Source organism: Nuphar pumila, chromosome 7 (genome assembly GCF_984573655.1).
Source record: "Nuphar pumila chromosome 7, dmNupPumi1.hap1.1, whole genome shotgun sequence".
Taxonomy (NCBI): Eukaryota; Viridiplantae; Streptophyta; class Magnoliopsida; order Nymphaeales; family Nymphaeaceae; genus Nuphar; species Nuphar pumila.
The window spans coordinates 3,307,813-3,379,901 of NC_143255.1; the positions used below are offsets into that span (position 1 = coordinate 3,307,813).

The following is a 72,089-nucleotide window of genomic DNA, read 5'->3' on the forward strand; positions in this document are numbered from 1 at the left end:
ATTTCAAGGGACAATACAAGAAACCAAAGAGAAATCACACTTTCCAATATGACAGATATTGATTAGAAGTTCCTATATGACTGTTTTCAAGAAAAGTTCGGCTCATGTATGGAAATTTAGAAAAGTGTGGCGCATGTCTGGAATTATAAGCAAAAAGTGGGACCCTAAATGGATTTTTCCCTATTAATTACCTACACAAAACAGAGATCTAGAAAACCCGTGGTTAAATCAACATGGTCGAGTTGAACTTATTTTCTGGAAATGTTCTGTTTCAACTCAGAGAAACTCCAATTACTCAATATACTTTTACAGCTAGATATTTGAATTGGCATCATACATAGGTTACTCAATACAAGAGTTCATGTTGTGTTTGCTGTTTCTGTGAGTAGTAGTAGTTGCATCATCATCAAATGAGAATCTGAAAGTGTCAGCTGCTCCAAACTTCTTCCTCCCCTCAGATTCCTCATCAGACCCCATGCTGTTTCAACTCAGAGAAACTCCAATTACTCAATATACTTCTACAGCTAGATAATTGAATTGGCATCATACAGAGGTTACTCAATACAAGAGCTCATGTTGTGTTTGTCTTAACTTTCAAAAAAAAAATCATAAGATCAATTTCTACAATAAAAAAAAAACAAAAGAGGGCCAGTAAATTCACAACAAGCTTTTGGAGTAATAGCAAATCAACTCCAATGTAGCAATGAGCAGAAGTGCTAACTGTTTCTGTGAGTAGGAGTAGTTGCATCATCATCAAATGAGAATCTGAAAGTGTCAGCTGCTCCAAACTTCCTCCTCCCCTCAGATTCCTCATCAGACCCCATGCTGTCCTCATCATCTTCCTCCTCATGACCATGAGAGGGAGAGCTAGGGTCCTGTATACTCTTGGCTTTGCAATCAACAGTAGCAAGCATGTTGACTTGACCAAGATGTGAGATCTCAATCACAACAGTGTCATTTTCACTAGGGAGAGGTTGTTTCCATGGTTCTCCATCCATTCTCATGAATGTGTGTTCTGCAGCACCCTTGTGAAACTCAAAGCGGATACGATGCGCCTAAAGACAATAGTTCAAATCAAAATTATTCATACAAATGGCAGACCTATCACATCTTTTTCAATAATAAGCATCAGGTTCAAGTGATGCAGGGATTCAGGTTAAAGTAAAGAAAGTTTGTGAGGATGCACATTGATAAGAATATGGATGAACACTCGTACTGACTCAATCAAACACCATAATTTTCTGGTGAAATCAAGTAACTAATTCCTACCTGTGCAAGCCGGGTCCCATGTCCTTTAGGGGCAAGCAAAACAAGTCCATGCCAACCATCTCGGAATCCAACCACCTCAAAAAAACCATCATCTACAAATGGTGCAGTCAAATCCCTCTGCCAAGGGTCACAGTTCATGTCAAAGTCAAGAAATAGTTTGCAACTAAAACACTTACAGCCAAATAAGAATTACAGAAATTGCAAGCACTCACATCTCTCTTTTTCTTACTATTTGGTGTTCCCCATGGATTTAACCCACCAGAAAAGCTAGGCAAGTTTAGGCATATAATGGATCTGATGCTGATGATTGACAACGAAAAAAAAAGAGTGAGCACAAATACATCAATGACAATCAATTTGATAAGGATTAAGCAAAGCCATTGATCTGTTCACGTGACAAAGTTCTGCATTATTTTGAAGTTTGCTGGCATTCAATTTCAAGAATTTGTATTATCTTTAATTATCCAAATAAAAGCAGCTTATATCTCCTCATATGACCAAATCATAGATCTCTATGCTTGGTCTATGTATATCTAGAATCTTGTGCAGTGCACCAGTTTTGTGTGTCAACAAGCTTGAAAAACTTTCCAACTGAACATTTTTCAGTAACTTCATGATTATGCATTCACAATAATCTTGTCATTGTTATTTTCTAATAATGATGAAGAGAGATAGAAGTGGAAAAATGAGGACAGATGTGCCAGGAAGCATACATCTCTTTTAATAATACAAAAGTATTCCCTGACAGACCTACAAAAAGTATTTAACATGTAACATCACATGTAGTTAAAACTAAATTAAAAAAAAAGAAAACGAATAAACAAACGTTATTAGAGATCCATCAACAAAAAAGACATGCACTAATGATATTGAAGCAATGTTTTAAAGTATATACTACAACAACAACAACAACTACGCCTTCATCCCAAAACAATTGGGGTTGGCGATATGAACCAAAAAAGAAAATCATTCTGGGTCTTCCACATGAATCCTTCTCCTCCAATCATTTCTATCCAATGTCATGTCCTCGGTGAGGTTCAGAGCATTCATATCCTTTCCTATCATCTCCATCCAAGTCTTCTTAGGCCTACCCCGACCTCTTAAAACTAATATATTTTCCCATTTCTCCATCCTTCTAACTGGAGCATCATTTCTCCATCCTTTTAAAGTATATACTAATTTTTTAAAATACCTTAATTCCCAAACATGATAATAAATGCCATACATTTTCCAAATTACAGAAATACTTTTGGTTGTATAAATAAATGGCACTTGAATATCAATTGATATAAGACATGATTTGTGATGTCTTACTAAAATTCAACGTAGAAGACATTCTCAAACTAGAGAAATGATAGAGAACAATCAAGATTACCTGCGCGGGATGTGAAGGTCTTCCCAGTGCCCATTTTTCATTATCTTCACTTTTGTAAATTGAGCAATGTTACTGCAAATGCATTTAGCGGGCCTAGTCAAATTAGCTGACAAATAAAAGGGCATTTTCCATAAATGATAAACTAGACATCAGAATGAAATCAAATATGACAGGTAGGACAACATAGTTAAATTGGTATCTTGAATACTTCATCTTCGTTTTTTTTTCCTTGAACTGAGTAAATATTGCTAAATCAAACATCGATGGGCTTCAGAAATTTACAAAGATTAATGCAAGATCAGCAAAAACAAAAAAGTATATTCAATATTGGTGTTATAAAATAAATAACCAACAGAGTGTGAGCCCAGCAAGATAGAATATGGAGGGACCTATTGGTTTGTGATTGTTGCGCCATTTTGCTCCTGACATGAGGGGTGGTTAGCAAGGAATTTTGTTCCACGCCCAACCTCACCCATATCATCTATTTCTATGGATACTCCAATTCACTCTGATGTTCTGTCCCATTTATTTACCACTTTAAACGGAAAGTACAAAAAAATTGTGCCGTATGATCTTTTAGCCATGTCCATAAGTCTACAGTAAGTGTATCTGGGTATTTTGGTTATATACAGAAAATCATGTTCCACATCAATAACCTAGAAAAGAAAAGGTTCCTACAGTGCATTAGTGGAAGCATGGGAGTCTTCTTCCAATCCTTTCTTATCCTCTACTTTTTCCTCTTGTCTCTGATTCTTACACTCAGTCACCATTATTAATTAGCATCAAGTACTTACAAAATTTGTAGTTAATATTTGTGACATATATTTAAGTAGCAGTTCTCATTCAACCAGTTAGAACTGAACTTTTAGAAATAGTCAAAATGTATAACTCTAAATTTGGAGTAAACTCATCCATAAGGCAACCTTTTAGCATCCAGACCTACTCCAGAGAAAATGTCATTCAGCAGCATATATAACCGACCATAAAATTTTAGGAATCTATTCATAAATCAGGCAGGTGCCAGAGCTGTTCTAAAATTAACCCACTTTAGAAACAAATAGCTTGATTCATTTTATTCCTAAGCTGGTGGTTCCTAAATCACAAAAATAAATTATGCAGTCATTTTGAATTTGTTGATAGCAAGAAACATACCGCGATGATGGATGAAAAAGAGAAGTAGAAAACCATCCCTGTGAGAAACCAAGCCTTGCATAGGTGCTCTACAAAATTGAAAGAAATGTCATCAATACAAGCACCTAGAACAAATATTTATGTGACACTCAGGCATTAAATAAATGAATATCACATAGCATGCAAGATATTCTATAATATTAAAAAATAGTTGTGATCCATTAATTGTTGCCAATAATAGTCAGTCAAAGTAAAGCACTCGCTAAGATGAACAACTACTTATCTACCAACGTGAGAAAATTTGCATCAAATTCTACCAAGGTATTGGTCCCAAATCTTACTCAACCTACATATCATCATCAGTGCTTGCACATGTACAAACCTAACTTTGTCATCTAAGTGAGCTGCATGACAACTAAGCTCGATATTTTGAAAATATCATGATATTATAGGTTTTTAAGGTAAGCCAAAATTATCAGCAAAACATTGCGATATTTTAAAAATTATCACCAACAAATATATAACTCCGCCTGTGTATAACTGTTTAGTTATACACTGCCGGTCCCAAGCCCGGATAAAGGAGGAGGGTTGCGGTAGGCCTGTGACAGCCAGCATAAAAACTTAGCCATACCCTATGAAAATGAACCAATATGAGAATTTCGTTGGGGCGTTCCCTACTGAGCGACGCGCTGTACTCTCTAGGCCCGGAGGCAGTGATAAATGGGCAAGGGTTGCTAGGTCATCGCCCAGAAGCGACGCGTCACACCGGCGCCCGGGTGTGGTATCAAATAGGCAAGGGTTCCCTCACTTTGTTGGACGGGTGGGGGTAAAGAAGTTAGTCCAAGACCATAAAATTAGGTTAGCCACTTGGAACATAGGGTCTTTAACTGGTAAGTTGGTAGAGTTAGTAGATGTTATGTGTAGGAGAAAGATTGATATTTTATGTCTACAAAAGACCAAATGGGTAGGTGAGAAAGCAAAAGTGATATAACCTTAGGGATATAAGATTTGGTATACAAGAATAAATAGGAATAGGAATGAAGTAGGGATTGTTATGAGTCGTCAGTTTATAGATAATGTAGTTGAGGTCCGTAGGAAGGGTGATAGAATTTTACTTATTAAATTAGTATTAGGTACGGATATTATTAATATTATTAGTGTTTATGCACCTCAAGTAGGTTTAGATGATTCCATTAAGCATCAATTTTGGGAAGATTTAGATGGAGTAGTACAAGGGATATCTTATGGAGAAAAGCTTTTCATCGGCGGTGACCTTAATGGACATGTAGGCATTAGTAGGGATGGATTTGAGAGTATCCATGGAGGCTATGGTATAGGAGAAAGAAATGAAGGTGGAGAAAGGATTTTAGATTTTTGTTTGTCCTATGATATGATCTTAGCAAACACTTGGTTTAGGAAGAGGGAGTCTCACCTAGTAACATTTAAAAGTGGGGTTAATAAGAGTCAGATAGATTTTTTCCTACTTAGAAAGAGAGATAGGGGTTGTTGCATCGATTGTAAGGTTATACCGGGAGAAAATGTAGCTACACAACATAGAGTCTTAATTTTAGATCTTAGAATTAGACAATGCCGCAAAAGGGATAGACGTAGGATAGATCCTAGAATTAAGTGGTAGGCACTGAAAGGAGCTAAACAAGGAATGTTTGTAGAGCAGGTAGTTAAGGAAGTTGATTGGTGTCTCGAAGATGATTCAGAATCAATGTGGAATAAGATAGCGTGTGGCATGAGAAAAATGGCTAAGAAAGTATTGGGTGAGTCTAAAGGCGGTGCACCACTAGGTAAGGATACATCATGGTGGAACGAGAATGTCAAATTAGCTATTAAGGTTAAAAGAGAGTGTTATAGAAATCTAAGTAAGAGTCGAGATAATGAGAATTTGGAGAAGTATATGATAGCAAAGAAGAAAGCTAAAAAAGTAGTTCGAAACGCGAGGGCTAAGGTATATAAGGAGGTGTATGACAAGTTGGATACCAAAGAAGGCGAGAAGGATATTTATAGGCTTGAAAAGATGAGAGATAGGAAATCGAGGGATTTGGGTATGGTTAGATGTATTAAAGATGAAACGCAAAGGGTTTTAGTCAAAGATAAGGAGATTAAGGAGAGATAGAAAGATTATTTTGATAAGCTATTTAATGATAGTCATGCTCAAGATCTTGGAGACTTCTCCATTCCTTTTCATGAGATCAATCGTGACTTCTTGCGCAAGATTCAAAAGAAAGAAATTGCAGAGGCTTTGAAGAAAATGAAATCAAGAAGGGCAGTTGGCCCAGATGGTATACCTATCGAGGCTTGGAAATGCTTGGGAGAGAAAGGTTGAGAATGGTTGACAAATCTTTTTAACTTGATTTGGCGAACAAATAAGATGCCTAATGAGTGGAGGAAGAGTACTTTGGTGCCTTTATATAAGAATAAGGGTGATATACAAGATTGCACAAACTATCGTGGTATAAAACTCATAAGTCATACTATGAAACTTTGGGAGAGGGTGATTGAGTCTAGGTTGAGGAAGGTTGTCATGATATCGGAGAATCAATTTGGTTTTATGCCTGGAAGATCAACTATGGAAGCTATACATCTTCTTAGACAACTTATTGAAAGATATAGAGAGAGGAACAAAGATTTGCATATGGTTTTTATTGATTTAGAGAAGGCATACGATAGAGTACCTAGGGACGTTCTCTGGTGGACAATGATGAAGAAAGGTGTTTCTCTCAAGTACATTAGTATAATTAAAGACATGTATGAAGGAGTAGTAACCAATGTCCGCACTTGTGGAGGGGTGACAACCAATTTTCCGATAACGGTTGGCTTACATCAAGGATCTGCTTTAAGCCCTTTCCTATTTGCGATAGTGATGGATGAGCTTACGAGATCAATTCAAGAAAATGTACCGTGGTGTATGTTGTTTGCTGATGATATTGTTTTGATTGATGAATCTAGAGCTGGGGTTAATGCTAAGTTAGAATTATGGAAACAGACATTGGCAGCTAGAGGTTTTAAGTTGAGTAAGAGTAAGACTGAATATATGGAATGTCGGTTTAGTAAGCAACGAAGTAGTGATGGGAGTGTAGTGAAGCTTGGTGAGCAAGAAATACCGGTGAATGATTATTTCAAATATTTGGGATCCATCATTCAAAAGTATGGAGAAATTGATGGAGATGTAAATCATAGGATAAAGGTTGGGTGGATGAAATGAAAAAGTGCAACTGGAGTGTTGTGCGATCGTAGAATGCCATTGCGGTTGAAGGGAAAGTTTTATAGGACGACTATTAGACCCGCTTTACTATATGGTACGGAATGTTGGGCTGCCAAGAGACATCATATTCAAAAAATGAGTGTAGCTGAGATGCGGATGCTTAGATGGATGTGTGGAAATACAATAAAAGATAAGATTCGGAACGAGGAGATACGTAAGAAGGTAGGTGTTGCACCCATTGAAAATAAGATGCGAGAGAATCGTTTACGGTGGTTTGGACATATTCGGCGAAGGCCTAATGATGCTCCAGTTAGAAGGTTGGAGAAATGGGAAAATATATTAGTTAAAAGAGGTCGGGGTAGGCCTAGGAAGACTTGGATGGAGATGATAGGAAAGGATATGAATGCTTTGAACCTCACCGAGGACATGGCATTGGATAGAAATGATTGGAGGAAAAGGATTCATGTGGAAGACCCAAAATGAATTTCTTTTCTGGTTCATATCGCTGACCCCAATTGTTTTGGGATGAAAGCGTAGTTGTTGTTGTTGTTGTATCACCAACAAATATATCTCCCAATATTATCGTGATATTTTTACGATATTTTTGAAAAACTTTTTATTTCTATATATTTTAAGTCTATTTTCTTTTCCATTTGTTTCTTTTGAATTTTAAGAACTTCTCTACTTGTTTCTTTATATTTTAGTAAGAAAAAATAATATAAAACATTTCTTTCTTACTTCTTTACTATTATTTATATTTTATTTTTAAAATTCTGAGATTTTCCCAAGATTTTCACTTTTTGAAGAAAACTCTAAAAAAGACCCTTGGCAAGAAATTGCCAAGAATGATACTGGTGACTATGCTACTAAGTGATGTACTGATGTTCCTCTATAAGATTCTCACCTCTTGGATAAGAAAGACTACATTTTCTTCCACATCTGGACTGATATGGCACTATTTGTGGATAATACAATGGAGGTTATTCAATTGCACTGTTTTAAGATTTCTAGTTCATAGAAGAACTACTTTGTTTATTGTGATAGTAGGTGTTATTCATATTTCAGTTACCTAAAGCCTCGTAAGCACAATCAACTTATACATATCAGCCACAAATTTTAAATTAAATTTATGCTCTGCACATTTTCTCTTTGAGATGTAGCAAATAGACTTATAGCTAACTAACCTAGAATTCTACAAACACTCATCTCGGTTTGTCTAATTCTAATCCCTATAAATACTTTATCTAGGGAAAATGTGAACTTGTAAAAGGTGTCGAGTTGTAAGTTTGTTGCATAAGGATATTTCTACCAACTCGTCCCAATATGCATTGTAATTCTTTTAGACTAATGCAAACAAAGAACTTGGGACCCTTGAATTATGTACCATACACTGGCCGTTATCGATCCTCCCTTTTCTGACTGCTTTGGTGATCGGAAGGTGGCCGGACGACGATGCATTAGTTGAAGTGGTGGCTAGAGATAGGGGTGTGAGGGCCCTAAAAGCTCTTCATCGTTGAGTGACTTACCGACGATGCTCCTCCACGAACACTCCGCCATGCACACCCAGGTGTATGCACATGAGGTCCGAGAGGCCCCTATTCAGACAGTGGACGTTTAACAATCCTGGTTCGGTTGGATGGAAGTAACGATTCCATCATGATGTCGCAATAGCCAAGCATTATAGCGTCAAAGGCTATTCCCTTTCATGAGCTACGCGAGGTTAGACCTTGACGGAAAGGAAAGGATAAGGGACAAGTGGCTCTGATAGCACATAGAAGGCGGCAAAAAATTGCCACTCACTGGCTCCATATACCAATTCTCCCTATTCTGGCTGGAAAAAAGCTCAATATCAATCTATCAAAATGATACTCTCAAATCCAGATAGAGTATGCTTGTCAAAAACAAATATGAAACTACACTAGAACATTCTGTCAAAGACAGAACATAAAACTGACAATGATAGCCCAAGCTCTTTTTCTTTTTAAAGGCAATTATATATCATTAAGTGAAGGAAATCATTTTTTCAAGCATAAAACATTTATGACTAGGAAAGTCCTTGTTTGTTACACTAGATGTTCATTACCATTAATCATTTCTCCATCAATCTTTTTTGTCTTAAACAATTTTAAAAAGAAAAATAACATAGAAATCCAATATATTAAAAAGGGTCAAAAAGATCATAGGCATGACCAAAAAGTTATCACAAGCAGGTTCATGAGGGTGACAAGCAGTTTTCTACATAGGTACAAATTCCATTCAAAGTTACATAAAATGCATGTCAAACTTACTGTACCATTTGAATCACAAAATGAGATCTCAGTAAGAAATAAATAGATAAATAAATGTATTGCCAATATTCTACATTTAAGAGAGCAAGTGTCAAAATTATACCAATGTTCAACACTTAAGGAGCAAGAAGTGCCAAAAAAGAATGTATGATAAACATACCTGGTTAACCAATTGATTTTTGAATCTTTCTGGGTGCAACTTCCTCTCTGAATGAAATGCATAAGATACTTGGGCATCCATCCCTATATCAGATGTCAAAATATAGTCACTCATTTGATTCACAGTGTAATGCTTCTAGGACCACATAGAATCTATACATTTTCAAATCCATTCATCTGATTTATTTTAAAGAATGTGACTTTTAAACTTTACATGTGCATCAAATTAATGTTACTTATCCAAGCACAAGCTACTTTTCAATGCAGACAATAACGAACAAAAACTATGTTCAGTTAATACACATCAATTTAGTTAAGCGAGTCTGGTAATTGCTAAGGCTTAATTTACAGAAGCAAGGAACACAAATTGCATTGTTTTGTCAGTTGGGTGCAGTGTTGTGAAAAGCGTTGAGGTGTAGCGAGGCGCTCCACCAAAAACTGAGGCGAGGCATAAAGTGTAAGCCTCAAAAAACATTTTGGAAACTTTAAAAAAATATCTAAAAATACAAATAAATAAAGAAATGCTTTATTGATGAAGTAACAACCAATAAGAAATAGAAAATCTCAAATAAGTACTAAAAAATATGAGATTAACATATAAAAGTAACTAAGAAACTGATTACATAACTGAAAAACTAATTATATATTTGAAAAGTATAATGTCCTATAAAGCAACAACCAATAAGCAATAGAAAATCTCAAATAAGTACTAAAGTATATGAGATTAACCTATAAAAGTTACGTTAAAATATATGATAAAAAGTCTGATTAATAAAAGTAACTCTTCTTCACGCCTCAGGATGGCGCCTTGAGGTGCACCTTTTGCACCTCAAGGCGTGTTTTTGATAACACTGGTTGGGTGTCTTTAAAAATGAAGAACCTTAAGAGGGACCCTACTCCTAGCTTATTAGGAGTCTGGGCAAAAATCTGGAATAGTGTGATACATGAGATGTTTGAATAAGTTAACTGATATAGTGGACACTTATTATCTTGGGTCACTGCAATGGCTAAGCTAGACAAAACACTGTCACATCACATTCTTTTCAAGCCTTCTTTGACTAACCAACTTGAGAACTGTTGTTTTTGAGCTAAACTCAATTTTGTAATTAATCATTACATCAGGAGAGACCAAGAAGACATTAAATTTAATGTCTTAAGCTTACATGCATATATACCTGCATATATCTGCATGTGTATAACATAATTAACACATCAAATCCCACCTATGCAACTACATATGTGTGTGTATATGAGTACATTAAGCAAATGAATATATGCATGTGTGTGTGTGGGGGAGGAGAGAGTTTTGTGATTTGGTATATTTGAGCATACATAGTTATTATACTACAAAAAATACAAGCAATCATACTATTTTGTATCATATGTGGGAAACGGGGATTATGAAGAGTGACCCATGTAGTACCTCAAACTTTTGAATCTATTTATCTATAAAGTCAAAATGGTTTCATAGTGCAAAAGTTGAAGATCTTGCTTAATACTATGAAAACCAGGCTTTAAACATTCTGATGATTGGGATAGAATGGAGGCTCTGAAAGTATTGTTAGAGAGGTGTTGAAGGCCAACTGTGATTTGAGAAGGAAAAAAGTTGGAATGAAAATTCTAGAAGAAATGCTTGATTTGGTAAAACAGATGGATAGAGCCATCTTGGAGTCTTATTGGACAAATTCTCTCAGGATTATGAATAAGTGTATTGAAGGTAGAGGAAGACCGAGACGTGTTTAATAAGGTTATTGCAATGTACTTTTTCAATTTATACATCTAATTTGTAGAAGCATTCTTACAAATATGAATATTCTACCTAGGTTCCTTGCAAATATCGGAGACTTTGGTTCTAATCATATCCCAAAGGATAGACCTCCAAAATTGTGACGTCATTGAATTACGATTAGTGTTCCCACAATCATAAATAAACTAGTACTTGCTTGCCTGACCCCAGCTTGCCTGTCTAAAAAAGATCCAAAAATGGCCAAACCAAAAAGAGATTTGACAAATGTACATAGCTGAAAAGAGATAAATTCTAATTTCCAAAGTAAAGAAATGACAGAATGCCCGATTATGTTATTGTTCTGTCTATTATAATGATCAGTTATTTGATAGGGGTAGTAGTTGCATCAATTATTATGTAGATCATGCAATATAGCATGCGCTACATTAGTCCATATGTAAATTTTCCAACTAGGCAATCCTGATACCTACTCCACAAACATTCATACCCTCTATAGTTCAGAATTCCGTCAAGTATTACAAGAGCTATTTGGTTGCTACCGTCTTACAGGTTGGAAGACATAAGGTACAGCACAACCTCAGGGAATGCTATTTTCAAGGTTTTTTACATTGTAATGTAAAGAAAGGATAGGATATGGAAAGCCTAGACTAGAAGATGTATTGATTCCTTCAACATTTGAAAATTGAATAAATGTTGGCAAAAGCTACCTTTACCCAAGTCATTCAATCAGAAAGCGAATCAAATCATATGGTACTATGGAAGTATTTCTTACCCATGCTAAAGTAGTTCCAAAATCCACCACGAAAAGTGTGATAGCCATCCTGGTGAAGTTGATAAGAAGTTACCAAACATGAAAATCAATGTGCACAAAGAATATAATCTAAAACCTTAGAGCTAAAACAAGACAACAGATCCATCTATGATTTCAAATCTATTCATGTTTGAATTTGAATTGATATTCTGTTTGACAATTGAAGTTGAGATTCAAAGTTGATTCATAAATTCTAAAGGATCTTTCCAATAAAAAATAGATTTAGTAATAAATTAAAATAATTACACAGAAAATCCTGCAAAGTATAAAACATCATTTCTTCCATCATTATCTTTGTAATGGAAACACTTTTACTGGCAAAGAAATATTGATGCAAATTGTTGCTCCAATTAACAATACCACCCAACAATTAAGCAAACCATCACCAATATTACAATGAAAATATCGGCAGAATTCTGTTAGTAGATTAGTCTCTTTATCAGCCAGAAAACATGAAACTGTTTATTTTGAACTTTCATGTTGTTGTTTTGTGTACATGCTGTATCATATAGCTGGTAGAATCTAAAATTCAAGCCAGAATTTGTTAAGTTGTAACATATAATATATGTATATATTCTTTATTTATGATGTTATAATAGGAAATACCCATTAGGGGTATTTCAGTCTTTTCATGGTTTTGTAATAGGCTGTGTCCATTAGGGGCACAATAGTCTTTTTATAAATTTTCTTTTATTTTTTGTAACTTAGTTATTAAGTTTATGGTTGAGACATTTATGTCAAAGGCCTATAGAGTCATTGGAACCTCCCCAACGACTCTATTTCTAGCCGTTGGGGAGGTCCCAATGGCTCTATGTGTGGATTGTTTTGTGTATAAATAAGGGTGTTCCCCCTCTTGTATTTTTAATGTTTTTCCTAAGCATTTTACTCAATAAAGATTATATTTTTTTTGTTTTTGTGTGATTGTTTTGACTTTTTGAAGTCTTATATATGCACTTTGTGCTTGTGTAGTGCCTTAGTGCTTTTGTATTGTTCTTTATTAGACTTGTAATAGTGTTTGTGCACTTTGTATTTGTTTTTCTGCATACTTCATTACATGGTATCAGAGCCAAGAATTTTTTTTTGGTATTTTTTCTTTTTGGGTATTGGGATTCTTTGGTTCGAGTTCATGCTTTGTGAAGGAATCATGATCGATGTATGGATTGGATTCAAGGGAGATCTTGACTCGGCATGTATCTTAAAACTTTATTTTTACTTGAGTTGTTTATCTCATAAATTATGCATGAGAAAGCACTCATTTTTCTTATCTTTGAAAAATTACTTGTAATTTTTGTTAAAACTAAATCTTTAAATGCTTTTCAAATTTATTGTTGGATTTATTTTTATTAAATATTTTATAAGGTTTATTGTAAAACCCGGGAAAAAAAACTTGGATTCGGGTCAAATCCGGACCCGAATCCAACCCGAACCCAACCTAAGGCCATCGCCTCCCTCGCACCTTCTAAAGACAACGGGCAGGGGAGGGGTTTCAAATAGAAACCCCCTTTCCCCTTTGCTCTCTCATTCTCTCTCCCTCTCTGCGGCGCATCCCTGTCATCGCTACTCGTGCTCGACGTTCGCCGACAACCACCCCCAGTCCAGTGGCCTCAACAGACACCCCTTCTTCGGCCGCCTGACGCGGACGTGGTTGCCAGTCCTGTCAACGAGACCTCCTATCCGACCTCGTGCGCCGATGGCCTCGGCCAACCCCCCCGTCTCAGTCACCCGCTGCTTGCCGGAGGCCACCTGACGATCGGTTCCCTAAGCAACCCCCAATGACCCCGTTACCCTCTCCCTCGTGCCTCTTGGGTTTCGCAGAGGAGCCCCCGACGTCGAAGCTCCCTCTTCTCGTAGGAGCCTAATGCTGGTGACCCCGAGAGCAGCCTCTCCTTCCTTCACCCCTTTCCTCCCATCGAATGAGGTCCCGCTGCCGCCGCCATCTCCTAAGTCGTCCCTAGACTCTCCCATTGCTGTTGTCTTTCGAGGTAACTCCCTCTCTCGCTGTTTTCTTTTTGGAGATGCCGGCAAGAGGTCGCCGACCTCCTGCCTCCCTTTTCCCCCTCCTCGTCTGTCTTCATCTTCTTGACCCTTCTTTTTTCGACAGGCGACAAGGTTGCTGCCTGCATCAGGTCGACATGCCGGCAGGGGTCAAACCCCGGCCACCTGTGTCTTCTCTTTGGAGGAACGACAGGGGCGATGCCCTGTCGTCGCTAGCTCCAACAGGCCGACAGGGGCCAAGCCCCAGCCGCACACTCTCCTTTTCGGCAGGCGACAGGGTTGCCGCCTGCGTCGCCTCCTCTCTGGCAGAGGGCTCCCAGGGGGGCTTGTGCCTTGGTCGGCAGGGTGGCAAGCCCCCCTCTGCCTGCCTCTTGTTCAAACAGGTCGGCAGGGGCTGAGCCCCCTGCACCTCTTTTCTTCTGGTTCTCGGTAGGTCGGCAAGGGTCGAGCCCCTGCCACCTCCCTAAGTTCGGGAACGACGGCATGGGCCGAGCCCTGGCTTCGTTGCCCTGCGCTCTGGTTGGCGGGGAGTGGTCGAGCCCTCCCTGTTCCCCTCTTCACTCTCTCTGCTTTTGTCAGGCAGACAGGGCCCCGACCCCTGTTTATGCTCCCTTCCAGCAGGCAAGGGGCGGAGCCCCTGCCTCTGTGTTCTTCCAATCAGGCAGGTAGGGGTGCAGAGCCCCCTTTCTCTATGTGGTTCCGGCAAGTCGATAGGGGCCAAGCTCCTTGTCACCTATTCTTCTGGCTGGCAAGCCGGCAAGGGTCGAGCCCCTGCCGTCTTTTGCCTTTCTCGGAAGGTCGGCAGAAGCGGACCCCCCTTGCCCTTGCCACTCCCTGCCTCCCTGTTCTTGTTGACAGAGGGTCAATAGGGGCTCGCAGCCCCTGCCCCTGTTTCTTGCTCGTAAAGCAGGTTCGACAAGGGCACGCTGCCCCTGCCTCTGCTTCTTTCACGTCAGGACAACGGCAACGTCTGTGTCGTCTTTACCTTTCTGATTGAGATAACATATTGACGTCTTACTTTTGCAGCTCGTGCGACGGATCCCCTTCGTGCCATGCGACCCGACCCGTTAATCATTTATACCCACATACGTCAACAAACTCGCAACTCCTCAAGGTAGGGAAAGATTGCACGGAGGACTTGAACAATTGAATTGAGTTCAATTAACTAAAAAGGACAATTAAATAAATATATATGCATATATATATTTATTTATACGAGTACGCATTTGACTCAATGACGCGGTTTCACGATCCTTGTCCTTTACTTTCTATTAATCTTTCCTTTGCCGTCGAGCTTTGCGCTCAGACTCTTGCTTTTGTAAATGTTTCATTACTGTCTTGCCATTGCAGATGACGCTCAGGTTTTCGCTCATTCCATGTGCTATAAAGGCATCCTCGTGGAGGATGCAAGGGGCATTTACCGTTCTTTCTCTTGCGATTAGAGTTGAGTCGGGGGCTTAACGATACATTATCTTCTAAGGAGAGGGATCCCTAGCAGGGATCCTAGCTTTTCGAGTGAGCAGTCCTGCAAAGTAGACTTGAGAATTTAGTGAGCTGCGCAAAAGCATTAAAGACTGCCCAAATCGAAGTATTTGGAAGGATGTGATTGGCTGGTTCTGTTCGTCTATCCGACATATCTCGGGTAACCCCGAATTGGAGCTTGAACAAACTTCTTAGCGGGGGTTCTATTGAGAAACCCATATCCCGTTAATCGAGGCCAGTATTGAGTCATGCGAGGCATGTAGATACCATGATAGCGGGTGAGATTCTTGAAAATCGCATGCCAAATGTTGGCACAAGTAGTTGGTTGTTTAAAAAAATAAAGAATGTTAAAAGTAAAGTTTGAGAAACATTATATCTTTGCGAAATACTTTTATTAAGGCTCCTATTGAAGAACTATACCCTTTCATCCTAGAGTACTTATAGTCGTGCACTACACGCTGGTACTGTGATGATCGGATGAGACAGTCGTACGACCTCAAACAGTGCTAAATGCACAATGCTGTAAACGTATAAAAATGTGATCGCCTTCACAGGTAAGATGCTCATTTGGTCAAAAGACCAGAGCATATAGAATGAGTCGTCAGTTAACTTACCCTTGACGTACTCATTCACTTATTGTAGTATGTTAAGGGAGAGGACAGAATGGTACACACTTCAATGAACATGTTGTTAACAACCACCCCACAGGCAAAAATGCGGCCTCCCCAGTCATTGTAGTTAGGGGAAGGGACTACCAGACATTATCCTAGGTGGTAGATCCCATGGACTTCTGCAGAATTTGGATGCATCTGTTGCCAAGTACCTGCCTTTGGGGAATCCTCTCTCGGCTAAAGTCGTCCCTTTAGGAGCGGACTCAACTAGTTATTCGGGTTATTGAAAATACATAGAATAACAGATGTTCGAACTAGTCTAAGTTGTTTCTACGATTTGTCTGCGCGTACCCACAGGTCAGTAATATTGAAACATAAGTTTGTTCACACTGGTTGATGGGTCATAAAACTTTCGTGTGTTTTGGATACGTATTTTTGTCAAGTAAAAGCTTATCGATGAAATTACGTATGACTTTGGTGCCTTCAAAATTCTTATGATTATGATGCTTATGCAGGTAAATGACACACCACACCTACATAGTTGTATTGCAAAAGATTGCATTATGATTGTTTGTGTGAATATATCACACTTGTATAACATGATTGATAAGTATCATGAATATTTGATTAAAATGTCTTGAAGATATGTGCGTGAGTTACACGCTAGAAAGGTCGAATGCGATGTGCTTTGAGATAAGAATTGTGAATGCATATGATGATGCAATGATCTGAATATTTGCGCATATAACTTGAATCCTATGTGATTTGTTTTACCATGTAAAGTGATATGATGCATATTGTTGGTATACATGCTTGTGCCCATATTGATGGCTACTAACCCCAAGAGCGGTCAATTGTTCGGAGCAGTTGATTGTATTGACGCATGTATCACTGAGTATGGTATCTGTTGAGGACCTGATCTCCAAAGGATTATCTGTGAGGGTGTGTATGATCAAGATCAGGTGACCCGACTAAAGCGGTAGAATCTCTGTGAGCATGTACACTGTCTAAGAGCGGGTAGCCGCAAAGAAGGTGAACTCATGTGAGGAAGTGTATTGTCCAAGACCAAGTATACCATCTAGGGCGATAATTCCTTGTGAGGTTGTACATTTCCCAGAACCAGGTGATTCAGCGTTGATCTTGTTAATTATAATAGTGGCTATCAACCCTGAGAGCGGTCATTTGTGTTGATGCGTGTATCATAATAATTTTTATTGGATATGGCATTTGTTGAGGACTTGGTTCCTAGAGGATTCTCTGTGAGGGTATGTATGATCAAAATCAGGTAATCAGCTAGAGTGGTAGATTCTCTGTGAGGATGTACACTGTCAAAGAGCGGGTAGCCGCAAAGACGGTGAACTCCCGTAAGGAAGTGTATTGTCCAAGACCAGGTATACCATATAGGGCGATAATTCCTTTTGAGGTCGTACATTTCCTAAACTAGGCGATCCGACATGAAACTTATGATTTTTTATTATCATAAAAAATTATGGTGAGCTGTGATGATCTTCTGAGATTGATTGAAATAGCCAGTTATGAATCTATAAATTTGGCTTTCTGTTTTAGCATGATTTCATGCATGACTCAGATGTGAGAATCAGATCTTTATTGATTTTAGATCATGATCATGTTTTAGACCTTCTATGGAAGGGTAGGCTTTTCTGAGAAAGTATGATGCCTTAAGTGAGTCATACCAGGTGACAATTGACCGCGTAAGGCCTTGAGAGATGAGAATAAATTAAGGTTGTTCAGGACAAAGACTTTGTTAGAAATAGTGAGAGCGACAAACGATGACCTAATAATGATTAAATACAGAGACCCCGTTTAAGGAATAAAAACAAGCTAGAGCAATGTCTCTTTGTGTCTCTTCATCCGTGTCAAATCAAGTAGAAGATAACATTTATTATAGTCTTCTGCTAAACCTTTTTTATGGCTCTGCATAAACTCTTGCAAAGACAAAAGTTTAATCACACATGTTTTGTTTAATTGAGCTTTGAACTACTTACTTGTTTTGAACTGCTTACCTGTTTAACTGCATATCTGCTTTAAACTGCTTAACATGCTGAATTAAATGTACTTAATTCAATTTTTTTTAGTCTCTCTTGTGCACCTACTAGTTTTTCGCGAAACTAACCAATTCAATAGGTACAGGTGATGATTAGGTACACCACGGGCGATGGCGCGATTGCAATATGACTTCAAGACTTCTTTTTTCTACTCTTAGCTGGCGTTTTGAACGTTTTTGGGTTTTGTCACGGGTTTTCCTTTGGATATCCGAATTTTGTACTATTTGAGGACTTCTTTAAATGAAAGTGGCTTTTCCAAGTGTTTTGCAAATAACATGGATTGTGAGTTTTGGTTCTTTTAGCTAACGTGCCTAAAGTTGTCAGCTTGCCTTTCTGAATTTAACAAAAGAATAGTCTTCCGCTGATTTCATAAACAAACTCTGAAAGGAAAGAGATTTTTCTAGTCTCTTGCATGTTTTTTGAAAGGTTTGCAAGTTTAAAATTTTGGGGCGTTACATTTATAATATTTATTTGGTCTTGTGAAATGATATTTATATATGTGTATGCTTCTATGAGATCTAGTTTGAATGATAGGTTTTTGAATTATCTTTATTTAATATGTACATATATGATCTAATATTCTTGAGCATGTGCTTTTGGCACTTAGATGCTTTATTCGAGCACTTTATGGTTATAAATGTCAAAACATGTTTCTATGCATGACTTCAATTTATTGTGCTTGTTATATTGGATTTTGTTTTGTTTTTAAGTATTTTAAAATGATTTGAAATGTTTATTTTAAAATGGTTTTGCGTGTCTCATTCACGAGTATGATTTTATGAGATTTTGCTTAACTTGTGTTTGAATTTCTTTCTTTTCTTTTTGATGTATTCTTATGTGAAACATAGAATATTTTATGTAGTATGAAAGATTATATGTGGTTAAGGTCTTAGTGATCATGGATATCTTATTGTTTTGAAATTTGAATAAATGATTTTTCATATTGATATATGATCCTTGTACACTTGTGATTGTCTTTCATACACATTGATGAATGAGTTTGTCTATTCGTGTATGAGGAATTGAGCATAATTTCTTCAGGCAAAACTTGTTCTTTTTATGGGAATTATGCACTCATCCTTGTAGAATTTATGTTGAACTCCTCTATGAGATTTGTGAATGCCTTTTAAATGTGCCTTTTTAAAATTATTAAAAATATTGATGTTATTGTGTATTCTCTCGTTGGCCCTTTTAGTAGCCCTTGTGATTGGGCCCATTTGGGAAGTAGTTTTATTGTACTTGACTGGTTTGTGCCTTGTGATTGTGATATTTCTTAAACTCATGGCTCCTTAATGAATGCTCTTACATGTTTTTTTATATCATGTTACCTCACATGAGTTTTAAGTACTATGCTTTTTGCATACTTGGTATTAATAAAATTTGTGTTTTTGAAAACCTTCCCTGTGTTTTGATGGGTGTACCCTTTGTGGTTCACTTTTGTCTTTGTCCATTTTGTATCTATTGATGGACATTCATGTTAAAGACTCTCATTATTGGACATTTTATCTTGTCATATGATTGCATTTATTGCATATTTTTTCTAAACTTATTTGAGGATTGCACTTGATTTGAATTTTTTTGTCAAATTGGTTTTTGTTCCTTAGAACGTGTCTTTCAAGGTTTTCCTTTTTGCATCTATATATGGCTTAATCCATCACTTTTCTTTCGATACATCCATCATTATTTTGTTTGGTCTTATCAAGGTAAGTTGTATGCATTTATGTATTGTGGAGTCAAAGTTAATTATTGAGGTGAGTTATGTGTGTACCTTTGTCTTCTTGTTAGTATAGATTGTCAATGTTTTGGCTGATAGTTGATTGACCTCTAGTTCTGTGAGTGAGTTGTATCACTCAATTGTTTGGTGCACCTCGATGTTGTGGAGCTAGAGTTAGTTGTTGAGGTGAGTTATGTATGCACCTATCTTCTTATCAATATAGATTGCCAATATTTTGGCTCTGACTAATTGTTGATTGACCTCTGGTTCTATGAGTAAGTTTATCACTTAATTGCTTATTTGGACTTTATTGTTTATTGGATGCTCGCATCGAATTTTTCTTAGTGATGGCTCTATTGTTATTTGCTTGTGACCATTTTTGGTCCTTATGGATTAAATTTCATATTATTGCAAAATTTATTACTTTGATTTAAATAATTTTCATATCTTCTTGCTTATTGACATGAGCTTGTCTTAATTAGAGTATATTTGCTTATCTTGCTTTCTCCACTCATTCTTCTTAGTTGAGTGATTTTTTGTTGTATAAGAGATTTTTGTCTATCAATTCTACAACCATGGTTGTGGTGAGTTATATGCATCCATTGTAGCTAATGGTATTGTTTGCAGTTTTACAATCATTTGTGAGGTGAGGAATATGCACCTCTTGTGGTTGTAGCTGGTTTGTATTGTTAGATAGTTAGTATTGATGGTGCATGGTCACTTGTATGGTTATTGCTGATATTTGTGGTTGATTTCTTGTCCTATGCACTGATACACTTGAATTTTGAGGATGTTGAGTTGGAGGTCAAAGAGATGGTTGCTTGTGGTGAGCACATTGGTGTTGAGATTTGCAATTAGCATTTCTTTTGTTATGATTTGTTGTATGTGGGATTTTTAAAACCTCTCCGTGTGTTTTCTTATCTTTTCACTGCTCGTTTGCTCCTATATAGAAATGATTATTCATTGGAAAATTATCATGCATTATTATATGCATTAAATATGAAAGTTAATTACATGTTGGATATATATGTTGAAGATTTGTTTCATATTAGTTATCTTGCATTTTTGGATGAATTTAATTAAATTCTTCTTTTTTGTGAACTCCTTTGAGTTCTTATATTTGATATACATGTGTGTTGTCCTTAGTGTAATTAATGAGTGATATCTTGTTTGAAATATTTACCCAAACCTTTGAAACATTATTGCAAAATTGTGTATATCTTATTGATATAAGAATTTTGTTAATGAGAATATTTTATATTTTTTTTATGACTCTTAGTGAGTTTTGTGTCTTCGTTATGAGAGTGTTCTTGTTTCATACGTGAGCACTTTGCTTTGTATCTCATTTGTAGCCTTTAAGACACTGTCCTGTGTTTCTAATATTTGTTTGTTTTTTGAATCGTTAGTGATCAAAATTCTACTTTGTTCAGAATTCATGAAAAATATGTTATTTTTATGGTTATCATTGTCTAAACAAGAAATTCTTAAAAATTATGTTTAAAGTATATTTCTTGTGTTTTCCTTAATTGTTATTAATATTTTTAAAATCTTAAAAATTATTGTAACTTTTGTTTGAAAATTCTACATTAGTGTTATTCTTGTTCAAAATATATATATATTTGTTTTGAAACTATATAACTATTTGGCTAGGATATCTTCTTTTGTGTAGTTGAAACCTTTTGTTTTGCTCTCTCTGTAAGTTCTTAAATATGATATGGGACGAAAAAGAAATTTTATTTTTAATGCATCATGAAGACGGCGATAGTCGATGCAGACATTTGGTAGAGATTATCATTGAAGACTTGGATCCTTCTCTTTATTTCTTTTTGTATTTTCAAACTTTCGGTATATAACACTGTAAGTTTGAGGAGGTGTTAAGTTGTAATATATACATATATATATATATATTCACATACATATATATATTTATCTAATTCACATTGTATATATATAACTACACTTATATATATATATATATTCGTTATTTATGATATAATAGGAAATACCCATTAGGGGTATTTCAGTCTTTTCATAGTATTGTAATAGGTTGTGCCCATTAAAGGCACAATGGTCTTTTTTATAATTTTTCTTTTATTTTTTGTAACTTATTAAGTTTAGGGTTGAGGGCATTAATGTCAAAGGCCCATAGAGTCATTGGATCCTCCCCAAGTGCTCTATTTCTAGCCATTGGGGAGGTCCCAATGGCTCTATGTATGGATTGTTTGTGTATAAATAGGGGTGTTCCCCCTCTTGTATTTTTAATGTTTTTTCTAAGCATTATAGTCAATAAAGATTATATTTTTTATGTTCTTGTGTTATTGTTTTGACTCTTTGAAGTCTTGTATATGCACTTTGTGCTTATGTATTGCCTTAGTGCTTTTTTATTGTTCTTTATTGGACTTGTAATAGTGTTTGTGCACTTTGTATTTGTTTTTCCCATACTTCATTACATAATTTTCATGCAAATTCAGAAAGATTCAGGAATTAACAAAAAGATAAAGAAATGTTTGGAAAAAAAGAAATAGACACCTATATAATGCAGTAAACCACTTCAGAGGCTCGTTCTTAATTACAGAGGTGATACATTGTCTTTTTATCATTTGTGTACTTATGCATTATGATTATTAGTGTTGAGGCATTATCATTTTCTATGTTTGTGTATTAGTATCAATTTCAAAGTATAAGGTGAACTTTCGTAAACCAATCTGTTGAGAGTTATCATGCTCTCTTCCCAGATCTATTTATCTCTCATCAAGTATGCACTGAAAGAGTATGCCTTGGCAATCTAGGCACAGGCCAACAGAGCCCAAAACATATCCAGTGTCGTACATGCTCTGCATCTGCAAAGCAAATAAAAAATAAGCAATAAACCGTTTGAATTGATGTTGAAAATCATCGTTATAATTAATAGCTTTTAACAGTTGTCAGATTTAGCACTATATCAATTAGGTACCCCTTGGCCCTTTTGACTATGTAGCTCATCAAATAGAAATAGAAAGATAAAAAGATACTCATTGATGATGAACTTTAGGTGATAGCATAGTGAGGGCAGTCAGTGCAGGTAAGATTGATGCATATACATACATACATATGCCACCATCCAGCCTGGCCAGCATCCTTGCAACAAGATCATGAGCCAACAGGTGCACACACACACACATACAGATATAGGGAATAGATTTGCTATGGTCAATTGTAAATACAATCGACTTAGCAAAGTGGCGGAACCCTTTTTTTTGTTTTTTTTTCTCATATCTAACACCATAGATGTGATCTACATGTTTTATTTAGTGGGAACTGGCTTTTGGATTGCCAAAATACGACTTGATATGAATTTTTCAGGCAATCCAAAAATCAATGGTTATGAATGCATCCATTTTTCCTGACTCATAAAAACATGTTTTTTCATCGAAAAAACATGATCCAAGAGTCAATTCCTGCTAAATCGAGTATGTTGAACACATCTATGAGGTTAGATTGTGTCAAAACAACTAGCATCATGAGATTCCAACTCGATTGTAGGTACAATCAATTGTAGCAAATATATATATCTATATCTATATCTATATCTATATCTATATATATATATATATATATATATATATATATATATGGGTTAATATTTGGTGCTATTGAAGGTACAAAATTATATGGAACTATTGAGATGGAAATCATTGGTTTTAGATCTCTTTTGAAGATTAAATCCCATGGATGTGATCTACAAGTTTTGTTTAGTGGGAAATGAGTTTTGAATCATATGATTGCGATACATAAGCAGGTTTATTAAGGGCTTAAAAATTAACGGACCACAATGCACTAAAATTTCATGACTCAAAAAATCATATTTTTTTATCGAAATAACACGATCCAAGGATTGATCTTTAGCAAAGAAACCATCATGAACACATCTATGTGGTCAGATTGAGTCGATAAAGCTTGAACCTATGATTTTCAGCTCAATAGTTCCATATAATTTTGTGCCTTCAATAGCACCACCAAATATTAACCCTATATGTGTGTGTGTGTGTGTGTGTGTGTGTGTGTGTGTGTGTGTGTTGGGGCTTACTTAAGCACTTATTTCTGGGAAATCCTGTAAAAAATTTGAACTTTTGCCAGAATAGCAGATTTCACAATGTCAATGCCTTCATTAACACATGATGGAATTCGCATAACCATGAAAATTTTCTAAGGCGTAAACACCACAATCAATCGCATCAAAAGGATAACACACCTTATCAGAAGGATGAGCTTGTGTGTGTGTGTGTGTGTGTGTGTGTGTGTGTGTGTGTGTGTGTGTGTGTGTGTGTGTGTGTGTGTGTGTGTGTGTGTGTGCAGGTATGCTGCAATTAGCATTGAGGGCAGCAATCAAAATTTGAAGTTTCCATGGATTTTACAGAAGTGTCTCCCCATGAAATATACAAACAGAAAAGGGCACATTGATTATATCAACTTTGAAAAGGTAAATGATATTTAACATCTAAAGTTATCAGCTACTATGGAATTCCAAAATCTCTCTAGAGCGAAAGATATGATGAACTTGTTCATATCCAACTATATTGGAGTAGTTAGCAACAGATACGTACATGTATCAACCAGGTGATTGATGGCAGTAGCACATAGTGCATTAATTAGGGAAGAAAAAGAACACAGCTACTTGAAAAAGCACAGTTTTTTCGGTTTCCAATATTGAATGCGCAAACTTTTATAACTTAGTGCAACCCTACCATATATATTGCTGGCAAAAATATATATACCTCATCATAAATTTTTCCATTCACCCCTCTGTATATTTGTATCAGACGCTCATTTAAAGGTGAAAAATAAATCCATGAAAAACTTATGAGTTCATTAAAAAAAGAAAACCTAACCGTATTTTCGAGAACAGATATCACTATTATAAAACGAATTTACAACAGTGCATGATTCAGTATATTAGAAGATTGGCTCAATCTAATTTGTAATTTCATAAACAAACTGAAAGTACATAAAGCAATCTATGTAAAGGTTACCTTGTTCATTGAATCTGTACGGGATACACGCTTAAATACATGCAAAGACTGTGGCAGCTCTAGAGGCGCAATAGGATCACAAGCACCATCTGTTGGAGCTTTCATCCTCATCAGAATATGCCAGCTGAATAGCAGAACAAAAAACTCAATGAGAAATTTATTTTCAACAGGTTAGATTGCAATAGGATCAATCATACTTGTTTTATGAAAGTATTAATCCATGTTGGTTGAATGTCATTAAAGGAGAAAAACACATTATAAAAGTCTATTATTCCCCATAGAAGGGCCTGTCTTTGCGCCCATATGAATACTTTTGGGTCAATTTTTAGCTTGTTCAAGTAATTTTGTCCAATTGGCATTACCCTAACTCTTCTCATGCATTACAGTCTTTTAGTGAATGACAATGAAGAATCAAGGACTCTCTCTCTCTCTCTCTCTCTCTCTCTCTCTCTCTCTCTCTCTCTCTCTCTCTCCTACCATGCTTCTGTAACCCCCATTTATTTCTACTTTCTGTTTATTTCCCAATCACTACAGGCAGGATCAACATCAATCGTAACAGGATGCAACTCCAAGTTTTGTTTGCTTCATTGGTAGAGTTTCATTATCATCAACAGAGAGCTCTTGGGCTCAAATTCTAATTAGGACCATTCATCAGGATGGGTTATCATCACTTAAAATATGGGGGTGGGGAGAACATTATCCAAACATGAGAAATCATTGCAGAAGAATGAAAAAAGAATCGATGTTTGTATTGCACCGTTAAGCATGCTACATAGATCACATTCTCAGATTTTGAAGCCAATCCCTATGTGCACCAATGCTGAGGAAAGGAGAAAGAGGAAGAAGTGGTTAACAAAGTGAAACTGTTGGGTCCTATTGAAAGAACTAATTGTATTATTGACAAAGTATGAATATTTCTGTCCAACCATACAGGAGTAGAAGAGAACCTAAACAGGTCGAAGCAATTTATGTCCGCTCCAGATTGTGGACATAATCCAGCTGGAAATCATGTTTTCTAGAAGATGAGTTTTAGGTAGTCGTATCAATACCTAAGAACAGAACTGCCATGAAATCCAAAGTGTTTTCTGTTTCCTGCTAAGAATGATTTGGATTGGTGAAGATGGAAACTCAAAATGAGTAAAAAATATAAGAATGCATACATCTAGTTTGGTAGTTCCATATCTAGATAAAATACCTTCTAGAATACTTGAGCTTGTTTGACTAGATTTGTTAACAGAGTAAATCTGGCATACTTCAGTTAACACTGTTGATACCTCTTAACAGATTTGTACTTGGAACTATAAAGATTTCAAATTATACTGCTTTGAGCACTAAGAAAAGGAAAACTGCATTCACACCTAGAATATCAGTGAAAGACATTCCCAGCAGAAATGATAGCATCTGAGAAATCAATGAACAAGTAAAAATAGAATACCTATCAATTTTCATCTCCCTTGCTTTCTTCACTTGATAAAGAAAGGACTTCACAGACTCCCGATCTGTGCCTGGATTTTTCTTTCCCTGCAAAAACACTTATAATTGTTAACGAGTATGCCTTAACCACAACTCATTCTTTACATGCATGTGTCATATATCATATTATTCTATTGTTCACCACTTGGAACAAATTTCCTCTTCTAATCTTATGTGCTATGTTTACAAAAGGTGTGGAACCCCTCTAAGAACCATCCTAAGAAATAAACCCAGTCCCAGACATGCTGTGCATTTTTGTGTGACATCACCATTTATCTTATTATTTTTGTATCATCTCAAAATGACAATTTCCATGAGATTCTGATGAGATTTTCCAAAAAAAAATATTTTTCTAAAGTTTTTTGGAAACTCTTGCAAAAAAGTGCAGATTTTAAGTTTATAAAATACAAGAAAAAGCATAAGTATGTGAACAACCAATTTACATATTTTTCCCCGAGATCTTTTATGATGAAAAAGTGCATAGCATGATAAGGCCACAATTAAACAATAAAAATATCATGATTTTATCAGCATTTTTAAATTTTACCAAAACATTGCAATTTAGCATTTCTAACTTTTGCCAAAATCAAACAGAATAAATTACAAACAGATTGGCATTGATCAAATATTGCTTCTTGTAAGTTTATCTCCTTACAATGTTTTCCTAATGTTTTTTTTCTTTATTTCTTTAGTTATTTTTTATTTTGTCATGTTTCCCCCTTTTTTTCTTTCAAACTGTTAGACGTTCCCCGAAAATCTTCCCTCAAAAAGGGCCTAATAAAAGTATATCAATCTAATCCCCAAAACTAACTAATGACAAATGGATCTTAAAGTGAATGAGCACAACATCACATAATTCTGGTTAAACCATAACAGACAGAGATAAAAATGAAATATGGGTTCTCACTTCTCAATGAACAGCCAAAGTTGATGGTTTCCCTTAACAGTGTTTTCATTCCTCCAATTCAACAAGAGAAAGAACAACCTGAAAAAATAACCGTTCATAGCTTACCCAACCAAATGAAAATGGCAGATTGTTTCCAGTTCCTAGAGGAACTGTAGCTACAGGAGGGGGCTGAGCTAGCTTGAGATCACATACTACACCAAGAAGCCAACCAGCTGTACCATCTCCACCTGCAACCTGTATCAACATGCCAATGACAATTAATCACAAAAACAACCAAAACTACACCTAATTTGTAAAAGCTCAGTCAAGAATATCTTGTTGCTAGATATTAGTTCTATATATGGCCATCTTTTTAAGGTTGCATACAACCATGAAGCAAAAAGGACTTGGGGACAACACTTACAACTAGTCTCATCTTCTTCTCGATATCAAAAGCAAAGCTGTCACCATTGGCCTTAAGTCGTTCTATGTTGCCATAAACCTTGTGAAGAACCTTGTCAGGTGCATGCGCTCTCAAATCAATAACCTGAAAAAAGAACACAGAGTGGATTTTATATCTTTTCAGATTTTGAAGCTAAATAGTCCTTTCTTTCCCTTATGTTTAAGAAGGCATCGGCTCCTACTAGTTCTACTTGATCTGTCGAGTTAAAAAAAACTCTACATTCAGAAAATGTCAATGCAACAAGCTTACTCACTTGAGCTGAGTTAAGAAGCGTTCGATATGTTTTTAGCAAGTCCCCACCAAGCTGACCTCCACTTTTGGAGTTGATGAACACTATCACTGGACAGTCTGCTACATACTCCATTTCCTGGACGCTGGCTTCAGAGTCAATTATGTAGTCTGGAATATAGAAATCTTTGAGGAAACGAGTAGTGTCTGAAGATTCCGAACTGCCGTCACCCATTTCTGCTTCCCACTGTTATCTTGCAGGTTTGCAGTAAACTTCTTCAAACCTTGTTACAAGCTGTGACGAACATCATCATGATTCAGGACCTTGTATGATGATAAAATGGAAAATTTTACTCAATGCAGTACCAAGATAAAAATGAGAATCACATTAACCCAAACATGAAGGGAATTGCCTTAAGTAGGCCCGTGTTAAGGGAACTTCGGATCCAAACGAAGCTGCGGTGGATCGGATAGCAAATCAGGACCCAAGAAGAATCAAATGCAGAGTTGGAGCCAATGAGATAGACACCAAGGATGTAGATCAAGATCATGACAATTCAGAAAATCTTCAGAATGGGAAATGTACCATAAATATAGTAATTGTTTCTACATTCAAGAAGAGAAAAAAGGAAGAAATATCAAAAGGGAAAACTTCCCATGCTTTTTCTCAATCCAAATGTGCCATCTTTGGACAGACCTAGTTTATAAGGGAGTTTTCTTGAAAAATGATTACTCGACAGTCTGGGCATCCTTGGAAAACAACCACATAGTTACCAGAAGCATCTGGTTACGTGGGGAAGTGCAGTTCCCGTGAACGCACTTCAGAAGCGGGAAATTCCTCACTTTCAAAACATGAGTAACTTGATTCTCATCACTTCCCAAATCGATTCACTGTCGCTTACTAATAGTTTCTCTCTTGCTTATTACTGCTTCATTATTGTTTTCACCATGCTTCTCCCTTGCTTTTTTATGTTTATTTTATATAATATATATTATCTTTTACGATAATAAGCTTGCACCTTGACTCTTGGTTTTATATCGTATCACAGTCGTTTTCATGTGGCTTTTTAGGACGATTCTGCGACATAGTCCAGGAACCCAAACACGGCTGGGATAAACAGAAATCCCAAAAACAAGTAATTCTGCCACCAAGGACATATATGCGTCGGTCAAAACCTGATTCCACTGGAAAATGCGTTCCGCGGGCCTTCTAATTCAATTTTACAGTCTTGTGGTCACGTTTGGAAGTGAGAAAAGCAGAAAATTCTGTCAGAGATGGGAATGCAGAAACTCTCCTTCACTTCTAAACCAGAGAAAATATTTCCTGCGCAAATCTTTTGCATAATTTTGTACGTTCTTACGAAGCTGTACATACAAAAAAAACTTTCCACTTAAAGAGGTGAGGCAATAATGGTGAAAACTAGTTCCAACATCAAAGCCAAACACCGCCGAGCAAGAGAAACCTAAACGATTTAGTCAACGACAAATCGGTCCTCGACGAGGATACCGTGGCATTTTCGTACGTCCGATTTAAAAAAAAAACCGTGCGATCAAAATCACGACCTCTAATTTCCCCGAAAACTAAAAAAACTCAAAAATTTGAAATCCCCAAAAACGAGAAGCGGAAAAATAAGGGTATTATTAACCGAACGGGCAAAAAGCGTGAAAATATTCCCGATGAAAACACGAATAATAAGGCGAAGATTGCAAATTTTGCAGTCCAACTGCATAGGAACAAAAGAAATCACGAAATCAAATGAATCAAACACCGAGAAATCAAAGGATTCACCACGTCGTCGGAAGCGTCTTCTCCTCTCCTTTCTTTCTCTTCTTCTCTCCTCTCTTAAGCTCGCTCACTCGCTCCTTTGTGAAGCGGGAAACTCTAAAAGATTTCTTCCGCGTGGGGATTCGAGGGGATTTTATTCTCGAACCTTCCACGCAGAGGGAAGGAGGGAGAGAAGGAAGGAAGAAGGAGCTACGGAAGGGTGGGACCTCGGTCTCTCTCTCTCCATTCGCAGTCTGAGACATTTCTTTAAATTAAATCCTGATCAAGCGATCAGACAAACAGAACCCTACAAAGTGGAACACCAAGAATATCATGAGCCGCCCTGACTTTTCGCCATTCCCCTCTTTTTTGATTCAAGTTCTCCCTTTTTTTGGTTTTGGTCCGTTGAAAGTAAGAGGAAGTTGGCTTGTTTCTTTCTCCTTGGCGGCTTCCTGCCTCAATAATATAGGGGTGTCAACAAATATGAATTGGTAGATTTCCATTAACGGCCAACCAGGCCCAATCTTTTGCCCTTATTTCTAAATACTACCTCACGTTTTTTGAAATTTCAAATATAGTCTAACTTTCTCCGAAAACAGTCAAATAGGGACCTCAGGTCAATTACCTGTCATCCTGAAAACCGATTCCTTTTTGTTTGTTTTTTTGTGTTTACGGCCGAGAAACAAGCTGAGCAGCTCCTGGTTCGGCTCGCCACGAACTCGCTCGTGTTTGGATCATGTAGCAGCAAGCCGGTCCACAATCAACTCGTTAACCAAAAACGAGTCAAGCACGAACATGGGGTGCTCGGCTAGGCTCGGTTCGCGTAAGCTCGTAGGAATATGACATATATAAATCAAGTACAATATTTATCATAGAATGAATGATAAAATATAGGTATAAAAATATTGTCCTTTCTCAAGAAAACGGTCGTCGATTTCCAAAGAATTTAAATTGTTTTCTATAGAGTCGTCCAAGTATGCAGGTGTCATTTAGTTTCACATACCTGTTCATGCGTTTTGAAGAACTTCTTATATCTAGGTTTATCCAACAATGCAATATCCTAGATAACTGGGAGATCTGGAGATATTTCCAAACACCCCCTAAGAAGTTCATCAATTTCAAGTGGCAAGCAGAAGTAGCGTAGTGGGATGGGACGTAGGCCGCTAAGTATTGAGAAAAGTGCCTTTCTGCAAGTATAAATCAATGAAAGCAATGTAAATATGACAACAAAAAATAAAGAGGCACACAAGATTTACGTGGTTCCCTCAAACTGAAGTATGTCCACGGTGATCGATAGGTCAATACCTTTCACTATTATCAACCAAAAGATTACAAATACCAAAAGGCACAAGCCTTATAAACACACAAAGGTGTAGCAAAAAATGAGAGAAAAGACCTCACCGAATGTTCTGAAGAACTCACCAACTGAAGCAGTCCAAAAGAAGTGAAGAAGCACTCTTACAAAAAAAAACACTCTGTTGCCTTCTGAATAACACTATGCTGCTCCTGTTAAAAAGGTACGCACACACGACCTGCAGAAAAAATGCTCTTTGTTCTACAGAAGAATAAAGCACACATACACGGCACAACACGACTCTGCTACCTGCTAAAACCTCTGCACTATTACAGAAAAACCAAATACTCTGATGTTACAACGGCTGTATGTGCACACAACCCATACACCCTTTTAAAAGGCGTCAACCATAACATTTAATGAATAGAGGGAATATGAACAACCGTAGTGACCTCCAAGGTTGCATCCTGAAAAATCCTTCAAGTAATAAAGGCATATGGCAATACTGATGACTGTCATTAATGTCAGTCACTCCAAAAAAGGTAATTTCAGCATGTGAATGGGCCCCACTAAAGAGGAAAATCTAACAATTCTCCCCCTCCCGACTTATGTGGAGGCCTCGACCATTCCTGCCAAGAGTCGACACTTCTCATGCTTGTCCTTAGGCAATGCCTTAGTCAACATATCTGAAGTATTATCATCAGTGTGAACTTTCTCAAGTTGCAACAGTTTATCATTCAAGACATCTCGAAACCAATGGTATCTAACATCAATATGTTTCGATCTTGAATGAAAAGAGGAATTCTTGCTCAAGTGGATTGCACTCTGACTATCACAATAAAGAACATACTTTTCTTGTTTTAAGCCCAACTCTTGTAAGAATTTCTTCAGCCATAGTAATTTCTTAATTGCTTCTTTGATGGCAATGAACTCAGCTTCTGTGGTGGAGAGAGCTACACATTTCTGTAATCTTGATTGACATGCAACTGCTCCCCCTGCAAAAGTAATCAAATAACCAGAAGTAGATTTTCAATTATCAATATCACTAACCATATCAGAATCTGTGAACCCATCAAGAATAGGCTCACCTTTTTCAAAACACAAAGTCATCTTTGAAGTGCTCTGAAGATACCTTAGAATTCATTTCACTGTTGCCCAATGTTCTTTCCTCGAATTTGACAGAAATCGACTAACAACCCCAACTGCATGAGCAATATCCGTCCGAGTACAAACCATGACATACATCAAAGAACCAACTGCTGAAGCATAGAGAATTTTTTGTATCTCATTTTCTTCTTCATCACTTGTAGGACATTGACTTGAGCTAAGTTTGAAATGGCCTACAAGTGGACAATTAAAAGGCTTTGCCTTGTCCATATTGAACCTCTCAAGAACCTTTTTTATATAATTCTCTTGTGATAACCATATTAGCCCATGTGATCTGTCATGAATAATTCTCATCCCAAAAATTTGTCTTGCTGGACCTAAGTCCTTCATGACAAAGGACTTACTCAGTTCTAACTTCAACTTGTTAATCTTGCTTATGTTTTGGCCTACAATTAGCATATCATCAACGTAAAGTAAGAAAGTAGCAAAATTATCATCTGAAAATGTCTTCACAAATACACAATGATCTGTAGTGGTTCTTGAATACCCATGCTCAATCATGAAAGAATCAAATTTTATGTACCACTGTCTCGGTGCTTGCTTCAATCTATACAAGCTCTTCTTCAGTTTACAAACCATCTGATCCTTACCCTTGTCAATAAAACCCTCAGGTTGCTTCATATAAATTTCTTCTTCTAAGTCACCATGCAAAAATGCAGTCTTCACATCAAGCTACTCAACTTTTAAATTTATACTTGCAGCTATACCAAGTACAGTTAAGATAGAGGACATCTTCACAACTGGTGAGAAGATCTCATCAAAATCAATTCCCTTCTTCTGACCAAAACCTTTCACAACTAGTCGTGCCTTGAATCTAGGTTGAGAGTTGTTCCCATCATTCTTTTCCCTGAAGACCCATTTGTTTTTCAAAATCTTCTTCCCTTTAGGTGGTTTCACTAAATCATAGGAGTGATTCTCATACAATGATTTTATTTCCTCTTTCATTGCCTTAAGCCACTCAGTTTTGTTTTCATGCTCCAAAACTTCTTGATAAGTCTCAGGCTCTCCTTGATCTGTTATTATCACATACTCATATAAAGAGTATTTTCTATACGGTTGTTTTTCACTGATAAATCTCTTTAATGGTGATTGTAGAGGTGACACTTGGGGTAACTGCTCCCCCTCAATCTCTGTCTCAACATTTTCTTCTTCTAAATTATCATGAGATGCTTGCATCTCCTCACTGATATCCTGAACAACAGGTGAATCAAGATGATCTAAGTCAACAAGATCTCCAACACTAGACTTAGTTGTCTCAAGCTTGTCAATGTCTTCAATAGTTTGTTCTTCCAAGAAAACAATATCTCGGCTTCTGACAACCTTTTTATCAATTGGATCATACAACCTGTAGCCAAATTCTTCATGTCCATAGTCAAGAAATTGCTTTAGGATCAAGCTTGGACCTCTCATCCTTTGGAATATGAACAAAAGCTCTACAGCTGAATACTCTCAAGTGATCATAGGACACTTCCTTTTCTGTTCAAACTTTCTTTGGAACATCGCCATTCAACGGAATAGAAGGAGACAAATTGATAAGATCAACTGTTGTCTTCATTGCCTTACCCCCAAAAAGATCTTGGTAATTTGGAATGTGATAGCAAACATCTTACTCTCTCAAGAATGGTGCGATTCATTCTCTCTACAACTCCATTCTGTCGAGGTGTCTTTTTTACTGTTTTTCATGCCTGATACCATGATTGGTGCAATACTCATCAAATGACCCAATGTATTCACCACCATTATCCGAGCGAACACATTACAACTGTCTATCAGTTTCTCTTTCAACCATGGCTTGAAAATGCTTAAATATATCTAGAACTTTATATTTAGTTTTCAGTGTATAAGCCCAAACTTTTCTAGAGTGATCATCAATAAAAATAACAAAATATAGTGCACCACCAAGAGTTATAACCTTTAAAGAACCACATACATTAGAATGTATTAAATCTAGAACATGAGATTTTCTAGATGCAATGTTTCTACGAAATGATACTTTATTTTGTTTACCATGAAAGCAATAAACACATGTTTTTAATGACATACCTTTTATCCCCGCTAGAAGCTCTTTCTTGAACAAAACTTGCAATCCTTTCTCACTCATATGCCCGAGCCTTCTATGCCATAGATCGGTGGACGAGTCATTTTCCACAACATTCACAACACCTTTGCAAATCTTTGTTTGCATAGTGTAAAGAGAAAAAGTCTTCTTTACTTTTGCTAACACCAAAGAACCTTTGAATAACTTCCACCTTCCATCACTGAAATTATTGTTGTAGCCTTCATCATCCAACTTTTCAGTAGAGATTAAATTTAGTCGAATATCTGGTACATGCCTCACATCTTTAAGCAACAATTTCCAACCAATATTTGTTTCCAAGCAAATGTCACCTATACCAATAATTTTCGACACATCTTCATTCCCCATTCGAACATTTTCAAGATCACCTTGCGAGTAAGAAATAAAGAAATCAGCCTGCGAGGTAACATGAAATGAAGCTTCAGAATCAATTACCCAATCTGTCTCTTGTACAATCAAATTAATGCTAGTACCATCACAGATAATCATGAGTTCACCATCTGTGACTGGAGCTGTGTCATTTTGCTTTTCCTCTGTTTTTTTCTGGTCTTTGAACTTGAGTTTTCTGCATTCTCGTTTCATGTGCCATTTCTTGTGACAATAATAGCACTCGACGTCTTTCTTTGAACTCGAGTTTGAATGACCTCTAGATTTGTCACGATTATGCGGAGCCCTACTTTTACTTCTTCCTCTCCCCCGATTTTCCATCACAAGAGCCTCAGAGTGAGAAGGACTCGATGATTTTCTTCTTGTCTCTTCATTTAACAGACTGCTGGTAACTTGACTCATAGTTACCATTCCATCAGGTGCGGAGTTACTAACAGTGACCACCAAGGTTTCTCAACTTTCAAAAAGTGAACTAAGAAGTAACAAAGCTTGCAACTCGTCATCAAAAATAATTTTCATGGTGGCCAACTGATTCACAATGCTCTTAATCTCATTCAAATGTTCTGCAATAGAAGTATCCTCTTTATATTTGAGATTCACAAGCTTTTGAAATAAGAAAACTTTATTCACTGCTGTCTTTCTATCATAAAGATTCTCTAGTTTGGTCCAAAGACCATGTGCTGAATTTTCAGTTGAGACATGATGAAAAACACTATCATCAATCCATTGCCCAATGAGACCGACACCTTTTCGGTCTAGCTTTTTCCACTCATCATCTTTCATTTCTTTTGGTTTGCCGCTATTACCCTCTATGGGTCCATCCAAGTCTTTACAAACTAAAAGATCTTCCATTTTTGTTTTCCAAGTCATCCAATTTATGCCATTCAAACTAATCATATGCCCAATGCTGCTTTCCATAATTTTTACACACAAAATACAACGAATTGAAACTGAATTAACCTTGCTCTGATACCAGATGTTGACAAAAATGCCTTTCTCCATGTATAAATCAATGAAAGCAATGTAAATATGACAACAGAAAATAAAGAGGTACACAAGATTTACGTGGTTCCCTCAAACTAAGGTACGTCCACGGTGACCGATAGGTCAACACTTTCCACTATTATCAACCAAAAGATTACAAATACCAAAAGGCATAAGCCTTATAAACACACAAAGATGTAGCGAAAACAAGAGGAAAGACCTCACTGAATGTTCTAAAGAACTCACCAACCGAAGCAGTCCAAAAGAAGTGAAGAAACACTCTTACAAAAACACGCACTCTGCTGCCTTCTAAATAACACTATGCTGCTCCTGTTAAAAAGGTACACACACACACGACCTGCAGAAAAAATGCTCTTTGTTCTACAGAAGAACAAAACACACATACACGACACAACACGACTCTGCTACCTGCTAAAACCTCTGCACTACTGAAGAAAAACCAAGCACTCTGATGTTACAACGGTTGTATGCACACACAACCCATACACCCTTTTAAAAGGTGTCAGCCATAGCATTTAATGAATAGAGGAAATATTAACAGCCGTAGTGACCTCCAAGGTCGCATCCTGGAAAATCCTTCTAGTAATAAAGGCATATGTCAATACTGATGACTGTCATTAATGTCAGTCACTAAAAAAAAAGTAATTTTAGCATGTGAATGGGCCCCACTAAAGAGGAAAATCCGACCATTCTCCCCTTCCCGACTAATGTGGAGGCCTCGACCATTCCTGCCAAGAGTCGACACTTCTCATGCTTTTCCTTAGGCAATGTCTTAGTCAACATATCTGAAGTATTATCATCAATGTGAAATTTCTCAAGTTGCAACAATTTATCATTCAAGACATCTCAAATCCAATGGTATCTAACACTAAGCAGGTGGTCTAGGTTCAAATCCCATGTTCTTCACCCATTTTGCAAGCCAAAGCGTGGCAACTCTTTCGAGGTAAGGGGTAAGCCTAAGGAGTTTTATGCTGTCAGGACAATGACCATAAGTACGTTTAGCATAGCCAACACTGCTAGGTCTCTGATCCTGGGGTGGTTTCTCTTAATAAATATTAAAAAAACAAAAGCAGAAATTCGGTTATTGTTTTCTAAAAAATTGTCAATTTTTATCAAGTTTTCCAAGATATTGTTGGTTAACTTGACTACTTGAGCTTTGAGGCCTCTAGTTGGCAGTTTTTAGAAAACCTTTGGCCTATATCAGAAAATTTTAAAAAAATTGGGCCTATTTTTAAAATTTAGGAAGCGTGATATTTTTGTCCTCATGAAAAATGTCACTCAGCAATAAAGCTTGAACTTGAAGACGAAATCAAAATGGTATCTCTCACTCCTTGGAAGGTACGGAATGAATATCACTGCATAAATGAATACGTGTTAATTACGATTTTATTGTGATATTTAATTTGCAATATCAAATCTCACAAAAAAACTTTGTTCTAGTCATTCATATATTCCTTAAATTTTTAATTTTATATTATTTTGAAAATAATTTTCTGATAAAAGTTTGAGAAAATGAAAATTTTGAAAAATATTACAAGAAATTTAAGATCCAATAATTGCCATTTTAAACTATTGGCACTATGGTCTAGGGCGTGTTTTGGATAAATGTATGAAATTCTACAAGAAAAATAACATTTAAGGAACATGCCAAATCTCTAGTTTAAAATTAATATGTCTAAGGTATTCTATTTAATTTATTTAATGTTGGATATTAATTTATTTAAAATTAATATGTCTAACGTTTATTCTTTTCCAGAGCATTTGGCATTTTGTGTTTGTCATCATGAGTAAGTGGAGTCTTATAATGTCACGCTAACTACTCCACATTCAAATCTCCATTGGCACCAGTTGCCTACCAACATGGACCGCTGAAGTCTGTCTTTGAAGCCGCCGGACCAAAGTCAAAAGCCAATTACGTGATGTCAGTATTAGGTATTAAGCATCGTCACAAATCTAGGTTTCGAGATTTTCTCTCTCTCATTTTTCTCGCATTTTTTATTCTGTTCACAAACAAGTGAAAATTTTTCATTTAGAAAAGTTATCATATCGAAAATTCTCATAAATTTTTTTTCTTGCTTTCAAACGTGCCCAAAGTAACCCCGGTTCTCAGCGGGAATTCCTCCTCATTAAAAAAAATGAATTTTCAGAAAAAGGTAATCTCGTGTTATTTTTTTAATTGTTTTCTTGAGAAAATAATCTCAGGAAGAAATTCGTACTTTTAAAATTTTAAAAACTATATATAAATATAATTAAAATGACCATGCCCTAGATCCAGTGAGCTAGGTCTAGACATGGACTAGCCGGCTTGTTGCTCTCACCTGCGTTAGATAAGTAAACGGTTGGACCCAGTAGGATATGGCTCAGATTCAGCTGGACCCAGCATTTCCTTACACAAATCATAGATGCACTTTGTTTTTGGATTTTTTTGGCAAGAAAAAATCGTGTGAATTAAAAAAAATATATACCAGAAAATGTCCAACAAATTTTGAAATATGATAAATGAAAAAATAGAGACAATAAAATTATTTAAAAGAATAAAATTCACGGGTCCGCGTAGAGTCGGACTCATTTTCCGGCAAGAGTAGAATCTCCTTTGACGTGAAGCAAACACGGCCAGTGTGCCAAACATGTGATATTGTAAAAAAGTTAATCTAAAAAATGATATTTTAACAAATTATTTAAACATTTAATATCTCATGATGTTTTTAATTTCAAAATATTGTGATATTTTTTTTAAGTAAAATGGTTTCATCGTGATATTTACATTTTTACAAATGCAGTCTTAAAGGAAAACATTTATTTAATTTATGGTATTTAATTTTGATTTTTCTTGTATTTTTTATCACAGCCGGAGAATTGCCATTTTAGACGTTTCACATTACGGATGTACTTGACAGGTCAAGCTTCTTGGTTACCGTTCAACACGCTTAGTATGACGTCCATTGGTCAGTCAGTTTTTTCATCTCTTGTCCACATGAACATCTTTTTTCAAGCTTCTAGAACATTATCTCTAAGTCTATTTTGCACGCGTTCATAATATTTCCAAAGCGTAATCATGGGGTTACCAACCAAAAACTTTGAAAATTCAACTTTTAATTAACGCAAAATGGAATTATTATGGCGACTCTCTCTCTCATTCCTCATAGATTTTTTTGTTAAAATGCAAAGGGAGGGAAAGAGGGAGGGTTTTTTGAGTTTGTGATCTCTCTCTCTAGAAACCCCAAACGCCTTCACCTCCCCCCGTCGCCTTTTGCCTCTCTCGAACCCTAGCTCGCACCATTTAGGGGTTTTGGCCGGTGAAGAGTCTTCGGCATTGGACCTGCGTCCGATTAATCAGTGTCTGAAGCACCGAAAACTGTGACGTATCCCCTCGAACCTTAGGGAGGCTCTCCCACAGCAGCGGGCCCTTGAACGACTGGGTTCCTCACCAACAACCCTCCTCTTTCCCCATCACCAAAAGCACGCACCATTCAGAGGTTTTGGCCAGTGAAGAGGCATCGGCATTGGACCTGCGTCCGATCAATCAGTGTATGAAGCACATGAAACTGTCAGCAAAACGTATCCCTCAAACTTCAGGGAGGCTCTCCCACAGCAGCGGGCCCTTGAACGGGTGGGTTCCTCACCAACAACCCTCCTCTTTCCCCATCCGAGATGGACGATCTTAAGATTTGCTCTCAGCCTCACCTCTCCTCGTCCCTTTCAATGAGCCCCTAAAGCATGGAGCCTCGGCTCAACCCTTTAGCCGGAGGCCTTGCTCGATGCCTTCGCCGAACCCTCATTGGAACCACCCGACACCTCACCTCTCCTCGACCCTTTCCCTGAGCCCCTGAAGCACATAGCCTCTGTTCAACCTTTTCGTCGGAGGCCCTACTCGGCCCTGTTGTCATCGCCTCACCTCCCACAACTCTCCTCCCTCTTCTTTCCCCCTCTTCTCCCTTTTCAGGTAGTCGACACACTGGACCAGTGCTGCTCCCCCCCTTAGACGAACGACTGTTGCTATAGCCTACTTTACAGTCTGGCACCTCTGCTCCACCTCTCCTTTAAGTTTTCTCTTGCGCGGCAGCGGCAACTTTGCTTCACCTCTCCAACCAGCGAAAGCACTCAGGCAGTAGCACCAACTGCTTCGGTGTGTAAAAGGAGCAGATTGAGCAAGCTGGCGACGACCTTTCGGCACCCGGCCAACGACGTTCCGGCGAGAGCAACAGCCAGCGGTGCTAAGGTACCTCTATCTCTCTGTGTGTGTGTGTGTGGTGTGTGACCATGGAATGCCGCAACTCTGGCGGGGATTTTGGGGAAGATTGCTACAGAATAAGGGCTACCGCGTGCTAAGGAGAGTGTACTGCTTCGGCCGCACCCCCAACCCGACAGGCTCGTCGCTGCACTACAAGGGTAACACACTCTCTCTCTCTCTGATGATGATGATGATGGTGATGAGAGGCAAGCCGCGGGGTCCGATCGATTTTGGAGTCTCTCGTGTAGTCAGCCTGTTTCTCACAACAAACATGCTCTCCTGGAGTTGGCGGAGGGGATTAATGCTTGGGCCTTTGCGGTGTCGCTCCGAAAGTGGAGGGGCTCCGGTTAGGGTCCCATTCAGGGTGTCTCAGGGTTTCTTTGCTTCATTATCTGGGTCCCTGGTCCGCAACTTGCGTCGGCGAGCGCTGGTATTAGGGGATGTCCAGTGGTTCGTCAAGTCTCTTCGAAGGGAAGCTCTAGAAGACAACGAGATTCAGGGGTCGCTCAATGCTCCTTTTTTTAGGCCGTCCTCTAACAAGGATGTATTAGAGGGGTGGAATCTGGTTAGGCCGACATGGCAACCCTCTTTCTGCAACCTTAAGCGACAGGCGGATGTGGGCCGGGTGAAGCCTGGGGACTGGTGGTGTACTGTCTGTTTCAATCGCAACTTTCTTTCAAGAATTTTCTGTCACATATGTGGCTCAGATCGTTTGAGAATTTGGCATATTGTTTGCCTCTCCAGCGAGTATCGTATGCCGGAACCTTCACCACAGGCCAGGCATCGGGTCCCTGCTCCTCGTCGATCTGTTGTATCTTTCTATGATGTGACATATGCGTGTACCTTGGAGGCAGGTGCATCGCAGTTTTTGGCGGTTAAGATAGGATCGCTCTGGGTACCGTTGAAGGTTTCCGGTGCCATATGTTCGTCTAGTGAGGTTGGATGTTCACCAGAGTTCTACCGCTCATATACTAGAGCATCCATCGAGAAGCGTCCTTCTAAGCCGACAAGCTGTCACATTCGCCCTGGCGAGTTAATGAGTATGACTGTTTTCGAGATGGAGTGTGGGTCCACTTGCATTGAGAATTCTTCAGGCTCTATACGCTCATCTAGTTTGCCTCTTCGACTATTGGGCCGCCAACATGATCTTGCTTCCAGGAGTTGTGCTGCATTTATCACCCATGATGGATCCTGAGCCTGTTCATTTTTTGATGATCGTGGGATATTTTGTTCTGCCATTTCTAAACTTCGTGTTCTGACGATATTTCTACCGTGCAAAGGCGTCCTGGTGTGCATGGGGTCCGCCCCAACATTTTTTTTGGGTTTTAACGGCATAGCCTCGTGGTCACCTTGCATGCGACAACCTACCAAATTTCTGTGTTCGGCGGACTGCCTGCCCTATCAAGACGGGGGATGTCCCGTGGAGGTTTTCAGAGCATCTGTTTAGGGGGGCTTCGGGGGTTTATCGCTTGCAACCCGTGCATCCACAACCTTGCTCAGATTCGTTAGGTTTGGGGGGTGGGTCACAAGGGGTCAATGACATGTTTGACATATGGGGTATGTCCTTTGTCGAGGCTACGCGAGCACTAGGAGTGAAGATTTCACCCGGGCAACTTTCTTCGATCCAGCAACAGATTGTTCCTTGAGCACGATCGACAGTCAGGGTCGCAAATAGTTTTCGTAGAGCTAAATCATTGGTTCGTTTGCGTGCCCAGCTTCAAGAAGATGGCTACAACTCAGTTCGACGCTCAGCCCGACAAAGGCGTACTAGGGTGTTGCCTGATTATTTATTATGAAGATGTGTATTTGGAATATTAGGGGCATGAATTGCCCCTATAAACGCTTGTTTTTAGTTAATTGGATTAGGTATGAAAGTCTGAATGTCGTTGCAATTTGTGAAACCAAAATGGAGGATATTCCCTTATCAATGGTATCTTACTTATGAAGAGGTGTGACATATGCTTTTAAACCGGCTGTTGGGTTTGCTGGGGCATCCTGGTTCTTTGGAAAGCTTCTCTTAAGGTGGGGATAGTGAATATTGATCATTATTCCATCTCCCTTTCTGCAAACTTGCTGCCGTCACTACAAGATGTCGTCTTCACCTTTGTGTATGGATCTATTGTGTCTGCCTTGCGACCAATATTTTGGGCTGATTTGGATTGAGTTTTGGTTACATTTAGAGCTCTTCAGTGTTTAGAAGGGGATTTCAATTGCCTATTGTCTACGCAGGATTCTAGTCTACCAGTTCTTCTCAACCCCTCAATTAGGGGATTTCAGGAGTTTGTTCGGCGGAACCAGCTTTACTCGGTACCTCATGTGGGGGAGCAATTCTCGTGGTCAAATATAAGGTCTCGCCCTTACTTGCAGATACTTGATCATGTTTTTCTATCTTCAAAACTTTTCACGCAGTTTCAGATGTCACTGCATGTTTGCTGTCGCGGACCCTGTCCGATCATGGACAACTGATTGTTTCTTGGGGCACAAGCTTCAAAGCGTGTCGTAGGTTCATCTTTGAAGAGTGGTGGCTTCGTGTGCCAAACTTTCAACAGCTGGTCAAACAATCATGGGCTCAACCTGTTACAGAATCTTGGGTGGATTTTCGCATCCATACAAAGCTTCTTTGTCTACGATAACATATTAAGGAATGACTCAGCTTTAATAAACCGAATAAGTTTAGGTTCATCGGTCAGTGGGAAGTTGAGCTCTCCAATCTGGCCCAACATCAGGTCGATCTTGTTGGTGAGTCGGAGGGTCAAGTGCTTCAGTTGCAGAAGCGTATCGTCGTCCTCTCTGCCCTCGTTGCAGAATGAAGAGCACGAGATGAGCTTAGATGGAAGTTGAGGGCCAGAGTTGCATGGTTGGCTAATGGCGATGATAATACACGTTTTTTTCACATGAACACATCAAATAAATATAGTAAGAACCAGCTACTCTCAGTCGAGATCGATGGATGCCAGTTTGATCAGCAAAATTGTCTGCCAGCTATTACTTCTTATTTCTCCAGGATGTATTCGGTTGACTTAGGCATCGGGGGGGGGGGGGGTCATCAGCGATATAGGCTATAAGCGGTTGGCGGCAAATCAATCGGTTCCTTTGTAAGCTCGATTCATCGAAGTTGAGATTTCGAATGCTATTAACGGTCTCTCAGGATGGAAGGCCCCAGGCCTTGACAGTTTTCATGTCGACTTCTTCAAAGTTTTTTGGTCAATTGTTAAAACTGATCTACTTCAGTTGTTCGATGAATTCTATCGTAATGCGAGGTTGCCTAAACTATATCATGTGTCAGCCATCTCTTTAATTTCTAAGAGGCAAGGGGCATCAGACATATCTAACTTCAGGCTGATTTCGGTGATGGGTGCTCTGTATCGCATTATATTTAAGGTGTTGGCTAATCGGTTGTGCACTGTCTTTGATAAACTTGTCTCTCCGAACCAGAGGGCTTTTATTTCAAGTCGAAGTTTGCAAGAGTCTTTTATTTGTGCAACTGAGCTTCTTCACTCTTTACAATCGATTGGAGCACCGTACTTCATGCTAAAATTAGATTTTCACAAGGCTTATGATAGTTTGGCTTGAGATCTTCTGATTGATCTGTTGGGATGCACCCAACAACTATATTGGCTCTCCTTAAATTTGTGTATATATAGGGGTGCTTCTCCTTAGATGAGTGTTGCACTCTCAAGCACCTAATCTCTCAATAATATTTATTATTTTTACTTGTGATTCAAGCCTATAAGTGGTTTATGCATATGAGTTTTGTATTGACCCATAAGTGGTCATTATGTTCTTCCCATAAAAAGCATCTGTTTTGTATTTTTTGCTCTTTCATTGCGATCTAAACATGATTTTTGTGGGTATTCTGCTGATGTTTTATCACCATTGTATATTTGACATGATTTTCATATTGTTGCCAACATTATTTTTGGAGTTATAGGTATTTGGACAGCCAGTTCTTTTTTTGTGTCTAATTTCTTGATTCGATTAATTTGTCCTATCTTAAGGATTCTGTCAAGCTACTGAAATAATCTGGTTGAGAGAGTGGACAGTCTGTGTTAAAGTGGTCTAGGAGTATCATTTGTCAAGTACAGCAGTTTTCTCTTGTGCGCGCAAACAGCCCCTATGCATACTTTGATCCCGTGTGATGAGCAGCTCCTTCTCGCCCACGCACAAACCGTCGATTCACGCTCAACAGCACTCCTTGTCAGCTCATATCAATGTGTCCGTCTTTTGGGTGTGTGCATGCATGGTAATGTATGCGTGTGCATATGTGTGCGTTCTGTTAGGCCAATCGGAGGTGTTTTAGTCATTTTGGCTGTAAAGGGAATTATTTTTTGCCATTAACAAGGATAGTATGATCTTTTTATTGCTGGACATCCCAACAGTGATAAGAGTGTAGTGTGTGTCACTTGATATTTGTTTTGTAAAATGTAGAGGTAGATAAAGGATGAGATGATGTTGTAGGAAGATGTAACGGTCACTTATAGTTCAAGTAAAAGCCTTTAAACAAAACCATGGAGCAACCAATTTGTATCTCTTTATTTTTGGGCTCACAAAGTGCTGTTCTTTCTTCTTGGTCCTCCTTTTCTCCTTTGGTGTGTTGCAGCCATTAAAATTACCAGATTCACATGTGTGTCTCCATATCTAGTTTTTTTAATCTTGACATGTCCTATATTCCATACCCATGTCCAACACTAACAATTAAGTTATGCATAGGTAAAATAGGATATCTGTATTTTTACAAGATCCAAAGTCTATTTGATACTTCCAAAAAGTATTACTGTTTCTAATAATTTTTTTTTTAAGATAGTACCCCATTCAATCCCACTGTTTCTAAGAGTAGATGTTGATTCTTCTGTTATTTATTGAAGTACTACTGTTGACAATAATATAAATCATCAACTTAGGATTTCAAAAATTGCTAGGGATGCAAATTTTGGTGAACTTTTAGTATCCAGTAAATGCCAAATACCTTAGCAGCTCCTATATGTACATAGCTCCAACACACAAATGCATGCACGCGCACTCACACAACTTGCGCAACACGCACACACAGAGTTTAACTTTTACAGAGACATGGGTTGGAATACATTGTATTTAATCCATGAATTCACTGTTATGCTCAATTAAATTTCAACCTCATCTGGCTGCTAAATACTGCATTTGATGCAGTCCTTTCTGGATCTTGGCTGTACTATTCATTTTCCATCCTGTGGATCATTTAGTCATGTCTTACATGAAAGCTAGTTATATAATGAATCTTTCAGATAAACCTCGTAAGGAATTAGAAGGCCTGGTATACTGCAATATGTGATTTGATCAAAATTACGAGTATATGAGTACTCTAGTTAGCATCATAGATGCATATCAGGATAACTGTGTAACTTGTCTGGGTCATAAATGGCATAGACTTTCGCATGCTTCGTATTATTTCCTGTCTCCTTTTCCTTTAATCTTTTAATGTGTCTGTAATTAATGACTAGGATTTTATTGTTCAATTAACTTCGGTTGATTGCTTCATGGGCAGCTTGTGTAAATACTTGATGGTTGCTTCAGTCAGAGCATCAGTTTTCATTGAGTGGGCAAAGGCTCAATCTCTTATCAAGGCGTGTCATGGCATGTGCAATCAATAAAGATGGAATAATGAGAATGCGCAGTCATAGGGTCGATGGTGGCTCCGATGGAAAACCCTTGTCAGAAGGGAGAATGAGAGGAATAGGATTCAGAGAACCCTTTCCTGTGGCTTTAAGAGAAAGAAGGGTCAAGACACTTCATTCGGTTTATATATATATATATATATATATATATATATATATATATATATATATATATATATATATATATATATATATATATATATATATATATATATATATATATATAGAGAGAGAGAGAGAGAGAGAGAGAGGGTTGGGGTAATGCGCTCCTTCTGCCAACCTTCTCGTTCTGGCCCCCTCAAAAACAATCTTTTTTGACATTTTTTCACATCTAACACTATAAATGTGATTTGTAGGTTTGTTTAGTGAAAACTGGCTTTTGGATCACCAGAATCTGACTTGTATACATGCATTTTTGGTGATCCAAAATCAATGGTTATAAAGGTACCAATTTTTTTCAGCTCATAAAAACATGTTTTTTGTCGAAATCATAAACAAACTTGTTCTGTTGAAATTATAAAAGGAGAAAAATTTCAAAAACAAACTTGTTTGTTTTAAAATTAGAAGTGTTTATGTCACTACAAGGATGCAGGTCAATAGCGATGATATATTTCGCAGTTATTATCCTATTTCTTGCTGCTATAAGCCTATAACGGCAAAAATTATCGCCAAGTTATAAAAAAAATTGGCCTTTATTGAGTAATGACGATGATATTTATAGCTCTCTGTTAAAGAGTGAACCAGCACTAGTGAAGAATTTCGCTGAAACTGAGAACACCAATAGCGGTGTAACAATCTTTAATGGTGAGGTTGTTTTAATGATAAGAGCGAGATGCCTGTTATAGGCTACTCATATGTTATAACAACAAGATACTATTCTCGCCATTATAGGTTAAAATGAGAGATTTTTACTCGCATATAATAAGAATTAACTCACTGGTATAGGCTATAACAATGAGACAAAGATTTTGCTTATGACGGTGAGACATGGATCTCTCCGTTATAAGCTGTAAACCTGCAAACAAAAAACTAACAATTAGTTTTCGATTTTTTTTTTTTTTTACATTCAAAAGATGACTTGATGCATGTTTCAAGAAGATGTCCTGTATATAGCTCTTTGCAAACCATATTGATGATAGATTGCACAATATGGTACCACCAAAGTATAATAATAATAAAAAAAAAGTTTACTCGACTAATTTGAAGGTAAGCCATTTTTCTAACAAATTGAGATACCGTTTGGTGGTTGTCACTGCATTGTATTAAATTTAAGAAATATCCATCTGTTAGCTTACACTAAACCATCTAAGTTAATTATTCTGCACCATCAAGTAGCAAGAGTAATAATTAAAAGAGAAAAAAACACAATTCAAAAGGTTCAAAATATATCTAGAGTACAAGGAGCATGGTGAGGTAAATAATAACTTGGAAAATGTATTTGATGGACAAATATGAAGTAGCATATAGTAGTATTACAACAATCCGAGTCTTGGAAGAGAAAAAACCATAAGCTTATAGACAATAACAGACATGAAATTGTCACCCTTTTAAGGCAACTAGGCGAGTCCACCGACAAAACATCAGCCTCTAAGGGAATTAGAGATCATCGCCACCAAGTCATTGAGTCCAATAGGCTAAAACCAATACATATATGACAAAAGGAATCATTTATTGCCAAGCATTTTTGTTGAAAACTTAGTGTTAAAAATACTATAAAAGCACAAAAAAAATGAAGTCAAAGATAAGGGGTCATCAAACTATAACAAATAGAGTTACTTGACCACTATTCACTAATCAGTGCAGTTTCTATATGTATAGCAAGCAACCTTCACAAAGAAAAGATCACAAGCAAGAAATGACTTAACTATTAATTAGATCTTTAGGGGTTTTCCTTAATTCTGTTTAACATCAAATGAAATCTTTTAATTAGAAACAATGTTTTATAAAAAAAGTTTGACAAGATGAGATTGGGTCAACAAGGCCATGGACGATCATGACTCCGAGGTTGCTACAAACCCCCAAATCTTTTAAAATTATTAATTTACCCTTGAGCTTATCAAATGAGTTTTAAGAGCATTTGATGCGGATGCAATTGTGCATTAAAAAATCATAAAATAAGTCATCAAAATATCCACCACTTAGATATTATCACTTATAAAAAATATCAAAAAATTATTGATTTATTATAGAGTCAGTTCAATTATGTTTGAGTCCAAATCAACAGATTTTCTGAATCAATTTGAATTCAGGTTTGGAACCCATGCTGACATCATTGCTACTGAACAATCAATATAGCTTTCTGCTCCCATGGTTTTGGTCTAAGGTACACAAAGATTGGGATTTTATGTCAAAATTGGGGAAAAGAGCCAAGCTATAATCAAACATTCTTTTCAGAGTGGCTATTTTTTGCGAGAGCACAAAGTATCAAAAGGTGGGTGATATTAGCAATGTTAAATCCTGTTAGAATGCACCTGGTGTGTTGACTAAGCCCCACCAAAAAAGGGGTGAGTTAACGGTGGTTAACCTTTCCCCCTCGTTTCCCCTCCCGTCACTTTTTTTAGCCTCTCTCTCTCTCTCTCCAAAGAGGACAAAAAAAGAAAAAACACTGGGCGGTATTTCTCTCTCTCAGTACCCAGCGTTTCCTTTTTTCTTCCTTCTTGACATTGCTCTCTCTCTCTCTCTCAATACCCAACGTCACCCGTGTTTCTCTTTTTCCTTCTTGACATTGCTCTCTCTCTCTCTGTGTGCTTGGAATAGGAAGATGGCCGCCATGAGTGGGCACATATGAACATGAGATAAGTTCTGCAACACCACTCGGTTTATATGCTTGCCAAGAAAGAAAACAAACTCCACTTTGTTTATGTAAAACAACAGATGTTCCCACCAACTCATTCTAAGTTGGGTGATGTGCTGCAAGTTGCAGAGAAAGAGGCAGAAAAAAAGGAAAATGAGGGACGCTGGGTTAACCTCTGTTAACTCAACTTTTTTGGTGGGGCTCAGCCAGGACACATGGTGCTTGAGTTTGACATTGCTAATGTCACCCACCATTTGATATGATTTGCTCTCATTTTTTGTACATATAACTTGGTATAGTTTCAACCCAATTAGGAGTATTTTATATATGACACTCCAAAAAATTGATAGCATGTGTAAGTGTCATCATTGTCTCTAGGGGCTCATACCTTGTGATGAGCTCCACCTCATTTTTGTTACTGATCATGCATATTTTTTGTATTTTATTCATACAATTTTATGCATGCTCTAGTGAAAAATTACATTAAAAACTCATTTTTATCAGTGTTTTTGAAAAACTGCTTTCAAGTTAAAAATATCGAAAAATTGCATATTTCAGAACTTGCCTTGCGTTATTCAGTGTTTTGTTTTGTTTAGAAGTTTCTAATTTATAGTTTAATTAGATTATGTATTAATTAACTAATTGTAATTAGCATAGAAGAGCTTCTTTTGAAAAACACATTTTTGAAGATCTTTTTTGTTATTTATGAAATTTTTTTAAACTTTCATAAAAAAATGTGTTTTGACCTAGTGCTTAGTATAAAATAATATTTTCCAGCAAGAACTCATGTTTTACCTTTAGAGAAACCGCAAGCCACTTTTTCCTCTTCTTCCTTTTTCTCGTTTCTAATCGGTTATCCCTCGATCTCTTTCTTTCTTCTTCGATTTTATTTTGCTTCTAACATTTTTTGGCAACGATTCTTCTTGTCTTCATCATCGGAGGTACGTGCAGCCCGAAAGAAAGACCATGTCCATCTTCTCAACTCCTCAATCGAAGGCGAATCGTGAGGTTTGTTTCTTCTCCCTCGCTTCTCCATAGTTTTTAGTTCGATTAGTGTTTTATTGCATAAAGCATATCATATTCATTATATCTAGTTACATTGCTTCATTTTATTCATAAAAAAAGAATATATATATATATATATATATATATATCATGTTCAACATTGCATATAATTAGAAGATGACCGGTATATAGATAGTATGCAGTTTGTCATTAGTTTGTAGATAGCGTTTTTCTATTGTTCCATTTCATGCTTGTTAGTTAGATATTCTTTAGAAGAAGAGCATGCCGTCACTGACCAGATCTAGTTCTATTAACAAGATCAGCATGACCATTGTGTTAGTGCTATACTGATTTGGTTTAATACGAATCAGATCTAGACCAGGCCGGTTCAGGGTGAGAGTGCTAGAACCGAGCCAATCTACGAACTTATAGGTTGGGATCAGATGCAGCCAAATTGAACAACGCTATATTTTATTTATTTTGTGAAGTTTGGATCATTCAGATATCTGGTCCAAACTTGATGCAGCCAGTGTGACAACATGGCGGATCATGGATTGAATGTATGATCTCCTCGAGTTTTGAAATAACACCAATTGACTATGTGCGATCGATACATCATAAGTTGCGGTTTATATGATTCCATGGCTGTCACGTGCTCTTATTTGTTTGCATAAACCCCTGTTGAGTAGTTAAATGGTCTATTGTTTCAAGAAGTCAATTTGTTTTTAGGAGTTAAATCATTTCATCGATTAGTTGCATATTAGTTAAATTCTGGTTTTTACTATTTTCAGAAGTAGATATGGTTTGTTACTTGTTTTAGAAGAATTTGTTCCTTATTGTTTCTTTTAATTTAGTGGTTAGATTCGCGTGTTCTTTTTTAAGTAGTAGTGATTAATTTTTTTTTTTTAAATTGAATTGTTAGATTAGGTTTTGTATATTTCATTTTTTTGATAGTTTGAAATTCACATTTTTCTTAAAGTAGAAATTGTTATTAGTTTTAGTTCATTTCTTGTATAGTTAAATTAATACTCTCCATGGTTTCTTGTTTCATAATTAATTAGTTGAATAATTAGTTTTAGTTTGTTTTTCATTTAGTTAAATTGATTTTTAGTTGTTAAGTAGTTAGTTTGATTGTTAGTTTCATAATTTGTTAGTAGTTAATTAATTTCTTGATGATTAGTTAGTTTTGCTATTTTGCCTTTTAGCAAAGTAGTTGTTATATGTAATTAGTTGTTATAAGTTAGTTATATTATTGTTTTTATAATTTTTGCTTGAACTAACATTAGATTTTTGTTTAGTTTTTTTTTGTGTTTTTGTGATTTTTGTTTTGCAGAGAAGTGATTGATAGAGCCCTCAAACAAGCTCTTGAAGAGCCATATGAGGTCCCCAAAAAGCCCCTTCTAAAGGCCCTTCGAGCCCCTCATGGAACCCTCAACAATAAATTAAGGAATATCAACTAAATCCAAGGCATAAAAAGGGACTAGAAGCTCAAGCATTGAATATTCTTTTTTTTTTAACTTAAGATTTTATTTTAATTATTTAATTTATTGGGTTTGTAATAAGGTCACTTAACTTATTTTTATTTGTTTAAGCCCTCCGTAGAGGGCCGTACTCTTAGTTAATTAATTAATTATTATTATTTTTTATTTTTCAAGACAATAAAGAGTAAATTAGTTTTTTATGGAATACAAAGTGTTTTTCTCGTTCTCTGAGATCGACCCGAAGTCCACCACTCTTGCGAGCCGGTTTTTAGTATTTGGTGTCTAACTTTCACACTAATTTTTTATTGAAAATATTGTTTTAAAAATCTATTTCATAAAACTTACACCAGTTACATTTTCAATTCGGTGAAGGACTCTTTGAATATTGAACTTGGGCTATATACGTAGTCAATGTTAACATCAATTAAAAAAAAAAAATCCAAGGCACGTTTGCTTTAGATATATCAGTACCATTTGAATTTTGATATGGTGCAATTACATTGTCACATGGTGCATGTGCCACTTAAATGACCACCATCCATCAGCTGTTGGGCCTACAGCTTATAGGTTGTGTCCGAAAAATGGGTTTGGTACGGCACATGCCGTATGTGCAATGTGATTGCACCTGATCCAACTTCAGTCCTTTATTTTTTGCCTATGAGACCAGGGAAACCATCCCAAAAGGGTGTAAACCTGGGCGCACCCCTGGACCCAGGGAGCCACTTTATTGGGTATTACCTATTGAGAAGCAGTTATAGAACATACTCCAAAGCATGAGCTTGAATGCCATATCAAAGACATGATCTAGTGGAGTTTTTAGCTATCAGATAGATTCTATAAATTCTAGATTTTTCTTTTAATGAAAGAAATTCTAGATTTAACATGATTTGAAATGCAAGTTAATGTGGATATCGATAAGGTTGGATATGATATAGGATGATCCAATTTCATAAACCCACCCTTCAGCTGCCCCCCTCAACCACCTTCAGGCAGTTAGGGAGTCTGCTGGTTTAACCTCCCCACATCCCCCTCAATAACTGCTGCTTTAGCCTTGTGCTAAGGACACATTTTGAACTCTTGGTGTCCTTCAACTTGAATGCCTTAAGCTAACTCCGCAGGTGCAGAGTGCTTGTGAAGACTTTTGCCAGCGTTGGTGTATCAAACTTGAAAAATTTGCACATTTCCCTTCTCTTTGCCCTCATAATTAAGCATGTCAATGGATAGGATTTTATCTGATGTTCATAGCTATTTAGTTGCATTTGGTTAGCCAAGACCATATCCGATTATAATTGGTTTTAAGTTTTTGCTACCGAATCTAACAAATACCAGAACCCCTTTACATGTAAAAAAGCAAATTTGGCATGAGCTTTGAATCCAACATCTGATTAGTTGGATATGATATTGGTCACATCCGATCTGAATCCGAAGAGTTTACAACCCTACTCATAGAGTATGTTTGGTTACTTTTTTTGAAAAATGAAAATACTGTTTAAAAGAGACCCACTTTCAAAATCTCATGAGATTTAGACCTGGTGAGAACGCGAATCTTACACAAATGAGATTTACTTTCTAAAATCTTATTTTTGGGGTTTAGTACAATCTCACTTTTTATGAATTTGCTTTTAAGTTCCTAAGCAAAAAAAAAAAAAAAGTTATGCTTGATTGTTTTTAAAATACTTTGAAATGAGATTCACTATCCAAAGGAAGTGATATCGAACAAAACATACCCATAAACTGACAAATTTGGTGCACAAGGAAACTTTTGTCTCCCTCTTTCTCTCTACTTTAAATCCACCTTTGAGTGATAGTGAAGGGTGTGGTGCTGGTCGATGAAACCAGAAGAGCAGCTGGCACACGCTTGGCCTGTCCACATACAAAATAGTGAAAAACAGATTGTTTTAACCCTACATGTGGGTTAGAAATGGCTGAGCGGGACCCAGTTTGAAGTGGTTCGAAGAAGCGACAAAGTCCACCAGCTAGTGACTACACCAGGTTGGTTTCGAGGATGGTCCATCTCGCTAGGTTTCTAACAAAAGGACGAGCACCGCTTGCACTAAAAGATATTGAAATGACCTGCGTGTATTATCTTAAGAAATATTCACCTATAGCCAAACTCTTTGCTTAGTGATAGGGCTGCTAAACTTGCAGCCAAAGGAGCCCAGCTTGGCCTGTACAAACTAGGCCAAGCTCGGCTTGCTCAAGCTGAACGGGAGGCTGAGCTCAAACTTGTGAAAAGTCAAGCTTAAGCTTGCTTGCTAGTAGGGCTAGTAAATGAGTGGCTCATCTCATAAAGAACTCATTTGAACTCATGAAATAGGCTTGACAAGCTCGAGTATGAACAATCATTGTTCATCTTGGCTTGACTGGTATAGGCTTTGTTTATTAATCATCAATACATTTTACATATATTTTATATCATAGAATGAAGATGGTTGGCTTGACTGGTAAAGGCTTTGTTTATTAATCATCAATACATTTTACATATATTTTATATCATAGAATGAAGATGGTTGAAGTTAGGGGTGGCAATCGTGTCGGGTTGGCGGGTCAGCATACCTCAACCCGAACCCGACCCGTTTATTAAACGGGTCGGCTGTGGCAAACACGAACCGACCCGTTTAATAAACGGGTAACCCGACACGACCCGCCAACCCATTTAATAAATGGGTTTGGTCGGGTAAACGGGTTCTCAGGTTCGCGGGTCAGGTTGACGGGTCGGGTTGGCGGGTTGGCAGACGGGTGGGCGGGTTGACCCACCCGCATAACCCGTTTATTAAACGGGTCAGCCGGGTTGGCAGGTTGGCATACCCCCAACCCGAACCCGACCTGTTTAATAAACAGGTTACGCGGGTCGACCCGTTTATTAAACGGGTTGGCTTAAGCCCAACCCGAACCCGCCTAAGAGGTGGGTTGGCGGGTCGTGTCAGAAATTGCCACCCCTAGTTGAAGTGTTTGACCAACACGCAATAAGTTTAGAGTTAAAATCCTATTGCTACGAGTTTGAAACAATTATTTATTTTGTAAATGAGCTGGTTTTGTCTTTGTTTAGTAGGTTTATGGTATACATTCTACTGTTTTCAACTTTTATATATATATATATATATAGTGATGGGTAGCTGCTCACACGTTAGGTGCGAATTATGAGCGTGCTAAATGGGGCTTTAGTCTTTTTTTATTTTATTTATAAATTCTAACCGTACAGATGTAATCTATGTACTTGATTTTATAGGAATTAGCTCTTGAAGCGTTCGATTCCACGTGGTTTTTATAAGGTTCAAAAAATCAATGGTTCAAAATCTTTATAAAATTTTGAGGCTCCAAATATCATTTTTTCATGGAAAACACATGATCCAGGTGTGGATTCCTAGTAAACCGACTATGCCCAATATATTTATGTGGTCGAAACTGCAAAAAAAAACAACAACAGAAGGACAAAAAAACCCATTTAGCACGTATCAATTTCTCTCTATATATGTATATGAGCTTCCTTGTGCTAGACTCTTTCAACTCAAACTTTTCATGAGACTTGTCTCAACGCAAAAAAATCAGCACTTATTAGAGATGAACCGAGGGGCCTAGCTTTGCAGTAGTTTTAGTTAGGCCCCACTAACTCCATTAAAAAAAGATAGTTGCATTTTTTCTTGGTTAATCTTAGCATACAAAAGTGATTGTTTTTATTTATAGAAAAATATGTTTTTAAATTACTTAATTTTTTGATATTTACATAGAGAAACTGCCACCAGGATTAGAGACCTAGCCGCACTGGATCTACTTGCCGTACTGTCCTGACAGTCCATGGGCTTATCCCTTGCCCTCAGGGAGTTGCCATCTAAAATACTTAATTTCATACATGTTTTCTATTGAGCATACTATATGATAAGACATGTACATATTAGAATTAAGAAAAAAAAAGTCTGTGCAACTACGATTTGTCGAATGGCCTTAATGAAATCTCACGATTATGTGTATAGGAATCAAACTTTTGGTCACCTCCTTTCAAAGCATACACTGCAACCAGCTATTCTATGCTACAAAATGTGAGACAAGTAGACACATAAAATATACTCTTTTTAGGAGCCAAGCTGCCTTCTGTTTGTGCTCAGTTCGTATAATCTTTACAAGCATCTGGTGACTTGGTTCGAGCTTAATTTACTAGACTAAATGAGCTCTTAACAAGTTAAACAATTCGACTTACGTGGTGCTCGCCTTGCTTTGATCTTATAACTCCAAGATGAAGACAATGGTGTTGGTTCATTAATTTTCATTTGTTTTGCTACATTTCGCTCAAAAATGAAAGAAGGAGTCCTTCAAGCATTGATTATTGATTTTTTTACAGGACATTTTTGACTAATTATGATCCACTGCCTTACTTATGTTGACGGCCATGAAGCCTTTATCCCAATTAGCTTTCGGGCACGTCCAGTGCATTTCCGCAGGCCTCACTGTGGCCACACAAATAGAAGAACCTCTTTCAAAAAAAAAAAAGTGACTTTATTTCTGGGTTCTGTTTTGCAGATGATGGTTTCGCGGCATGCACTATCCGAGCTCTTTGCACCGCACACAATCACTGGTAGGGAACAACCTTTCTCTGTCCTCAAATCCCAAAATTCCAGGCAGCCCACTCCGGCAACCTTCTAACTTACCAATAAATTGGATTCACAAACATTTAAGATTTATGTAAGGTAGAAAACAGGCTCCATACTCCAACAAATCCTTCATCTCAAGTCTCAATAACATTGAGTTTTGAGTGTATATGAAAATGAATTATTAGAATGTCTATTATAAGCTAATTTAGGTTAAATGGCTTCGAATGACCGGGAAGAAAAAGGTGAGAAACATGTTCTAGAGTCCTGTACAGCTAACCATTTAAAAATCTCTCTCAGATAAAATCACCATCTTTCTTCCAATAAACTGAATTACACCTATCACATGGTTTCTCTAAAATACCATGATTTTTAGCTTAAGCCTTGCATTACCTGTATATTAAGAAAGGGAGAGAAACCCTTTAAATGACAGATCTGAGAGATATGATGAAGCAATGAAAGAGCAAAACCGGCAGTGAAGAAACTGGAAAAAAAGTTTCTCAGAAAAAGAAGAAAAAAGAACAGTATCAGATTGCTGCAAAGTTTGCCCACTGTTTATGTATTTCAACTTTGGTTTAAAAAATACAAGATATTATACAGGGAGAACCTCCTTTTTCAATTGGGTCCCCAACAACTCAAGTACATGACTTTCCTTAGGGACTCCTCTGCCTCTTTACTTCTATCTTCTCCCATCTTTCTTTGAAACAAAGAAGAAGATGAGGAATCGATGGTGGTCGACGAAACTCTCTTGAGTTGCAGAGAAGAAGCACAGTTCCTCCTGGCGTTCTGATGCAAGATTCTCAACACTGAGTTGAGTTTGATGCCTTGATCTTTGAGCCCTTGGACAGTTGCAGTCATGCTTGCTGCTACCACTGCTCTGTTCATGTAACTCATCTTTGATAAGCTCCCACTTCTTTGTTTCAACACAAGAAATAGAATAGAGAGAAAGTCCGTCTCTGCAAGTAGGATGGTTGAGTTCTCTGTGAATGATTGTCCTCAAAATGAATGAGAGCAGAAGTGGAGATAACAAACATATTTATAAAGGGATTGCAGTGGCCCAAAAAATGTTGGATGGTTTTGCAAAACCAGGTACCCATTCTACAAAACCATTGGCTGTATGAAGTTTAAAAACTTTTCTCCCGTGGTTTTGGCAACGATGCAACGTGGTATGTGGCTAAGGGGGCTCAGCTTGTCTAACCCCAGCTTGCCTTTGAAAATAAAATAAAATAAAAAGAAGTCGCTTTATAAGAGCAGATCAAGTGATCTGCCAAACCACTTTTACAAAAATGATTCGAGATCCTCACCATCCACAATGTACAAAATGATCATGAAGTTTGTGGAATGAAGTAATGAACGATCAAGATGTCAAATCACTTTATAAATTTATGATCTGCTCTCCTGTTTATGGCGAGATGGGATCAGGTGATATTGAAAATTACCATTGATGATTATTTTCAATGTCAACCGCCCATCTTAGTGGATTAAGGGCCTGATGCCAAATCCTTCCCTCAAAAGAATTGTGGGGGGACTTAGCATCCCTTAAAAAAAACAATTGAAAATCACCATGAAATGCTGCAATATCATTTGATTCTGCCTATAAAAAAAATCATTTTGATCCAAAACGGTTCATGGCATCCAAATGACACAAAAGTACTCATGATCCTACACAGTGAAAAATAGTATCTGGCATCCAAAACGGTTGATTCATGTCTCAAATTAAAGATGCACAGAGCTGAACATATTTTTGAACTTGTGGACATGTGAACACCACATTGTTATTCATCTCTTAGTGATATGCAGAAAGTAAAAAAGATTTGGCGCAATCACATGGTACATTTTTAATGGGCTGCCGCAGGTGAGCGGTGGTCATCTGCTGTTGCGCCCCACAGCTGATAGACTTTACGGGAAAGATGGAGGGTGCCCAAGTGCGATGATACATAAAAAATATGCAACGTGATTTCTCCTAATCTAGCCACTGCACAATGCGGTTCAATTAACCTTCTGAAGCTTAACCAGGAAGGGCTTCACTTGAGCCCGAGCTTGATAGTGCTCGGATTAGGTCCAGCTTAATTAAAAGTTAATCAAAGTAAATTCTGTTGACGTATATTTTAAAATTAGAATCAGAATGTAAAAGTGATACGTACCGGTAGATGCCATAGACGATGGGCAGGTGTTCCCCTCAACCTATCGATGCCCACGATGAGCTCAGGCCTTTAGGTCGATAGTGAGCAGGACCCTGAACCCAATGAGAAAAACAAAGACACTCAAGCTACACTCATCGTGCAGCCTTGCCTCTATTTATAGTAGAGGAAAGTGGGTTTAGCCTCACCATCTACTTGAAGGCCTGAGCTCATCATGGGTGTCGATAGGCTGAGGAGAACGCCAAGCACCCATACTTTGTTTCGTCTATAGCATCTACCGGTACGTGTCATTTTTACATTCCGGTTTTAATTTTAAAATATACGCCAACATTGGGTTATAGGCCCACTAACCCTTCATTAGTGTTGAATCGGGTCATACTAAGAGTTGGACCCAAACCCAAATATCCAACAAATTCTTCTTTTATTAAGAAACTTTCAGACCTGGTCATACTTATACTGGATCAATGGTGGGTAAAAGCTATTGTGGACCCAAAGCTATTAAAATTGGATGTAGGTCACTTGTTGAAATGGAATGGTCAGTTACATATAATATGCTCTGTCTGAACTAACGTGTTTGTGTTTTATTGAGACAAAGCCGTGCCAGCATATCCTGGCAAATTTGTGATTCATAGTTCTGTCATTCTAAGCTAAAGTTTTAAAATAAGCTGCGTTTGATGCCTTTATATGTCAACTCTTGAATGGCTGTGCTTGCTCTGATAATCTCTTTATATCATTACTAAATCCTAAACGTTAAACCCTAAATCCTAAAAGGAACTTAGAATTTTATTCTAGGGTCTTGTCTAATTAGCAGAGCTTTGAAACAATGTTGCAAGAATCGAATCCAACCGGCCCCCAAAATGATTCGAAACTAGGGTCAATTCAAGGGTTCAAGAAAATCAATAAAAAAAGTATAAATCCAACATTTTGTATGGTTTTGATTCGTAGTAATTCACTGGTAAGGGTCTCCCTAACCCCAGCTTCACTTTGGAAAAAAGTAAAAAACAGTTGATTTTGATATGAATCGGTGGTATTGGCCTGAATCAAACAGTAACACAGGCTAAAGGTGTGTTTGTTGGTTGACAAAACCAATGATGTGAGGTTCGGTTTCCCCAAACAGGCCTGAATCGAACCGGATCAAATCTTTTTTAGAGTTGGTTTATTTAAACAATTTGTTTTTTTTTTATTTTAAAAAATCATTAAAACTAAAAAAGTTAACAAATTTAGAAAAAACTACCTATACGAAAGGAAAATCACATAAATGAAGTAAATGATGAGTTAAAAGTTCAATCAATTTCTAAAAACATGAATTTAATACTTAAAAAATATAATAATAAACAAATATCATAATGATCACAAAATATTAAAAAGAAAATGGCAATCCAGGACAAACTCCAATAAGTCTGGGAAGTGATGATTCAGTTTGAATTGGCAGATTGAAGCTGATTCGATTCTATACAAACAAAATACTGCGATTGTTTTATTGCTGCAAGTGGTTTAGAAACGGCTGATCAATGGTTCAGGATTGCAGTGGTTTGAAGACAGTGACAATACCAGCTTGGCTTATAGGAATGGGACTGGCTTTACATATATGGCCCATCTTGCTAATTTTCTAACAAAAAAAGACGATCACCACTTGCAATGAAAGACGTTGAAATGACTTGCATTCATATTTTTAGATACCTAATGAAATATTCTCCTTATCTCCTAATTTCTTAAAGCCAGATCCTTTGCCTAGTGGTGGGGCTGCTAAATCAGCAAAAGTATATATATATATATATAGTCACTAGAATATGAGAACTATAAATATGAGCATTTCCAACTCTTTTTTTGCAAATCCAACCATGTGGATGTGTTTGCATAATGAATTTGCTAGGAATCAACCAAGAAAATCTTGTTTACGCATCAAAATTGGATGATTCAAGACAGGGTTGTTATAAAACAAAGCATGCAGATCACATCCGTACAGTTAAATTCAAGAGAAAAGAACCAAAAATTCATGAAAATCACTGTTTACATATTAGTTCTCATATTTTCAGTTTTGATATATATATATATATATATATATATATATATATATATATATATATATATATATATATATATATATATATATATATATATATATATATATAGTGGGGTGTAACTGCACAATCCATTCGAGTGAAACAATGATGAGCATCCATCGTGGGATTCAGGGGCGTAGCTAAGGGGGGGCAGGACTGGGCTGCCTCCCCAAACAGTTAAAAAAAAAGGTTTTTTTTTTTAAAAGCCCAGTCCTAGCCCTGCCCTGATTCCATATGAAATAGATTTTTATCCATTTTTTAGCCCAGCCCAGTCCTAGCCCAGCCCTGACTGCAGCAAATAGTTTGATTTGTCCATATGAAATAGATTTTTATTAATAATTGTAGCCATTTTTTATTTTATCTCAAAAAAAAAAAATTTTTCGGGGGCGCTGCCCCCGAACCTCCGACTATCACACAAATACATTTTTTTTCTACACCCCTGTTTGCCCCCCCCCTCACATGAATCCTAGCTACGCCCCTGGTGGGATTGATGGACACTCAGCATTTTTCCTGCAAAAAATGCTGAAAACAACATAAAAAACACAAAAAAGTCGTTTCTCGACCACCGCTAAAAGGGCTTTTTATTAATACCTGGTGCTTCTCCTGGCGGCATTAGTGCCGAAAAAGTGCAAAAAAACATGTTTTTTTTAGCATTTTTTGCATGCTTGCAGCTCATCACGGGCGATGATGGACGGCCACCGTGATTCCTTTTGTAGCTGCGCACCTAAGGGTTTTGCAATTACACTTTTTTGTATATATATAAGCATTCAAAAATCTTATTTTTTATAAAAAATACATGATCCAATGGCTGATTACTAGCAAATTTACCATGCTAAGCACAATCTCATGGTTGGATTTGTAAAAAAAACTTTTGAAAATGCTCATATTTTTTGTTCTCATATTTTAGTGACTCTCTTTCTCTCTCGTTCTCTCTCTCTCTCTCTATATATATATAATGTAGAGAAAGAGAGAGAAGAAAAACTGTCTAACTAAAGGAAGGTCCAAAATTTACAACCAACCATGATCAGTTGGCTCCCCTTCTCCTATGCTTGAGCATTTCATGGACCAGAGATTATATATTTGTTCTTTATAATTTATTTAGTAAGAAATATACTTTACACAAAGAGACAAATAAGCATGTTTTTTGAAATGTGAAAAATTGATGGCTCACAAGCTTTACAATACAAATTATTTGAGCCATTGATTTTTCAGGCTTTCAAAAATACATATAAACATCGAAAATTCATAATCCAAAACATGTCGCTCACTAAATGAATGATCAGAATTTAATATGTAAAGTTTAATTGATAAAAAAAACCCTATCATTAGAGAAGGAAGGAATGCGGTTGATTATCATCGATTATAGATTTTGGACCTTCTTTTAATTGGACGGCTCATATATATCTATATATATATATATACGGACAACTGATCAACGGCGCACCAATATAAGTAAGAATCTCACAATGCAAATCATTTTGACTCAACTAACCTCTTAAATGTGTTCAACATAGTAATTAGAATCAGCCCTTGTATTGTGTTTTTTTAATGAAAAAACATTATTTTTTTAGTCTAAAATTTGTGTGCTCAAGGCCATCAATTTTTTTGCATTTTCAGCAAAACTGATACACATGTTAGACTCTGGCCAGACTGGGTTCCCCTTGTAATCTTGTAAATATGTTTTTCAGTGCTTTCATAATAACAGGTAGGGGTCTGCCTAACCCCAGCTTTCTATGTAGAAAAAAACCCAACGGTTGCATTGAAAACTAATGCGGTCCACACCTCTAACATATTGGAACTAAAATCGTCCACACCGTGTGGACGACTACATCCACCCTCACCTATATATATATATATATATATCGGGAATGCATTCTCTTTTGAACCCCGTTTCCATTAGGTTTTATTCCGACATTATCTCAGAGTTGCAGGAGTTTTTTGCTTATTCTAAACCTGCAAATGTATTTTTCATTTCTTATTTACTACAAACCATACTTTAGATTGAATTGTTTTATTAAGAAATTTAAATATTTCACTATTTTTGTCTCAATTACATGGATGGTTTTGCTACCTCGTGTATCTGAAAATGGGTTGTGAGAACGTTCAGTAATTAAAACAATCAAATTATTTTAAGTGGGTTCTAATGACTGAGAAAGGATCAACTTTTAGAGAAGAAAAAGTGAGAAACATCTTTTACAGTCTTGTTTCATAAAAAGTTTGATTTACTCACTAAGATAACATGTTTATACATCAAATACAAACATTTAATTAGAAGCGTCCTCTCTGTCTCTCTCTGATAACCAAAGAAAACCACCGCTTACTTATGAATCATCAAAATTACACCATGTCATGGTTATCTAAAATACCATGCTTTTTTAGCTTATGAATCTGGGAGAGTCTTGCATTACCTGGATATTAAGGAAAGCACACAGGAACCCATCAAATGGTAGATTCTTAGCGATATGATGAAGTCATATAATCAGAGTAAAACCGGCAGGAAAGAAATGATGCAAAAAAAAATCTGAAATAATAAAAAAGAGAACTGCATCTGGTTGCTGCAAATTTGGCCAAAAAATTGTCAACTTTTTATGTATTTTCAACATCTGTTTCAAATTACAAGATATTGTACAGGAAGATTGTGCATAACGGCTCATTCTGCCATCAGGCACCTTTTTTTTTTTCATATCTTTTCAATTGGGTCCCCAACAACTCAAGTACATGACTTTCCTTAGGGACTCCTCTGCCTCTTTACTTCTCTCTTCTCCCATCTTTCTTTGCAACAAAGAAGAAGCAGAGGAATCGATGGTGGTCGACGAAACTCTCTTGAGTTGCATGGAGGAAGCATAGTTCCTCTTGGCATTCTGATGCAACACCCTCGACACTGAATTGAATTTGATGCCTTGATCTTTGAGCCCTTGGACAGCTGCAGTCACACTTGCTGCTACCACTGCTCTGTTAATGTAACTCATCTTGCCAAGCTTTCTCTTGTTTCAAACACAACAAATAAAAACAGAGAAGGAAGTTTGTCTCTGAAAAAAAGGATGACAGTTCCGAGTGATTTTCCTCTCGATGGATTGAGAATACATGCGAGAGATCAGAGGCTTTGTTTATAAAAGGATTGTGGTGGCCCCCAAAAATGTTGGATGGTTTTGCAAAACCAGATACCCACGATACAAAACCATTGGCTGTATGGAAAATAACTTTTCTCCCATGGTTTTGGCTATGCGGTGGGTGGCCAATAAGGCTGTTTGTAACTTTGTAGTAGGTATCCCAGTGGCACAACATGAATAATTACAACCCTGAGGCAAGGTGTAAGCCCACCCAGTTTTAAGCTGTCAAAACACTGATCATAAGTACGGCAGGCACAGCCAACACGGGTATAAGTCTCTGAGGCTGAGAGCGGTTTCTCCATGTAAGTATAAAAAAATAATTACAAGATCAAAAGGTCATCATCTTCTTTTGTCTCAAGTGGTGCCAGATAGCTTGTCCTTTTATTTGGAAAACTACAGGATGCATTGCATCCAGGCAAGCTGTTCCATCACCCAACCTGTGATTGATATTGTGGGGGCATAATCCCTTAGTAGCCATCCAAAAGGTTAAACATTTGATGCCTGGCAACTAGGGATGCAAACGGATCGAATCTGGGTCAGTTAAATATGTAGGAAAGTTTGATCCGAATTGGGTGGGATGACCAACAAATAATAAAAGTGGCATACTGTCTCCGGTCTACTTGCATCCCTATGCCCAACTATGGCTAGACATTGTTTTGAGCTTAGATGGTGGGATATGAATATGAGTCTCCTTCTGTCTTGAAATATCTACAATCCCATACTACCTGTCAGCTTACAGTAGGGGTGGCAATCGGGTCGGGTTGGCGGGTTGGCGTGTCAGCATACCTCAACCCGAACCCAACCCGTTTATTAAACGGGTCGGCTGTGGCAAACACGAACCCGACCCGTTTAATAAACGGGTAACCTGACACAACCGGCCAACCCATTTAATAAATGGGTTGGGTCGGGTAAACGGGTTTTCAGGTTCGCGGGTCAGGTTGGTGGGTTGACGGATCAGGTTGGCAGGTTGGCGGGTCGGGTTGACGGGTTGGGTTGGCGGGTTGGCAGACGGGTTGGCAGGTTACTCACCCGCCTAACCCGTTTATTAAACGGGTCAGCCGGGTTGGCATACCCCCAACCCGAACCCGACCTGTTTAATAAACGGGTTACTCGGGTCGACCCGTTTATTAAACGGGTTGGCTTAAGCCCAACCCGAACCCGCCTAAGAGGCGGGTTGGCGGGTCGGGTTGGCTTAAGCCCAACCCGAACCCGCCTAAGAGGCGGGTTCGGGTCGTGTCAGAAATTGCCACCCCCAGCTTACAGACCCCAACGGTTTAGCATGAATGTATTCCCTACGTAAGTAAAAGTATCGTTAATATTTTGAAAATAGGCGACATAATACTGAAAAATTGTGACACTTTTCGAAATATTTTTTATTTTTTTATAAATTAAGGACTTTTTTTGTGAAAGGCAAGCTAGGGTCAAACATCCTACCAGTTATTGGACACAGAAATACACATAGGTTTCGAACTTGCAACAATTTTTTTACTTGGTGACGTGCACAGAGATGAGCAAAGCCCTCAACTTTCATCACAACACCCACAAATTTTTTTTACAGTATATCTATTCTTCCTTATAATTTTATATATATTTTGTTTTATATATATGCCAATGATTTCCTGGGGTTTAAATGATAAAAAACAGCAATTTCAAAATATTTTTATATTTTCTCTTATTGTCACAACTCCCAAGAAAAAGATTTGCAACATGGGTTTCCCCCATATTTGAGGATCTGGTGCAATGTTATTGCACACTTTTAATGTGCCGCTCACACTTCGGTTTTGGAACACAACTGTGGGGCGCATTAGCAATGATGGAGGATGATAAAGTGAAACAGCACAATAAAAGTGTGCAATTACATTGCACCTGATCCTCCCTCCCCCCTAAACCTATTGGCTTGAGTACGTGGAAGCTGAATCTTTGACTCACTGCACGTGGCAGAGTGTAATATGTGTCATGTTCTTGACTCGATTTATCTGCAAATCTGCAGGAGAAAATGAAAAAAAAAATACCAACAAAATCAATCATGGGTTAAAATCAGCCGGGCCTGCCTTGAAGAGCCAGGCAAACAGGTCGTTTCCAACTGTGAGATACGTTATCTTTGAATGGCTAAATTTAGGCAAATTTTCTCTCCTTGAAAGATCTTTTCTCGTTTCCAAACGTACCCTTCGATAGAGAAACATGTCAGAAAGAGGTTGTAGAGTCCTATCTGATAAAAAGTCCGTTTTACTCAATCAGGTAATATTCTCATCCATCAAGTATATCGACAGTTAAAACTCTCTTATAGAAACCAGAGAAAACCACCATCTTACCTGCAAAGAATTTTTTAAATTACACCCATAGCATTAGCATGGTTATCTAAATTCTAAAATACCATGATTTTAACTTTTATGAATCTAGGGGTTTTGCATTACCTGGATACTAGGAGCACAAAAATCCTTCAAATGACAGATCTTTAGAGATATAATGGAGCAATAAACGAGTAAAACGGCAGGAAAGAAATGAAAAAGGAAGAAAAGAACTGCATCTGATTGCTGCAACCTTGATACAAAACATTGTCCACTGTTTTATGTAATTTCAGCTTTTGTTCAAATTACAAGATATTTATGCAAGGGGCTTTCTTTTTCATTCTTCTCAGTTGGGTCCCCAACAACTCAAGTACACGACTTTCCTTAGAGACTCCTCTGCCTCTTTGTTTCTCTCTTCTCCCACCTTTTTCTGCAACAAAGAAGAACCGGAGGAGTCAATGGTGCTCGACAATATTCTCTTCAGTTGAATAGAAGAAGCATAGTTCCTCCTGGCGTTTTGGTGCAAGACTCTTACAAACAGAGGAACCTCTTTCCTCAAGGAAAGTGGCCCTCATTTCTGGGTTCTTTACCGCAGATGATGGTTCTGCGGCATGCGTTGCCGGATCCCTTTCCACGGCACACAAACCCTTCATCTCAAATCTCAATTACACTGGGTTTGGTTTACTACCTCATGTATATGAAAATGAATTCCGAGAATGTCTATATGTTAATTCATGTTAAATTGCTTCCAGTGACAAGAAAAAGGTGAGAAAGATGTTCTAAGATCCTATACAGCTAACCATTTAAGAATCTCTCTTTCTCTCTCTCACACACATAGTCCAATAAACTGAATTACACCTTGGAGACGTGGTTCGGCACACTTGCGCGTGGTGGACAAAGGACGAATCTGTAATCGTTCCTTATTATTTTTTCCTCCAGACGCTCTGACGATTTGGTTATCAATCTTATTGTGTTTAATGCTAGAACCAACCTGTCAACCTGTCTATCAGATACATGATGCTTGGCTACTCGGTTTCGCGTCCTCTTCCTGTATCACATTATGACTCTGAGGTTTTTTCATCTGTCAAATCTTTTGGTCTTTTTCCAACCGGGGTCTCATCCGATAGTTCAGCGTAGGGTTAGGGTAGCCACCTGTTTATGCCTTTGCTTCAGCAGCATCCTAGTCCACAACCCTTGGGTATCACGGTTGTCGATGCAACTAAGTTGTTGGATATCTCCCTTTCCTCTTCGCAGTTGCAAGCTATAACTGTTGATATGGATTCTACAATTTCAGCTATTTCTGCTATTATTGGAGACTCTCTCTGTCACTCCGGTGGAGCAAACTGCGAGCAGTTGGGCATTTTCGATAGTCACCTAAGGCTATCTGTCAGTGTTGGGGGTGTTCGACAAATCATGCATGGTCAGCGAGGAAGGAGCATGCCTTCGTCAATTATTTCGGCTACCGATGCTAGGTCCCTAAGAAGGTCGTCTCGGTGCCACCAACCCTGAGTTTTCAAGATTTTGTTCCATAAAAACTGTTTGTTGGAATGTTAGGGGCATAAATTGTCCCACGGAATGCTTGTTTCTGGCCAATTGGGTTAGGGAGGAAAAGCCCAACCTACTTGCTTTATTTGAAACTAAAATGAAGGTCATCCCGCTCGTGGTCGCCTCTAGCATCTGGCAGGGAGCTGACTATTTCTTTAAGCCTGCAATCAATCATGCAAGAGGTATCCTTATATTGTGAAAGCAATCTTTAAATTTATCTCAGCTGGATGTAGGTCTTTTCTCTCTATCTGTTGCTTTTAATTTGCAGGCAGTTGGTAGAAGGGTAGTGGTTTCTGTTGTTTATGACCCTAATCTCGTCGCCATGAGGCCCACATTTTGGGATGATTTGGATAGAGTTATCATTTTCAGCGCAGATTGTCACTTTCTTATGGGGGATTTCAATTATTTGCTATCTATTCATGACTCTGATAACCTCGTTATTTCTAATTCCTCTATGAAAGGTTTTCAAGACTTTGTTCATCGATATTTCCTCTACTATATTCCTTTAACCGGAGGGTGCTTCTCTTGATCGAATAGGCGGTCTCGTCCGTGCTGTACGATCTTTGTCACCCCTAATTTATTGGACCTCATTCCCGACGTTAAGTGTGTGTTGTTTGCTCCCTCTATCTCGAATCATGGGCAGATCATCACTCATTGGGGGGATGACTTTCAACCCACCAAGAGCTTTGCGTTTGAAGAATGATGGCTTCAGAAGCCAGATTTTCTCTCGGTTGTTGCTAATTCTTGGAACAAACCTGTTGATGAGCATTGGGCGGCGTTCCATGTTCAAAATAAGCTTTCTCGTCTAGCTAAGGATATCAAAGTTTCGCTTCATAGTCGTAATATGAAAAAATTTCAGCAAATGGCCGCATGAGATCAGGAGATTTCTACGTTGTATCAGTCTGTCTTCTCCTAGCTCTCTTTCTGATTTGCAACTTCTCAGTCTCCAGGCCAGGTCCTTAGAATTAACTATGCTCTTGAAAAGCTGGAGGGTCAAAGAGAAAATTCGTTGGAAGCAGTGGTATAGGGTAAAATGACTTGTGGCTGGTGATGACAACACTAAATTTCTTTACTCATGCTTCTCATCGTCATAGGAGGAAGGTCGTTCCTTCTATCTCTATTGGGGGTATTTCATATATCAATCAGCACGTTAATCTGGTAGTCTCGTTATATTTTAAGGATTTATATTTTGCTTCGTTAACTGCAGAGGGTGTCTTTGGTAATGTTCTAGTTGGGTCAATTCAGCCTGAGCAAGCCAGATCTATGCAATGGAGGTTCTCTGACGATGAGATTTTTAGGGCCATTAAGAATCTGTCGGGTTGGAAAGCACTTGGCATTGATGGGTTTCATGTCGACTTTTTTAGAATCTTTTGAGACTGTGTTAAATCAGACGTGGTGAACATGTTTGATGAGTTCTATCGTAACTCCAAACTGCCTTATCATTTTCATGTTGCTATTATTTCGCTTATTTTGAAAGAGGATGAGGCCACTGATATTTCACGATTCTGCCCTATCTTAGTTATGAGTGTTTTCTATCGGATGTTTGCCAAGGTTTTGGCGAATAGGCTGAAATCGATGGCTAACCAAATTTTTTCAGACTCTCAGTTTGCTTTTATCCGTAATAAGAGGGTCCAACACTGGTTCATCATGGCGTCCGAGGTTGTTCATTCCTTGCAGCATAGCGATCAACCTTACTTTGTCCTTAAATTAGACTTTCATAAAGCTTTTGACTTTGTGCATTGACCATTCTTATTTTAAATGTTAGCAAATTTCAGTATTGGTCGTCGTTTTTCTGATTGGGTGCGGGAGCTGGTCTCAAATGCCCAGGCCATGTTAAATATCAATGGTTTTAGAGGAGACCGGTTCAAGCTGGGGCGGGGTTTGCGGCAAGGGTGCCCCCTCTTGCCTTTGTTGTTCAATGTTGTCACTGAAGGTCTTGTGGTCTTGCTTAAGGGGGCTGCGGTATTGTGTTTAATTGATCATTTGCAGGTTTCAGACTTCCTGGGTCATATTCTTACTTATGTTGATAATATGACCATTTTTTGTCGTACAAATGTTCAACAAATGTTTTGGTTCAAGTTTATCATTCAGTTCTTTCTCTTCCTATCTGGGCTTTCTCTAAATAAGACCAAATGGTCTATTACCATGTTCAATGTTTATGCCAATATGCTTGCAGCTGAAAAGAGAATTTTTAATTACATTATTTCTGACATCCCTATTATGTACCTAGGCTTGCGTTATAAGCGAAGCACCTCTCTTCTGCTGCTTGGGCTCTAACGCTTCAAAAAGTGAAGCGTAAATTACTTTTGTGGCAGTCGTCTTATCTCTCCATCATCGGTCGTCTAATCTTAGTCAGACATGTTTTTTCAACTATTCCAGATTTTTTCATGTCTATGTTTGTGATGCCTGTGGGAGTAGAAAAGCAACTGACGCGCTTGCTGGCAAGTTTTCTATGATCTGGGTGTCAACTCAAGGGTAAGCGTCACTTGATTGGTTGGCGTTCGGTGGTCTTACCTCGGCGTATGACTGATTTAGGCATTTCTGCGTCCGGAATGCGGAGCATTTTTCTTGTCTCCAAGCAATGTTGGTTGGCCCACCAACCGAATAACCCTTGTGCTCGTTTGCTTCTTGCTAAATATATGACTCTTGCTCTTATCTCGGTTCGTCTGTGAACCTGAGGTTTGACGCTCTCGCACTTGCGTAAATTATGGTTGAGGGATTTAGCCTGCTTTAGAGACCATTTTGAGAACTCCAGAAATTTTGGTCAGTGATTGCAGTAGGCGCTGGCGCCAAGCGAAGAGTTCCTCAGCAAAAAAGTCTATAGATCGTTGCTCCCCCGGGAGTTGATTGGTTGCCCGAGGATGTGCTTTGGATGAAGGGTCTTTCTCCCCGTTCTCGAGTCCTGACTTGGTTAATTTTGCACGATAGGATTCAGACCCACAGTAATTTAAAGAAGTGAGACATTCAACTCTCAAGTTGGTGCGTGCATTGTCAAGCTGCAGAAAAATCTATGTTTTACTTGTTCTGATCTTGTCCAATATTTGTAAAACTCTTTCGCAGGACCTGAAGGCATCCGAAAGTGTTTGTTAAGGAAGAGTCTTTTGCGCTAGATCTAATCTTGGGCCCAGTTTGTATTAGGCGCAACACGAGGTGGAGGTAACATGGTTCATTTTTGTCAAATTTCTGTTAACATTCAAAACCTGGTGCATAAAATCTTGGTAGATGTTTGTAGTGATCTTGAGTATGCATCTTAGTGATCTTCCGATCCCTTTTGCTGATGCTACTTGGGCAAGCGGCTTCTGCGTGAGCCTTTATCTGTCTGATATTCTTTTTATCTTCTGTTTTCTTTATTTGTTTTGACTTTGCTTTTGTTAAGAGTGGTAACGTTGAATTTCTTTAGTCTCTCTCTCACACAGAGTCCTGAATTACACCTATCACATGGTTTATCTAAAATACCATGATTTTAGCTTAAGCCTTACATTACCTGTATGTTAAGAAAGGGAGAGAAACCCTTTAAATGACAGATCTGAGAGATATGATGAAGCAATGAAAGAGCAAAACCGGCAGTGAAGAAACTGGAAAAAAAGTTTCTCAGAAAAAGAAGAAAAAAGAACAGTATCAGATTGCTGCAAAGTTTGCCCACTGTTTATGTATTTCAACTTTGGTTTAAAAAATACAAGATATTATACAGGGAGAACCTCCTTTTTCAATTGGGTCCCCAATAACTCAAGTACATGACTTTCCTTAGGGACTCCTCTGCCTCTTTACTTCTCTCTTCTCCCATCTTTCTTTGCAACAAAGAAGAAGCAGAGGAATCGATGGTGGTCGACGAAACTGTCTTGAGTTGCAGAGAAGAAGCATAGTTCCTCCTGACGTTCTGATGTAAGATTCTCAACACTGAGTTGAGTTTGATGCCTTGATCTTTGAGCCCTTGGACAGTTGCAGTCATGCTTGCTGCTACCACTGCTCTGTTCATGTAACTCATCTTTGATAAGCTCCCACTTCTTTGTTTCAACACAAGAAAGAAAGTCGGTCTCTGCAAGTTTGGATGGTTGAGTTCTCTGTGAATGATTGTCCTCAAAATGAATGAGAGCCGAAGTGGAGATAACAAACATATTTATAAAGGGATTGCAGTGGCTCAAAAAATGTTGGATGGTTTTGCAAAACCAGGTACCCATTCTACAAAACCATTGGCTGTATGAAGTTTAAAAACTTTTCTCCCGTGGTTTTGGTAACATGTAGGTGGCAAAAAAAGGCGGTTTATACCAGCGGGGCTCCGCTTGTATGGTAGGAACTATTAAGTGTACGTTACCTTGTGTTGGAACGTTGCCAGTTCGAATCCCAATGATATCGTTGTATAATCGGTAGGGGTAGGCTTGAGCAGATCAAGTGATCTGGGCGATACCATGTGGTTTGTGGATAAAGCAATGAATGGTAAATATGTTAAATCAATTTCTTAAAGTGATTTGACCGATCACATGATCTCAGGTAATATGGAAAATTATCATTGATGGGGATTTTTCATCTTGGTGGATCAAGGGCCGGATGCCAAATCTTTGGCTGAAGAGAATTTGGGGGTGTTTTTCTCGGGGTCCTGATTGAGCGCCGCGTCGTGCTCAGTGCTCAATCGATACCGTCGAACATGCACTGTAGTTACTTTTTTGAAGGAGGGGGGGAGAACATTTAACCTGCCCCCTAAAAAACAATTGAAAATCACTATCAAGGGTAATTGTCAATATCATTTGATCCTGCCCAAAAAAAAATATTAATTTGATCCAAAACAGTTCATGGCATCCACATGACACAAATGTACTCATGATCCTATACACAGTGAAAAATAGTACCTGGATTCACCTGGTTGATTCATGTCTCAAATTGAAGATCAAAGAGCTGAACATATTTTTGAGCTTGTGGACATGTGAACACCACATCGTTATTCATCACATTGCACATTTTTAGTGGGCTGCCGCACTTATCATCTGCTGTTGCGCCCCAAAGCTGATATACTTTGCAGTTAAGATGGAGGGTGCCCAAGTGCAATGATACATCAAAAATATGCAACTTGATTGCATCCGATCTAGCCTCTGCAGTATGTGGTTCAATTAACCTTCTGAAACTTAACCAGGATGGGCTTAACTTGGGCCCGAACTTGAGTGCCTGGCTTAGGTCCAGTTCAATTAAAAGTTAATTATGGCAAGTAAATTCTTGTTTTATGATGAAACTTTCAGACCTGGTCATACTTATGCTAGATCAATGGTGGGTACTGGCTGTGGTGGACCTAAAGCTATGAAAATTGGATGTAGGTCACTTGTGGAATTGGAATGGTTTTACTGTTTATCAGTATCAGTTACATATAATATGCTTTGTCTGAACTAACTTGTTTGTGTTTTATTGAGACAAAGCCGTGCCAGTATATCCTGGCAAATTTGTGATTCATAGTTTTTTTTTAAAAGGCAAGTTGGTGTTAGGCATAAACTAATTTGAAAGCCAACAATAAAAATGAAAAACACAATATAATAGAGTGAGAGGGAGAGGGAGAGAGAGAAATGAATACGCCTGATATACGTGGTTCAACGAT

The 72,089-nt window shown here is 37.8% G+C and overlaps 1 protein-coding gene across 2 annotated transcripts; it reads right to left on the reverse strand.

The window, feature by feature from the left end:
• Window positions 1-223: 223 nt before the first annotated feature.
• On the reverse strand, window positions 224-29,930 carry LOC149830868 (diacylglycerol kinase 1-like). Of its 2 annotated transcripts, XM_090013533.1 has the most exons (14): window positions 29,714-29,920; window positions 28,338-28,380; window positions 27,950-28,219; window positions 27,658-27,780; window positions 27,360-27,488; window positions 26,310-26,395; window positions 24,875-24,998; window positions 11,959-12,007; window positions 9,441-9,523; window positions 3,797-3,864; window positions 2,645-2,716; window positions 1,482-1,569; window positions 1,270-1,386; window positions 224-1,055 (listed from the first exon to the last, which is right to left on the reverse strand). In XM_090013533.1, the coding sequence occupies exons 3-14, from the start codon at window positions 28,157-28,159 to the stop codon at window positions 717-719; spliced, it is 1,488 nt and encodes a 495-aa protein (XP_089869659.1). In that variant the 5' UTR covers window positions 28,160-28,219; window positions 28,338-28,380; window positions 29,714-29,920; the 3' UTR covers window positions 224-716. The 2 variants fall into 2 exon arrangements, with proteins under 2 accessions (XP_089869659.1, XP_089869657.1); XM_090013531.1 differs by lacking the exon at window positions 28,338-28,380 and having other exon boundaries at window positions 29,714-29,930.
• Window positions 29,931-72,089: the final 42,159 nt, after the last annotated feature.

What these genes read in the sequence shown, in the direction of transcription:
- LOC149830868 (XM_090013531.1), bottom strand. Translation starts at nt 28,159, where the DNA reads ATGGGTGACGGCAGTTCGGAATCTTCAGACACTACTCGTTTCCTCAAA. An exon ending in AGGGAGATGAAAATTGATAG is followed by an intron (nt 24,999 to 26,309) that starts GTATTCTATTTT and finishes TCTGCTATTCAG; the next exon opens with CTGGCATATTCTGATGAGGA. An exon ending in GTACAGATTCAATGAACAAG is followed by an intron (nt 12,008 to 24,874) that starts GTAACCTTTACA and finishes CAACTTCACCAG; the next exon opens with GATGGCTATCACACTTTTCG.